This window comes from Clupea harengus, chromosome 6 (assembly GCF_900700415.2).
Source record: "Clupea harengus chromosome 6, Ch_v2.0.2, whole genome shotgun sequence".
NCBI classification, from domain to species: domain Eukaryota; kingdom Metazoa; phylum Chordata; class Actinopteri; order Clupeiformes; family Clupeidae; genus Clupea; species Clupea harengus.
Window position 1 is genome coordinate 24,117,354 of NC_045157.1, and position 71,905 is coordinate 24,189,258.

The following is a 71,905-nucleotide window of genomic DNA, read 5'->3' on the forward strand; positions in this document are numbered from 1 at the left end:
CTCCTCCTCCTCCTCCTCCTCGTGACGCTGATGCTTTCGAAACTAGGTAACACTTGAGCCATGGAAGAGAGCTCAGGAGCGGAGGTGCTCAGGTGCGCTAAGACAAGCGGGGCTTCGTTATTTGGCGAGAGAGCCCTGGTGTGGTTTCTGGGTGTAGAGTTTAGAATGATTATCTAACAATTTTATTGCGCTTTAGGAAATAAAAGATTAAAGATTATAAAAACTGCTTCTGTGCACGTAAGAAAATTGTTAAAAAGTGATCAATAAGAGATGTGGATGTGCAGATGCACATTTTTTGCAGATATGTCAAAAAAAAAGTTGAAAAAAAGAAAAAAAGGCGAAAAAAAGACATTTTGGTGATGGCCCTCTTTACAGCTCCCTACCGAGTGGTTGTGCTTGTTCTTCGGCTTTCTGTGTACGCATACACTTGAGAGAGAGAGATGACTGGCGAAGGTCTCATCACATCAACTTCAGATACCCCACCCCTCCATCTCCAATTGTTTTTTGTTTGATTCTATTTAGTTTTTTTGGTCCCTGAAGTTTAGTTCTGAATGACTGAGGTGCCATCTGCCCACTGGGTTGGTGATTTCTGCAGAGGCAAAACCTTAGAGGTTCTCATCATCCCCGTCCTCGTCCCAGAGACAGACAGCTGCCTTAGCATTGGCACAGTTCAACGTCAGCGTGCGTGCGTGCGTGCGTGCGTGCGTGCGTGTGTGTGTGGTGAGTGTGTGTGTGTGTGTGTGTGTGTGTGTATAACGTTCTCTGTGGAGGTTACCTCTGGTTTCTGTAGCTGATGCCATTTTGTTTTTCCTCTTGCGGCTCTGTTGAGGTGTTAAGAGACTGCGGCACTCAGCTTGGGAATCACGATTACCAATGATTGAATGCGCACAAGAGGCCCATCATGTTTGCTTTTGTGTAGAAGTCAGTGCTTTTCATTAATTATCTGAAATATTGGTATTCTTTTTTTTTTTTTTTAATACTATTGTTTTCAATCTCAATATTTCCCTCCATATGTTTCCCATGAGTTATCTTTGCCCACTCCTCACCGTCAGATTGCTGAATTGGTATTTTTGGAAAAAAAAAAAGGAAAAAAAAGGTAAAGCACAAGAATGAATAAAGTTATACAAGTTCTATGCTTGATAAAATGTATTTCTTTTTCAGCTTTTGCCAGTGTTTCTCCTCAAACTGGGTTCATGTGCAAAATGCGGGGCATACTATTGATTTTTTTTTATTCTCTTCCCCCCCCCCCCCCCAAATATTGTGAAGCTGCATTTGAGGTTTTTTTTTACCCCTTTCCAAGATGGCCGTATACTCTATTTATTTTTGGAGCTGACTAGCTCCTTTCAAATTGCTTTGTGGTTCATGTATCACAATGATGTGTACAGGCAATGCTAACAGCTTTGTGAAGAGCTTCAGTAATTGACACCACTTGCACACATATACGCACAGAAACACACACACACACACACTTGGCCATTGAATAAAGCAAGGTACACCAGCTTCTGGGAACAGGCCACTTGTGAAGTGGCTCTCACACTGTCCTGTCTCCAACCACAGGAACGCAGGGACGCTGTGAGCTCATTCTTTCCCACAGTGGAATATAGCAGAGCATGCATTTCAGATCTCACAGATGATCTCATTATGTCCGCCCCCACAGCACATCCACACACACAAACAGTTATTTAGACGGGGGGGGAAACATATCAAATTGCTGTAGTTATCCTGTTTTACTTCGTTCACCCATGTTCAACTATTGGAAGACGCTACCTTCAGCCGGACGAATGGACAACTAACTGATATACTAGTGCGTTTGCAAATGTTGCTTATCTTAATGAGGTCGGAAGTTTGAACTGCGCTCACTTTTGATGCCCTTTTTTCCTTCTCGAGGCTTTGAACACCAGTTGACCTTCAAGCATTCTAATTTGGGTTTCTGCATTCTGTGGACATAATGTGAAGTAAAACATCCCCAAATGAAACCAAAGTATACGGAACTTTGTTGTACACTGACCTTTGCCTCCTTGTGAATGAACTAAAGTAATGGAGAATCTTTACACTATTACATCATATATTGTGCTCACCAGAGTCAATTTGCCAGCCATTATTATTGTCACTATAGTGACTATGTTGGGAAGGGGGGGGGGGGAAAGTAAGTGGACCATATTAAAGTAAATGTCCTCATAATGTAAGTGTTGGTTCAGATGTGCAGATGCCTAAGTGGTCAGAACTGCTGCACTCATGGTGTCAAATGTTGATTTGTTTTTTGTTTAATTTGTTTTCTTTTCTGGGGAAATGGTTTTTAAAATAGAGGTTTGAACCATGCACAAAAAGCTCTTAGTCTTGTTGTACACGTTCAGCCTCAATTTATTTTCCCTTTCTTTCGATTTTTGTTACGATCAGGATATGTCCTGGCGTGTAGCTTCAATGATGTCCTCCTGTTCACTTTGTGCTTCCTAACACTTGTGTCTGCTGAGAGCTTGAAGTGTTGGGAAATCAACTTAAAATACAAACTATACTGTCTCATCTTCAGCCTACAGCGTTATTACTTTTTTTTTGTCAATTGTTCAAATAAAAACTTGTGGAGAAAAAAAAAGCTGTTTCTACTGAAGTGTAGTCAGAAGACTATACTGTGCTTTCAAATATGGGGATATTTGATAATTGCAGTCTTTCCACTCTTCTGACTTCCCTGCTGAAGAATGTGCACTGTAACCAAAAGAATGAAATAAAGAGAAACTGATCTTCACTCTGTTAGTATGTATTGTAGCCTCACAAAGTCCACTTAGCTGTAGGTTACTTTTAATCAGGTGATTTGAATGTGCTATCTATATCTGAACTTTACACTGACACTCAAAACCTTGATTGCAAATATTAAATTAGTCATCTATTCATCAGAAAATGAAGGGTATCAAAGACTTGCCCAGATTGTGATGCCAGCAACAAAGGTTTCAACATATTCCTGTTGTATTAACTAATCAGGACTATCTAGAGATGGGCCTCATGCCTGCCAGTTATTTGATGCAAGCACTGTACATTGTTGGGAATGGATAGTCATATAGTGAGCGAAGTTGACAAGGAATACTAGTACTGTTGAGTAAACCTTAAATACTGTGTGTAACTAATACAGTTCAGACTATAAAATATCTTTGGTCCATAAAGTATTTCTATCAGGACCAGAAATAGGTATGGTACTTATAGTAGTGTGTGATTCTCAAGACTGGTTTTGGTCTCTCAACCATAGTTATCAGAAGTCACAACCCCAAGTCTCTTAACCATTTATTTACAAGTCTACCCCTTTGTCCTGTCAGTGCCTGCAACCTCTGCTCCTGTTGAGGTGTTCTCATCATGATGCCTCAATGAGTTGGTGCTCTTCAAATGCAACCCTGCCGTGCAGAAGTGCATGAATAAAAACATAAATAAACCAAACAGTTGTTTATTCATGACAGCACCACGTTATCTGACCACAAGGTTCAATTATTGATTCGATTTTTTGTGCTTAATAACTATGGTTGCTTTATTGTTTTGTATTATTTTCCTCTTTCAAATTATCATGAATTGTGGTCTCAACTTATGTATTGCTTCTGAGTCTTGGTGTTTGCCATTAAGAATCTCGGTCTTGGCTAACATGGTCTTGCCTACAACACTGCATTCGGTTTGCATTTTGAGACTGTTGTTATAGCACACACATGATGAGTATGTATCTGCCACTGTCAGGCGTGCCACGGTTGTAGAAAACCTGTTTTCGAATTCAGATGTTAGTTTCCAGGCCTGCTGTTATCTTGAAATGTGATGTGTACCATTTTTGGGTTTCTTATCATTGAATGGTTTGGTGCATTCGTGGTGCTTTCTCTTTGCATTCAGACATATTTAGCCAAAAATATCCTTTAGGTGTAAATACATTATTTTTGTCCCTGTCTAGCAGCAGTTAACATGGTGTGTTGAGACAGACAGGTAACGCCAGTATGAGGTTACCTTTGCTCTCCCCATGAGCCTTGAGTGGAGGTGTATCAGGAACATTACCAAGTTGTGTGCTCCTGTAGGTGATATTCTCTCTTGGGTTTCCATTCAAAAGGGTTTAATGATGGGCTGCAGATCCATGTGCATTCACTGAGCAGACAAGCTGGTCCTGGTGTCCTCATTCTGTTACGGTCTACAGCTAGTCTGCTTGGTGGGTGTCATTGCCCACCCCGTCTACCCCCTATGTTTACTGCAGACCAGGTCAGATATACATTATTGAGGCCTGCCGTGCCTTTCGCTGGGGCTTTAACATGTAATTTTCCTTGTTCCACAATGCCACAATGTTACAGACCTTTTTACTGGCCCAAAGTGTGTGTGGAGAAATTGCTATCCTTTACAGCCGCAGGCAGACCACCTAAATGCAGAGATGGGTTCATCAAGCTGCACTGGCAAACCGTTTTACCGCCTCCCCTTTTTTAAAGGACTGAGTGGATTTTTATAGTCAGATCTCATTCAAAAGCGATCTGGTCAGCACTAATAGGCATGTTCCCCTGTGGACTTTGGCTCAAGCACTGAGTGGAAGAACGATCAGCTCTCTAAATATGAGAGAAGAAAAACAAGGTCTGGTGCCCCTCTTGGCTCTGTCATCTTTGATAACGTGCCGTCACCAGGGATCTCACTCAGTCAATCAACAGAGGTGTGGTGCTTTCTTTTCCATGTGGAGTTTATCATTTTTGTCACAGTGATCTTTGGACTGGTGTCTGGTTTTCCACATCATTTGATATCACTGTTTGATTTACTTAAGCTGGATGAGGCCCATGAAAAATGTTACACCCCAATGTGTTGGGTGCATGAACAATGAACATGGGATGTCTAATTGAAACTGAACCTGAACAATAACGGAGGTTCGTTTAGCTTCTTAGATCATATGACTCATCTGTGTCCAGGGATACCAAAGCTTCATTCCCTATTGTTTACATTTCATCTAGTTTTTATTGGCTTGAGTAAGGATAAGGCACGCAAAAGTGAAAGACTGCCATGACAACCAGACATGCATAAAAATATGCTGTTATTGTGGAGAGAGGGGTAAATTTGATACTTAAAACAACACTTTAACTCTTGATTTTAGGGCCTCGCGATCCTATAATTTGCGGTTTTATTTTCACTGATTGGTTCTTGGTCTTTCAGCCCACATGCAGTCCTCCTGCTCCAGTCAAACAAACTGTGGACCTTGAGAAAGGAATCCCAAACACTTGCTCAGATCTCACTCCAGGCACCAGCTGTTACAGTAGGCCTACTGTAATTCATCCTGTCCTGTGGCCGTAGCTGTACCATAGCTCTGCCTTTGTACAGTCCTGCTGTTTGTTAGGTCTGTCTCAATAAAACCTTACTGTTAGGTCTGGCACAACTTAAGCCTGCTGTTACATCAGTCGCAGCCTAACTCTGCTTTACTTCAGACTCCACTTTATACTCATTTCAGGTCTACCTGAGGTCTGTAAGCTTCTGTTTAGGTAGTTACCCGCTAGTGCAGACATAACTATCTCCTTAACACCTAAACTCTTACAAAGTTACAGTCAACTTCATTGCTAAGGTCCCCTTAGCCTTGGAGGTTTCTGGATGACTGAGTCATTGATAATTTGTTTTGGTATGTAGCTTATAACATTAGCTCATCAAGGTAATGCTCTCGCAGTGGGAATGGAGGCATTCAAGAACTACCTTTTGTCCCTGCAGCCTCCACATGGCCCAGTGAGGTTTGCACATAATCAGGGGATTTTAAATGGTCCCCCTCCTCTCTTGCAACCTTACCTTGTCTTGGAGAGAAAGAAACATCCCCTGGTGCCTGGTTATGTAATTGGACTAGTAGAACAGGAAGCTTTGGAGTGTCACGCCAGTTTTGAGGTACACTTGTAGCTGTTCAATCAGTGTGTCAGTTTCATGCACCTCCAGTGCCTGAACATGAACACATGTCACAGGGTATTCATTATGGAACAGCATACATGTATTCAATAGAATAATGGAAGTAGTATTCGGATTTGGGCAAATTGAGCCATTGCCAATATGTGCCATCTATATTAACATGTCAGGAAAATTCCAGTGATGTTGTCCAGCTCTGCTCATTATTTATCATTGCATGGGCTCAGCCCTGTAACCTTCTCGGGATATCGGGTCAACTTCAGCAAGAAATTGTAATACCTCTGGATTTTGACTAACAGATCTTTTTCCATTCTCTTTTTTGTAAACAGGACCTCAACCCTTCTGTGCTGTATGTTGTCTATTCATCTGCAATGTCCAGAAATAATCGAATATTCAGGCCCTCCCAACTCTGTCTGCTCTGAGTTCAGCCATTGGTCCTGATTGCCCTTGTGACCTCACACTCAGTTCTGCTCTCCCATCACACTGCTTCCCGTCAAGGACTCACGTAGAACCTCTCCAGTCGCTAAGGGAAACAAACAAACGGTGTGTAGCAGCACTCCAAGGATCTCCACAGGCCCTCTCTAAATAAACCCTTGAGCTAGCTGCTATGTGTGTATGTGTCTGTGAGAGAGAGTGGGGGAGAGAGAGAGAGAGAGAGAGAGATTGTGAGCGTTCAGGTAGGTGAGAACCTCCACCCTTCTCTCCTTTCTAGCACACCACACACATCATCTGCTGAGCCCTAAGTAAAGAATGTAGGGGACATCCAGTGACCCACAGACCATCAGAAGGCTCTGAAGATGCCATTTAGCTCACCCCCATTACATAACAGTCAGGTATCCCCCACTGGTTCCCTCAGGAGAATATGTTTGTATTATGCTGTTTCTTCTCAGAAAGTGAATCTCCTAAGTGGATGAACTCAGACAGTAAAATCAGCGTGGCCCGAATATTAATTTTATTTTCTGAACCTGGTTTGAATTATTCCATTGTGGTCATCTGTCTGGTCCTCTGACAGGATTTCTGTTCATAGAATTCAGAAAACAGTGTCCTCTAGTGGCCATTGGTCACTATATTTTTTGAGGGTTTGGAAGTTAGGCAGCCCAATGTCCAGTACAGTGCAGAATATTAGGGTAAGCTAGTAAAGTAAGTATGTATTTATTTTTGTCTTAAATCAGTGGAGAGTCAGGTTTTCTAATGCACTGGTCAGTAAAATTGTCCATTATTTTCCCCAGTTGTACCTAATTATGGGTTGCATGAGATCTTTTCATGTTAACACAAACATGGCACTCGTTTAGGTTTTTCCACTGTGTAGCTCCGCAGCTTATTCACTACAGCAGTTCATGCAATGCTGGCACTTTTCGATGGTTCCTCAGGTCAACTCTGAATCATTACATGCCAAACAGACTTTCCAACCAAAATGTTGCAAATCCAGTTTATTGAAGAATTGGGAGTGCGTGCTCCAAGGTAAACCTGAAACAGGCACACTACATGGGGGTCCTCGCCAACCCCAGAGAATGAGAGGGGGGGTGGGGGGAGGGGTGGGTTCTTATTGTAAACCATGTGGTACACTGTAGACTGGCTCTGAGAATCTGACCTATTCAGGAGCAGGTCCTGTGTATTTGAACTGCTGTGTCACTGAGAGTTTCTCTGGCAATGTGTGAAAGGACGTTTCATCCTTTTGCCAATAGTGCCGTTGCTCTCATGGTGACAACAGTGAGGCCTGGCAGCCAAAAAAAAAAGTGTCATGTATTGGACAAAGAGTAAATCCAGGGGATTACGAGTTCCTGCTCCGAAACCATAGCATCACCAGGGTTACTAACATACTACTGTGCTTGGCTGTGTCTCAAAGCCTTTTTGTGCTCTGTTCTGTTTGCATTCAGTTTGATCAGATGTAAATATTGAGGGGGTTTACGTTCAAAGGAGGAAGGTATTTGATACAGATGCCTTGCACTTTCTTAATTCACTTCATTGCACATGTCATTGTATGACAGGCATGGAAGGAAGGTACTTCCTAGAAAGGCATAACGAGGGAGAAGAGGAACCCCTACAGGACAAGGCCTGGATGAGATTTCCCATTTTAAAAGCTTTTGAGGAAAAATACTGTTCTGTATAGGCAGGGTCTGAGTATAGGTAGCTCACATGTGGTCATGTTTTTCTGTTGTTAATGACACAATTCTGATATATGCCAACATATGACAAAATCAATTACAATAGATGACATCTATTATACTCGCTACTGCATGACAGCTTCCATGCCTTGTTTTGGGTAAGTAACCTATTGCTAAAACCGGTTGCCTTTCAGTTTTTTGAAAAGTAATAGTACTTTCCTCATTTGAAAGATGTTTGGAAAGGTGGCTTGTTGGAAAGACAATTGGGGTTTGAACATAGGTGTGAAGTTGAAGCCAACAGAAAGATATATTTCAGAAACAGCTCATGTACTATATAGCAGGGCAGAGGGTTATGATGGGAGTTCAAAATCTCAAGTCTTTTTTGGCGGTTTTACAGAATAGTCCAGTCATATATTAAGCAAGGTTGTTAAATCATCCATCTTTAGTAAGAAATTAATTGGGGAGTGGATGTGCCTATGTTTGATGGAGTTATAATGTTTGCTGTCTTTTTGCTGTCACTTCGCAACACTGGAAATAACCTCATGGACTGTTTATATTGACTGAACAATAATATTATGACATAATAATATTATGTGATTCATGCTACAGCTTACTATTATCTACATGTGGAAGCTGTTATCGCTGGGGATGCTGAAGAGGAAAAGACCTCCAAATCTTCTGTCTGTCTAAAGAAGCCATCAGTGGGTAAAATGAGTAAAAATGAGTAAAAATGTCTTGTATGCGAGATGGGAGATTATCTATGTCACACAAGAGAGGCATAACAAATAAATAACAGGAAAGGACAGTAGTAATAGGATGAGTTTTGTTCTCAGAACATGATGTCTTGAGTTACTTTGCTAAATACTAATCCTTTCCTGGCCTCTTCTTTGGTCTCCAGGCTACCGTGCAGCCAAGTGTCATTACTGCCTACTGCTTGTTTTGAAATTTGAATGCGTTCATTCCACTGGATATTGTGACAGATTAGGTTCAGCTGACATCACCTCCAGTCTCCATTCCCAACAACTGCAGTAGAAGCCATGCTATTGGAAGCTTTGCTGCGGCAAATCCTCGCCTAGATAATTAGGAATTGCCTTTTCCAGGGGAGTAGTGGTTTTCCAGAGGGGAGTAGTGGTTTTCCAGAGGCCAAGCATGTGGGGTCTGGTCTTTAACATCATGCAAGACTTACCGGTATGCTAAGACCTGTGGAAATGTAAACTCATTTTATCAAGGCAAGGTTCACTATGCCATTCCAGAAAGTTTGGCGATTGTTGGTGTGTTTGTGGTACAGTATGTCAGTGAGAGCTGGCAACTGTAATGTCAGATTCCCTCTCCTTTGTACCTGAAACAAATTCAATAAATTACACTAGTAAAGTAAAAGCCTTATTAACAGTCCGTTATGATAATGTGTTCTTCTGTATTCTTCGTAGTAAGTGACTAATTAAGTAAACAAATAAAATAAGAAATAAGCCAATCAATCAAATAAATAAAGAGTCCTAACAAATTAAACCATGAAATAATATGAACATGAACATGAACATGAACACCATGAAATAATATAATATAATTAATCCTTGCAGGTTTTCGAATCCAAGCTTACCAGATGCTCTACTTGGTCTGTTGTCTATTTTGTATTAGATGTTTAATCTGCTCCGGAGAGATAACGCTCGTTTTGATGAGCATCAATCTTTGACGTCTTAAGTGGTCGCCAGTGATTTACATTCTCTGCGTCTTCATTTCGACATCTTTCGTCAGAGAGCGCTGCGCTTGCCAGGAACATAGCCTTCTTGAGGGGGCACAGGGGGAGTGAACGGGATGAGTGCAGTTTTTTTCATGGTCCACAGCCAGGGTCTCATTCACTATAAAAGGCGGTGAACAACCTCTCAAACGCCAGTCAGAAGTCACGGCGTTCCTGTGCTTATATCTTCGACCGTTACCAACTGGCTCAACTATTAAGCTGCTACAGAGATTTGGAAATTAGTCATTGTAAAGAAACACTGAGACAGAAGATCGACGGAAATTTTGAGGATAACCGTGATCATTCAGACACTGGTAAAAGTTATTCATTTATATTCGTGTATTTAAGCTGTCTGACTGTGTTTTAATGTTTATTGTGATTGCCTTGGCGAGCATTATAACTTATACTGTTAAAAAAAAATCTACGAAAAAGCTGTTTTTATGTCTGCCTTGCAACTGTTTTGGCTTCACATCTGCAGGATTGTTATCCTCTGTTCGCTTTGAAGGCATGCATCCTATTTTCATGTGCTTTAATCTAGAGTTGCTCTCACTTGCTTTGAACATGAACGGGACCAGAGGGATGCTGGCACCTTGTCAGGTCCAAGCTAGCGTTGCCCTCATACACACACTGATGAGACACAGGAGGTGCACAGGTTCAGGTCTGGCTGGCTCAGCTGCTGAGTTTGCAGAAGGAGCCGTGCAGAGGTGGTATAGTGCCTCATTCACAGCGCAGTAAATCCGCATGTGGTCCAGCCGGCAGAAATCCTGATTTAAATGCCGGCTCTCACACAGAGAGGACGTTTAAGGGCAGCAGATAAAATGTCCATGCCGTTCATAATTTTCATTGTCTGCCGAATGCATGAGGAAAAGCGAAGTTATAGCATATATATAGCATATATATAGCATATAGCGTCTGGTCTGCGTGGTGCAGCAGACATTATTGAACAGCTAGTGTATATAATCATCAATACCACAGACCCTGGTGAAGCCGGTGGTGAAGGTGTGTAGAAAGTTTGAATATGGAGAAAGTTTTTTTGTGTGCATGTGAGGACATGGATTCTTTGACCTATTCCATGGGCACGTGTGTGTGCGCGTGTGTGTTTGTCTGGCCACCTGATCTCTGTCACACACTGGTATAAAATTCATGAAAGAGATGAGAATGGCTGTGAAGGGGAGTGCGGTGTAGAGCTCCTCGGGTGATGGGCGTGGCGGCCAGCGCAGCGTGGCTGGAATTGGGGCAGGGTGTGGACGCCGACCTGGTGTCAGACCTCCAACCTTTCCAAACCACCAAACAGAGAGACAGACAGGGAGAGAGAGAGAGGGCGAGAGGGGGAAAGAGAGAGGGAGTGGGATGGAGGAAGCGGTGTGATGGCAGTGGCTCCGTTCTGTCTCTGGCTCACTAATGGAGCCCTGTTCAGCGGGCTGATTTAAGACCGGTGTTGTTTGACTTTTCGCTGCCAGCAGGCAGTGGCTGTCACTGGCAGGCTGGCATGTGCCCCCGTCTGTGCTATTCTCCACTGGCATTTGCCATGTACGCAAGACAGTGGTACCACTCACACACCACTCCTCCTCCCTGTCAGAAAAAAAAGAAACAAAAGAGAAACTCTCATTCACTGTTTGAATGTTCTCTTCTCTCTCTTCTGATCTACTCTACTCTTATTCCCTGTTCCTATTATCCTATTATTCTCTTTTCCTCCTCCTGTCCTCTCTGGCGTTACTCTTCAGGGTCAGCCAGAGGATGCTCGTATGAGGTCAGCGGGATGACTACTCTAATGAGAATGAGGAGTTTATGACCCGAGCTGCTCCTGTGTTTTGGCTCTCTGCTTTCTCGGCCGTATGAATCCTTTCTCTTCCCAGACGATGATTAAATCCCAAAGATTCTGCATTCTGCAGTCGTGTAAAATTAACGAACTTGATCAAGTTGCATAATTTTTTTCACAGCTTCCCAGGCTTCTGGGCCAGGTTGTATCGCCATCAGAGAGTCAAAAAAGTATGGCCTGAGCGGACATGGATTTTAATTAAAAGACTCCCCTCATCTGCTTGGTGTTATGCACAGTATGAAGCGCTAGGTGGCTGCCAGATTTCAGTCAGTTATTGTTATGGTTCCGAATAAATCAGGAGAGATTGTTGTTCTTCTGCCACAAATGAAACAGGCTTTGGGCAGACTGAAGGGGATCACATGCAATTGAAGTGCTTAGTGTCTGAGGAACCATGGCGATTCCAATGATGACTGTGAGAGGCCGGAGAAGGGAAAACACAAATCCTCTTGTAAGCATGCACATTTGCATTGCCATATTCAGATTGAACTCACTGAGTTGGAGATATTCTGCTATGGTTTTATACAGCAATACAGGACAGGAGATTGTTCACACGGCTTTGCAGTTCTTCAGTTGGTTTCAGCAGTTATTTCCCAGTGAGGCTACACACAGATTTACTCACACGGGCATGCCACTATTGCCGTCATCGCGGTTGGTTTCTTTGTGCCAGTGGTGAATGGTGAATCGAAATCTTGTGTGTCCTGTGTCACTCTGTTGACCTGGGCCTGAAGGCAAAGTTCACGTTAAACACACTAGTCTAGGCCTGATGAGTGTCTGACAGTGGCTTGTTGGTGGACACACATACAAAGACAAGTTCAAGCTCGCCCAGGCGTCTGCATACGTACATGTCTGAGTTGTGTCTCTTCAGTGTTCACACTGTGTATGTGTGTCTGTTTGTGTGTTGTGTCTCTGCAGGTTACTCTGTTCACACTGTCTGTTTGTGTGTTTTCTCTGTCTAGATCCTACTAGTGTGTGGTAAGAGCGAAAGCGAAATCCTACTCAGACAAGGCTGCCTACTGTTGTCTGTGCAGAGACAAAGAACCCTCGGAGGCTGCCACACACACACACACCCACACACACACACATTCACACACTGTGATGACCCACGCTGCCCCCATGCCCGGGCTGTTCACCCTCGTCCTGCTGGCTCTGGTTGTTAGGCAGGCTGCTGCCCTCTTCCTGCCGGACTCCAAGGAGCTGCAGCAGCTGCTGAGCCGCTACCAGAACGAAGCCGACAACAACAGCACCGCCGACCCGGATGCTCACCCTCACACTCGCCTGCGCCGCGCCATCCCCTGGTCCGACCGCGAGGAGATCCTCAAGCTGCACAACAAACTGCGAGGCGGCTGCTACCCCACTGCCTCCAACATGGAGTACATGGTGAGAGTGAGGGCCTAGTTTTTAACGAGCTTTTTGGCAACGAGGCATGAATCTCAGTGTTTGTAAATCGTTTGCTTATTAAAGTGGGGTCCTTGCACAAGCTCAAGAGCCACGGGGTTGCCGCGCTGGAATGTAAACTTGAACGGCGATGTCGTTTATTATGCCTAATACAGTGCCGGGACAGTGGTGGTGGATTGAACACAGAGGCCAGGTCCACAAAGTCTTACTCAGCTGGGCTGGTATGCATGCTGGCGAGCATGGGGTGCTTCTAATCAGCTGACAAATTAGAGGCCAAATCCCAAGTGTCAGGCCAATCAGTTCTCTCTACTCTAGTTTACTCAGTGTTGAGTTGCAATGAGAACCCTAGATGTGAAAACCTGAAGCTGTGTGGAAAGACTGGCAAAAAAAACGCCAGGATCCCAGCTAATAGTAGAATTCACTTGTTGACCATGGCACTGGGAGCCGTCATTGTTTGGGGAAGGTGCTGAGCCGGTGTGCCGAGCCGCGTCGCTCCATGTGCAGTTGACTCCAGTCTGGTCGAGGCTCAGTCATCCTTATTGAAGATGCTATAAATCTTGTGGGGCTGTTTATTGGCCACTGTAAGCTGCTCAGCCCCCGTGGCTTAATTGGAAGGGATGTGTTGATTTTACTGGTGTAATCCTCTTTGGAAAAGATGAACTCACCTCGCGCTGGGCCAGCTCACTGAGGTGCTCTTTTTACGGCAGAGATAATTACACACAGTCTAAGCTACCTGCTGCGAGAGCCAGACAGCGCACCAGTGCCAGGCCAGGACTAAGGGCACAGTGGGCACACAAAAAAGGGGGGGGGGGGGCTGGGGGAATGGACTGAATGGAGCAGTGTGAGCCTATGGATAGACTGGAGAAGAACATTGCACTGTGGGACTTGAAGTTGTAACACTGAGGTAAAGTCCTTGTTACAACTGGTTGCTTAAAACATTGTACAGTATGAACTACAAACAATGGAATGTACCAATTCTCTCAACATGTGCAGGCTGCTTTTACAGTGAAGTGTAAAAGGTAGGGTGGAAAAGTTGAGGTAATAAGTTAACATTGTATGTGTCTGTGTGTTGGTCTCGAGTGCAGTTTGTGCAGAGGAGAGAAATACAGTAGCTGCATGCTCAGATTCCTTCACCGTCCAGTCGAGGCCAGGACAGCCTCAGGGAACAAGCGAGGGTTTCAGCATGAGGCCTGGATCAGCTCTGCACCTCTGGAGAGGAGAGAGGAAACCTGTGTGTGTATGTTTGTGAGTGTGTGTGTGTGTGTGTGTGTGTGTGTGTGTGTGTGTGAAGGAGTGGAGGAGAGAGAGAGAGAGAGAGAAGTGTAGAAAGTAGTGTGTGTGTGAATGTGGCTATGTGGGTGTCTATGCATCTATGCACGTTTGTGGAAGTGTGGGAAGGCTAACCACTGGGGCTCTGGAAATGTACTGAGTCAAGAGGAGCTTCAGTGTACTCTCCTCTTAGTGTGTGTACGCATATGTGTGTCTAATCTGTGTATGTGTATGTGTGGGAGAGTGAGAGTGACTGGAGGAGACAAGCCTGTGGACTGGGCCTGCCTCTCTCTCTTCCCGTCTGTCCTCTCGCTCCTTTCCACAAGGTGGAGGAAACAAAACAGTGGGAAATGTGTCTAATTTAACCCTGATTGCTGTGGATTTGGAGCGGAGAGAAGCCAGGCTCTGAAGTGCAGGCTGCCAGTCAGCGTTTGACTTGTCTTTGAGCGCCACGTTTGGAGCTCAGTGGTGAAGGAATGGTTCACACCAGGAGGCAATGTGGTCATGTGAACCCTGCCTCACGCACTGTCTCATAAAATTCCCTTATTAAAAATAGGCGTAGACATGCATTGTCTCGTGAAGCTCCAAAAGAAGGCGCTGGTATGTAGGGGTCAGCAGCCGAGAACTGCAGAAGAGCCACGTGTTTCAGCTTACTCTGTTTGCCTTTGCCACCTTTGGAGCACTTTGTCTGACACTCTCTGTGTGTGTGTGTGTGTGTGTGTGTGTGTGTGTGTGTGTGTGTGTGTGTGTGTGTGTGTGTGTATGTGTGTGCAGGTGTGGGATGACCAGCTGGAGCGTTCAGCTACTCATTGGGCAGAGCAGTGCATATGGGACCATGGGCCCCAGGATCTTCTCATGTCCATCGGGCAGAACTTGGCAGTGCACTGGGGCAGGTAGGTTATTTCACAAAATCATGATCCTTTAATATGTCTGTATTCTGGTATGTATACTGTGGAATATTTTGATTTCTAACCTTCCTTAGATTCCTTCATAACCAATTACCTTATATTACATTATCACACAACATATCATAATACTGTTTAAATATTTTTTTCCTTCACCCCTAGTCCTAGGCCCCCAGCCATGTGAATTCACCACTGTTGTTGTACTTCCTTACCTCTTCTTGATATACAGCTGTCTCTGGCCTCCACCCCCTGAGGCCCCTTTACACACACATTGTGCCATCACTCATGGCCCTGATCCTTATTGAACGCCATGGACAGTGTTTGTAGAGGGAACTGCCTATAAAGTACAATTCCTATTATGCAACTTCTCATTGAGAGTGTGTGCTTTGTGGCAATGAGAGAGAGAGAGACAGAATCCGAGTGGGGATGAGAAAGAGGGGTCTGTTTTTGTACATGGGACACTCTGCTTCGATGTGTACCAGCTATCGAGCTCACCCCCACAGCAGGTGACATCCCAGGAATCCACTCTCCTGTTCCAACTGGTCCCCAACCTCCCTCCCTCTCTCTCTCTCTTTTTCTTCCTCTGTCTCCCGCTTTATCCTTCCATCCCAGCAAATCAGTTGACACACATCCAAGCACTTCTCTCTCATTTCCTCTGCCCATCCGTGTCCCACAGCTCCATATAAAGGCATGTTTGCTGCACTGCCGCCCGGCTGATTTGTCAGGGAGAGCATCAGCTTGTTTGGGTTTGCTTGTTTTATGCAGGACAGTGCAGGAACTCCTCTGAAGGGGAGGGGGGGGGGGGGGGGGGGGGTGGATTGGATGGGAATCAATAAAGTCAGCACACACATAGAAGGAGGCCATGTTGGATCTCATCCCAGTGTGGCCCTGTATCTACCTGTTTGCTGGTGTCTGGTTGTCTCTGAGCCTCTTTCTTAATCTTTTGTCTTCCTTCACCACCCTTACCTGTAGGTACCGCTCGCCAGCCTACCATGTGCAGGCCTGGTATGATGAGGTGAAGGACTATACCTACCCCTATCCTCATGAGTGCAATCCCTGGTGCCCTGACCGCTGCTCTGGCCCCATGTGTACCCACTACACCCAGGTGAGTTATAGATGAGAATGACTGGTGAGGAAGACATCCATTAGGCTGTGGAGTAGATCAACAGAACCAGCACTCAAGGATTCTGGAGAAAGATTGCTGATATTTAAACTCAACAGCAAAACAAATACACACCTCCTTCAGTGCTCCTTCAGAGGCTCCGCCCCCCAAATTCATAGACCCACATTGCCATGGTAATTTTAATAACAACTGAGCTAGCTGACCAAAAGACAAATCTGCTGCCAAAGGTAAAGCACAAAAAGAGGAATCAAAAGCTAAATATCTAATCGGAACAGTTTACCTCACCCTTCGGACAGACACTGAGAGCCATTGCTTGCTCCACACAGGTGGTGGAGATGGTGCAAACGTGCCGGCCTTATATGGCGTGGTAGTGGATGTATCTTTCTCATAGCTGAAGCAAAATAAACATTATAATATGAAACAAACAACATGCAAGTACACAAACACAGCATCCAAAATGTTTTTTAGATTGTTTTTGCAAAACTACAGTCATTGAATAGAGGACCGTAGGTTTATAGCTAAGCTAACATGGAAGGTAACATTACCTAGCATAGCGTTTCGAATTATGCATCAATCCAAATTTGTGTTTTTAGGTGCTTGTGACTTTATATGGCACATAATGGGAACATGACAAAGGGTCTTATGTTCCCCAGTTCTACATACTGTATGTGCTCTCCCAGGACCCTGGGAACTTAGAACCCTGTGAACATAGATATGCTCCCCAGTTGCTGATGCAAAGCTAACATAACATGAGACAGTTTCCCAGAGCCAGCACACCAACTCCAGACAGCTTTACCCACAACTCTCCTGCCACTATACCTAACATCACAACAACAGCATATCTTGGCAAATCAGAAAGTAAGCCGAATGTCTGTGGGCAAGTAATTTTACGTTACTTGACACAAATGTGACATAGGTACCTGCTTGCTAGCTAACTAGTTGGAATAAGCTATCACAAACATTAGCTAACAGGACAAAATGTACCTATTGGTTGTGTGAAACATAGCAAAACTAATGTTACCCACCTGTCAAGCAGAAACAGAGCAACCTCCACATCCATTTTCAACTCTCTGGTCTTTCCACCAATGGAAAGCCGCACCGATGTTAACGCGGCTCTTCACCCTTGCCTGACTATAGTACTTCTTTTTCAGTTCTTGGCAGTCTCTCCTTCTTGATTATGCGATTATGTGGAGTTCAGCATGTTAGCATGTGCCAGATTTACCATCCCTCTCGCGTCCACTGCCCCCTTTCCGCCATCTCCCCTCCCCTTCCCCTGCTCCCTGCTCTGTGCACGAGCATGAACAAGCTCTGTTGCTGATTGGCTGGAGTAGTGTTCTGTGACTCGGTCCGAGCCACTTTGTTTCCCATTACAGAGCCAGGGCTGTGTAGGAACACCGGATATTTTTCCAGAGCACACACAGAACAGACAGCTTGTGGACTGTGAGAGGATATTCGCAGAATTGGAAAAAAAAATTGTATTGGATTAGAACCGCTGACCGCCCCTTTTAAGGCTGTCTACATCATACTTGTTTTGACGATAACTTGAAACTGGTCCCTGAGCGTGTGGGTAATGTGTTGTTTGCGTCTCTGTTTGCACATGCTTGTGCATCCTCTGCCTCATCTGAGTTTAATACAGAGCACGTGTGACCTGCATACGTGCGGATTCAGGTATGCGCAAGCTGTTGAAAACAACATGTGCGGTGCAGCTCGTCCCAGTGTAGCCAATTAAGCTAGGCAGAGCTCTTTTCACAAGCGCACATAAACAATAAAACGGGCTCCAAACTAAAGGTGGAACCTCTTAGGCCATATCACGTCATTCCTTTTCTTTACTCTTTCCTTCTTTCTCAAGGAAAAAGAGGGGAAAGACTAGAATGGAGGAATATACTGCTGGCCTCCTGTCCCCTCAGACTTTACTTTGTAGCTGGGATGGGTTTGTGAAAACACTCTCCCTCCCTCTGACTCCCTTGCCGAAACCAGGTCACGAGCATCTGGATGCCGTTCCCAGACTCGTGGATCGCTTTCCTGTTTGACCTGGATTCCTTTGAAGATTCCGGAACGCGGGGAACATCGCCAAGTCCGTTCACCCGCTCCCCCTGTTGCAGCCCCTCAGATGCACACATTTAGAGAGTGTTTTCAGAGAATGATGCTTCGGCAGTCAGGGTACCCCAACAATAGCTAACATTTCCATAAGATGTTAACGAGCATTTTTATATATTCCTCTTAACTTTATCAGTCCAAGAAGTAGCAGAGTGTGATGGTAGAGGCTGGTAGCTTTGCTGAATCACTGTCTCTCAGTCATCACCCTCAGTGGCCTCTCGGGCTCAACAGGGGGAAGTACATTCCTGAGGCAGGGAGAGAGAAAGTGAGAGGAAGGGGAAAAAAATCTTTCAGACATCTTTGTGTGGTTGGATGCAAACCCACTATGTGGTATGTATATGTTTGTGCGTGTAAGAGAGGGAGAGTGAGAGAGTGAAAAAGAGAGAGAGAATGGACTGAGTAAGCATTTCTCATTCATCTGCAGTTTAACTAGCTGGCTCGCTGAATGGGCCTGCCCCTGGTGAACCCACTGCATTTCCATGAGCATTGAAAAAGGGGGGAAACAGCTCAAAAGTCAAAGAGCTGTAGGAGAGCGGCTGCTTTATTTGAGCGACCCAGTAGCGAATCATGAGAAACATCACAGAAGTTCACAGGAAATAAACTGCTCTCCGGTCACACTTGAGGTCCATCTCCTTCCTCTGGCAGGGGCACAGTGAGAAGGGCCTTCTCTGCTCTCCGTGGGAGCCTCAGGGGCCTCATCAATCTGCCCGCTGTGGCATCGTCTGGGAAACACTTCCTGACAGCACAGAATGGCAGGAGAGAAAGAAAAGGGATGGAGAGAGAGCAAAGTAGAGATGGAGAGAGAGAGAGAGAGAGAGAGAGAGAGAGAGAGAGAGAGAGAGATGGGCATGGTGTGAGAAGGGCTTTTGGTTACTGTTTCCGCTTGTTTTAAAAGACTCCCTCCATTAGAGCTGTTGAGACTCGCTGTCCGCTCATGCCAATCGTGAAAGACAAACACTCCTATTTCAGCAGTCCCGCTCCTTCAACATCCCCACTCCCATAAACTGTGAAAACGAGATGTTCCAGCTCAACTGAGTGCATGTTTGAATGGTTCAGGAATTAAAAATAATTGAAAACATCCACATGTGTTTTTGAATGTCTCATGACTTTAAAGTCATTTATATAGCATAGACATATTATAATTATATCATGTATGTAATATATCAATAACAGTTGTGTATTTGTGTAATATCAGTAATAATGGACGTTTCCCTCATGTGTGTGTAGCTGGTCTGGGCGACTACGAGCCGAGTGGGGTGTGCTGTGCACGTGTGTCCCCGGATGAGCGTGTGGGGGGAGATCTGGGAGAATGCAGTCTACCTTGTGTGCAACTACTCCCCCAAGTAAGAGCCTTTCCTCCCACACCCTGTGCACTGACCTTAGCCGACATTGCCAACGTTTATCCCCATGCTAAAGGCATTTCAAATGGAAGTATTTGTCTCACAGTTAGCCTTCCATGACACATTGAGAGCCTACCATTTTTCCACCCGCAGGGAAAATAATCAAGGTGAAGGAAAGAACAACATGGGCTACCCAGGCTTTTCTTTTCCAGATGGCCCTGATGATTTAATTGCCAGTGGGATAATGGGGGGAGGTGGGGAGGGTTTTCACCCACGGGCTTCGGAGAGGTGGAGGACAGTGTGATAATGTGAAAAGAGCCGTGACAGCGAGGCAGTGGTACTCATCACACACTCCCATTTGTGCTCTTTCTTTAGGGGAAACTGGATCGGGGAGGCCCCATACCAACATGGCCGCCCGTGCTCCCAGTGCCCACCGACTTATGGAGGAGGATGCAGAGACAACCTCTGTTATAAGGGTGAGTGAGGAGCAAACCTCCAGAGTTGGTGGTGATTGTGGTGCCGATTGTATCTTAGTGTCATTGTAGCAAAACCTATGAAAAGCCATTGTGTCTGAGAGGTTTTGCATTGTTGCCTGTATGCTTGATGACGTGTATGCTGGTCTGACTGGTCCATCTCTCTTGAACAGGAGAAGCCCAGCGTCCTGAGACAGAGGATATGAATGAGGTGGAGAGACCGCAGGTGCCAGTCCAGCCACGAGTGACCACAACCAAACCAAAGCCCAAACCAAGACCCGCCGCTCCCAAGAAGCCTGCATCCAAGCCCTCAGCGCCAGGGTCTACGCCCTTCCTGGGTAAGTTTGGCCAGAGTTCTAGTATCAGTGTTTGAATGACTGTGTTGAAAACTGCCCATAACTGTTTAAACACTAAAAACATTGAAGGCTAATATAGCTTTGTATTGACTTGCAGCCCAAAATATTAAATGTGAGACTAAGATGAGAGACAAGTGCAGAGGATCTACCTGCAATAGGTCAGTATACTTAATACTTTCTCTTTAAACACCTGGTCTGATATCCTGCTATCATACTCATTTTGTTGAATGCCCTGAACAGGTATAAGTGTCCTGCTAACTGCTTAAACAAGAAAGGCAAAGTATGGGGTACACTGTATTATGATGTGGTAAGTCTTCTACTTAGTTCCCCTACCAATAACATTCTGTGTGTAACCCTTCAAAGGCATTTTTCACTAAAAGCAAATGGTCTTGTCTTCCAGCAATCAAGCATTTGCCGTGCTGCAATGCACTATGGGGTCATAGACAACAATGGAGGTGTAGTGGACATTACCAGGAAGGACAGGCTACCATTCTTCGTCAAGTCAACAAAGAATGGCATTGAATCTTTCAGGTATGTTTTAGGTCAAATAATGCTGGAGAAAATGATGGTACCCCTGTATACAGACTGGAGTCACCACCAGTAATGTGCCTTCAAAACTGCTGTACAGTCTAAGATGAATGAAACTCATAATCTCATATATGTTTCTTTTTTTCAGTAAATACAAACCTGCCAATGCATTTGTTGTGGCGAGGGTAGAGAGTAAGTGTCTTTAATCAGATTGAACAGCATGCCTTCTCCTTCTTCACTTTATATAAAACTGGGTTATACTGTATTGTCTCACAATATCTCATATTTTCCCCTCCTTTTTCACAGGGAAGTCAGTGGACTGCTATGCTACAGTAGCTGAGATATGTTCATACAAAAAGCCATATACCAACTGCCCCAGGTATATATTTATATTTGGACTTAAAAAAACAAACAAATATGATAATCAGAGTGCACCTCAATGGAATTTTTTCCTTAACTTGCCACCCTCAGACCAGAGATCAAAACCAGATAAGCCTCAATGTTTCTTACCTACCAAACTGCCCATAGTTTTATTTCCGTGTCCTCATTGAGTATATAGCTCAAACTAGAACCCACAAATAGATTCAGGTATGCTGCAAAGCTTCTGCCGAGCTCGTAAATGTATTGATACTCATTCTGTCCCTTTTCAACGATCCTCTGTATCCCCTGTGCTCTCGACAGGATGTTCTGTCCCGCGAACTGCAGGAACCAGCCATCCTACTGGGCTCCAGTGGTTGGAAACAGCATCTACACTGATGTGAGTACAAACCTGGCTCTCCTGGCTGGATTCTGAGGGCATATGGATATTAGCTATGACCTGATTTATGGGGGTTGGAGGGGGTGGGGGCTGTTAAGCGCCAACGAACACTTAAGAGGCCGTGCAGTTTTTCTATGGCGGGCGGGCGACCGCGAGAATGCTTCTGAACATTCTGACAGCGCAAAAACACGTATGGAACGTGAGCAGGGCAGCGGAGTGCCGCGGTGGCCAGTAATGTCTCTGACAGAAGTGGCTGACCGCATCCAGCTGCTCGCTGCTGATCTGGAGAGCTGGGCTCACTGCTTCACTGCTGGCCCCGGGGAAGCGATGACTAAGGCTGGGACTGGACTGCACTGGGTCCAAATCCAAATCCCCTCTGCTGTGAGGGAAGCCTCCACTCACCACCATCCTTTTGTAATTTGTCATTTCATTCCTTACATAAGACCCTCTGCTCGGGGCCATCCAGATACTGCATCATCATAATTTACCTTAGCCCTTACATGGGACATCTTCAATCACTGGAGTTTCAAACCAGTCCAAATATGGACCAGAAAATGTTTGAGTTTGTATTAGCACTAGATTTCTAACCACTGCATTAAGCAGAGTATACTTCAGAGGTGCTCAGAGACTCTCTCTGAAATGTTTTCCCCACTGATGGAACAACTGTCCTCAGATGTTTGGCTTTGAACAGGGAAAGGAACGATGGTTTGGATTTGAACCAGTTATCCAGACTGATGGGTGGAATAACAGCCCTCTCTGAAAACGTCATCCCAAGGAATGGTGTCTTGGTGTCATATGCGGCAAAATTGAGATGTCATCTGATGTTTCTTTCACAACAGGACCATATTCAATTCCATTTACAAGAGATATGTTCTCCATAAGCTGCTGTCAGTAGAGAAGAAAGCATAGAATTCTTGCTAAAATAATGGCAAGCCCTCCATATTCTCTGAACTTAACTGCCCCGTGTGAGTGGACGCGGTTGTTCGAACTCATTGCCCTCACTTGAACCTCCTGCCTTTTGGCTTTGCTATTCCAGCAGCATTCCACTGCAAAAGCCGCACTGCTGTCCAACTGGCCACACATCAGTGCGCTCCCAAGAGACCTCAAACAATCCCCAAACTCTCTTTCAGGGGCCTGAATCCAGTGTTCACAGACCCACCACACCAGAAGATGGGCAAAAAATGAATGGGTTTGCGAAAATAAGAGAAGAGCATCGTGACACAACTAGCTGCTGGGAAGAGGGGGCTCGTCGGGGTGGCTTGGAATGGTCCTGGGAAAGAATGTGACCCTCCAGGGAGCTGAATGAGCCTTGCAGGCGTGTGATAAGACCTGTGGGTGTGACCAGGCTGGAGCCAGCACTGTCAGACAGGACAGGAGACCCGGCACTGACTCAAGGCCCCAGGCGCCTGGCACGCCCCTGGGCTGTGGCCTCGGTGGAGGGCCTCTGCAGTGATCCGGTGCAAAGCAGGCACTTACTCCCCTAATACCAGTGATGTCAGCGGTCTGGGTTCCCCCTCAGCTGAGGTCATGTCTTTGGAACCAAGGCCACTGCCCTTATTTGCCAGGATTGCAAGTGGAGGTGGGGGGAGCGTGTTCATTCAGTGAACAGGGAGTACGCATTTTGTAACATTCTTGTAACGCAACTGATAGAATGAGGCGCCAACAATACCAAGTGTGAACACTTACTAACTGTTCTGAGGAAGCTGACTGAAACATCTACATCTATGATGGTACAGTGGTTAGCATCACAGCCTTGTGTTGGTTGACCCAGGTTGTAAATGGTTGACCCTGTCACTGCAGGATGCCTTTGTAAGTTGCTTTGGATAAAAGTGAAATACCATCTACATTGTGGATGGTTAAACCGTTTGAGCACTTACAACAAATAGCTACTGGGTCTCTTAGGGTGCTAAAATATATACCTTGTATGTATGTATGTATGTATGTATGTATGTATGTATGTATGTATGTATGTATGTATGTACTTTTTACTTGCTTTTGATAAAAGAGCCCGTGGAGAGACACTGGTGGTGATTGGTTGGAATTAAACAAAGCCTGTTTCCTTCACAGAGCTCCAGCATCTGCCGGGCTGCCATCCACGCTGGTGTGATCAAGGATGATGGAGGCACCGTGGACATCCTGGCCCTGGAGAGAAAGAAGAGCTATGTGGGAGCCCTGAAGAACAGCATCCAGTCAGAGAGGTGCCTGCTCTCTCTCCCTTTCCCCCCTCTCTCTGTCTGTCTCTAATCCATGGTCAGATGCCTGGGCACTTAGGGGCTCTCGAGGGCCAACTCCGCGCTTGGCACGTAGGGGCGCAAGAGTAATGGTGTGGTTTTCGAGTGTGGACGGACCACACATGGACGCTTTGCTTACTTTAGCCTCAGTTCTCAGTGGTGTGCGCGAAGTTGCTGCATGGGCAGAAACCCATGCGGAGCAACGAGAGGAATCCAGCAGTCAAATCAAACAGCCTGAGCTCAGCCCTGATTGATCTGCACCTCAATTAGTAGCTCCCCATCCCAATGGTAACACGATAGCTCAAACAAGAAAGTCATAACAATGAGTGGCACTAAAGCGGATCCGTTGCCCTGACAGAAAGATACACCGTTTATGTGATGCAACCATAATGCATGGGATGCCCATGTGGTCAGGCACTTATTAACAAGGAAATAATCGCACCCTATCCAGTAACTTGTGGATGGAAAAGCTGTCGGTGGCTGACTCAGTGGTTCCCCTGTATCAGATAATTGCGGTTGTTTTGGTGCCAGCTGAGGCCACTGTTACCCTGACATTAGCAGAGATGGTTGAGCTTCAAGGCCACTCCACTAATGAATTAATAACAAAGCCATCAAGCCAAGCACAAAAGTCAATAGTGGTTGCTGGAGGGGTCAGTCATGGTGAGTGGGGCAGCAACATAGGTAACAATGAGCCAGTGTTTGAGTCATGCTTTCCAGATACGTCCCAGGCTATTTCACGACACAATACGAGTCCCCTGTGCACTATTAGAATAGCTTCTTATTCAGCAGAGCCACAACCACTGGCCAAAAAGGCACCGGGCATAGCATGTCAAATATTAAATGGCAGACCAGAATGGTTAAAACAGGTCTATTAAATTCCCTTTTTGGTTGAGGCTTGCGTTTCTTATGCTTTAGATTGTGTATGTTGTCATCCCATCCTGTGCTTCTGTTTCCTAATACATTTTCTGCAGTGAGTAATGTCATGTCTTCCTGTGTGTTCTCTCTCTTTCGGCTTTTCAGTAAGAGCAGTCATGAGGGAGGCTCGTTCCGTGTCTTCGCTGTGCGGGAGTGAAAGTACATGTACGGAACCTCCTATCCATCCCCCAAACAGTGTGGAGACTCTCTGAGGCCCTCTGGACAGGAAGTGTCCATGTACTGTGCTACCATAGCAGTCATCATTATCTGGCTTCAGTCCACTTGGGGAGGAATGGGACCCTTGTGCAGGATAAATGGATTCCACTTCTAGTCAAACAAGTGCACTTTTTACATTAAAGATAAGAGATTGGCCAACACATGGAAGTGACCAAACAAGGAAGGTTCCTTCATCCCTCATTCGTTTAGACTGCAGATGTTTATATTTCTGAAAGGTTTAGTTTTTTAGCACACAGTTGATACAAAGATACTGTGTGATTGCAATCACATTTTAACAGCAGTGCTGGTTTAATATGTCATAAAATATGTACGTCCGAAATCAAATTAAGTAATTTTATGTTTTTTTCAAAATTCATTTTTTATAAAATTATTTTTGTTCAGTTTATGAATTCAAATGTAAATCATTGATGATCACCATACACAGGAATGTATATTGATCGATCTATATTTAATCATTTTGTACAGATTTTATGATTTCTTAAAAATAATTATTTCTTATTAAGCTTCCCATCTTTCAGCATTTCAGTGTTCAGTGTTCTCTTTTCTACTTGTTTTTCATGCTATTTTATTTGCCTAGAGATCAAGACTCCTTGCCATCCTGGTTTTGCTGTGTGAGTGGGTGGTGTGAGTGGGTCTGTTTGGCTGGGTGGAGGAGCCTCACCGTGGACAGACAGATGCGTTGAGTAGGGAGAGAGGAAGGAGAAAGAGAGGGGGAAGGAGAGGCACGCCTCCAAGGAAAAGAAACCTTTCCTGAACAACCCTTCCAATCCCGTCCAGAATCAATAGTGTGCAGACATCTTGGTAGAGGTGCAAAAACATTGTAAGAGTGTTTCTCTCCCCTTTGAGGCTCCAAGTGCGTGTGCAGGCAGAGAGCGTCCAGTGTGGTGGTTGGGCTGGTCTCACAGAACACCTCTAATCAAAGAGTATTGTTCCAAAGTACACTTAAAAAAACATCACAGCCAAGCATGCATCATTCTGCCCTGCATACTCAGTGAAATACAATCATATAGTAATAATAGGAAATGTTTAATCCTCCCATCTGTAATAGTGAAATGTTCATAAAGTCTTTTCCTTTCTCACTGAGGGGAGGATGCATCAAATCCAGAGTGGGCTTCTGCCAAGAGTAATTCTAGTGAAACTTTGACAGTTCATGCACAAAGAAATGATTTGGAAGACAAATAGGGCTTCCTGATCTGTAAACCCCTACTGCATAGCAAAATTACAGAATGATAATACTCACATATGAATCAGGCTGGCATTGCAGTGTTCCAGCTGCTCAGTCACCTGACTCAACCTTTCTGCGAGTCCCCACTCTCTGGCTTATATGCTTCTTTCAAACTTTATAGCAATTAAAATATGTAAACATCAGTATGCAAGCACACATGCCTCCAATCAGTCTCTCCTTCGAGCTAATGTTGCCAGTTTAACTCACCACACTGCCTGCTCTCTGTCGCTTTCTTATTTTATATCGGCTACCTCAGTCCTGCCACAGCGTTTAGTTTGAAATTGAAAATTTGTTTAGGGAAAATCTTGGGTTTTGTACAGCTATGGAAATTGTTTACTGTAAATACTTTTGTGTTTTATAAAATTGTCTTCTTTGATGTAAAGCTATCTGTCTATGATGCGTAATGGGATATATATGTCTGGCTTTATACAGACAATGGAGGGTTTTGTATTTTTTGCACAATTTGGAAAAAAATAAAGTTGTGAAAAATGATCTTGTCTCAAGATGTTTACGAGTTACAAAGCCAATATGTCATCCTCTTGGCATGATGTGGTGCCAAACCTTCAGTTGGGGAGCCGAATTCATCCGGGTCAGTCTAAGGTCCAATCTCACAATTTAGGTCAGAACATCCCTTAGGTCTGCCTGCAGAAGTCATGTGACGCTCTGGTCAACCTGAGGTGGAGACGTGCTCAGACCACCCAGGCAAGGGGGATTATCCTGAGATGCATTGACAGACCACAAGCTCATTTGTTAATTATGCTCTGGGATTGGAGCTCCTGGGCAGAACGAGGACAGCTTTTACAGGTTCAATAAAGACGCGAGTTTACAGTGAGGTCAGCGGCTCTGCTCTACAAGCGCACCAACACGAGCCTAAAAAGGGACATGCATCCAGGGTGATGCTCTGAAACATGTCAAAGTTTTTTAGACGTTTGTGTTGAGATCCATGGCATAACTAGGCTTGTCAATTAACATGGAGGGGAACCAAGTCAAACTCATAAGAGGAATTAGCTTTACCTAATTTCAAACAGATGAGAGAGTATGAAAGGTCCTTTTTATGCTATAATACTCTAGCATCTGTTTTGGTCCTTTTATACTATGAAAGGATCACATTTAGTTTCATTTGAACATAATTTAATAAAGTGTTTTATAAATGAGAATGTGATTGAATTGCAGTGTACAGAAGGGTACTGCATGTTATGAAATTTAAGATAAACTGATACATTCAGAGACTGATTCATTTCAGTTAGTTCTCTATTAATCCTAATATGGGTCAAGACAGAATTTGAGTCTACTGAGCTGGTTTCTGATGCACTCTTGTGATGATGACATCATTACACAGGGACAGAGCACCAAAGTTTGGGTGCTGAGTACAACAATGTCAGCCTTGCCTTTTTAGCTCAGGCTCTGGTTCCACTGAACAGGTGACAAGACCGAAGTCCTAGTACTCCTTGGGCCCTAATTTCATTGACGGTCTGTCGCACATGAACTTATGCTATCGTGTGGTGTGTGGGGGCATTCCGCTGACTCATGTTTGTGCTTAGAATCTTGCACATGGTATTAAATTCGAAAAATGATTTTGCCAAGTTAATAAATTAGCTTTAGTTTATGCTTTAGTTCAGCTAGTGCTGAAAAGTTTCATAGGGTAGGTATAACAGGTACAAATTACCAGAGCCCATTTCATTGCTTGACATGTATAGTTTTTGGAGTTGTGCCCCAGATCAAAGGCCATGGAACTGATGTTTATAACTTGAGAGAAATGTTTGTGAACCGAAACTGACTTAAAGCGAGTATTTGAAAATATGAATGGCTTTCAAGTTAAAAAAACAGATGAAACACAACTGTTTTCCCATTTTTCTCTTTTAACAGATGGCACACTTTTAAAATGCCAACAAAATGTCATTTGAGGACATTGTTATGTTTGTGAACTTATTAAGTCATTGATTTACATTTTTGTTTGTATTTAGGAATGAACATTTCTCTTGGTGTGTGTCTAGATCAACAAATTGTACAAATTAAATTGACCTCATGCCAGCGTCCCTTCTTCAATAATGTCAGATTTATTTCAGTGTATGTATTCTGCCTCTGATGCCAACTGAAGTGTACTAACACCTGTGGAAGAGTCATGCTGTGCAAGTCTGGAGGTTGGACAGACACTACTTAGAAGACGAGAATGGATGCTCTCTTTGAAGCTGAGCTATTATGGAAGCAGGCAGTTATTCACAGATTTACATCCAGAGGATCTTGATGACCCATACCAAACAACAGAGCCTCAACCAGTGTTCATGCTGATAACACAATGCAGTCTGACCACATTGATGGCTTCCTCTGCTTATCTGATGCATCCTTTGATCTCTCTGCTGACCTTGAAAGAGTGTGTCATGGCTGGTTTATTGTCACTGGAATAAATTACATTTCTAACATCTGCAGACCCACTAAAAGATTTCCATGCGTCACAAGCACCGACTCATGTGCAAGTGTGTGGTCTAAATGTAGAGGGGCCAGGGAATGATCGTGTTTCACTTGTCGACTACGCCACCCAGAGGAGTTATGCTCCCCTTAGGAACTAGAATTTGACCACTGCTAACTGAAAGTCCTCAATGCACATGAGCATTCAGTGGCATATGCATACACAGCACACAGGTTCGTGCAAGGATGAAGCAGAGACAGGATTCTATTACAAAAATAACATATTTCTTTATTGCATAAATTAGGTTACATGGGTTTTCTTTTATCTACGGGAAAAGTTCTCCGCTGGTCATCACACACACAATGACATGATAGGCACCACAAAACATAGGCAGGAGAGGGGCTTACCAGAGGGGGGCAATCTGTCTAGGAGGGGGGGTCCAAGGGACCACACGTGAACACACTGCACTGCACACCCGGGTGACCCTACACTGCAAAGTTAGTCAGACACACATGCGGATACCCACCACCAAGTGCCAAGGCCTCCCTGCTGACAGTACCCAACTCCTGCAACAAAAAGGACAACCAGAAAACAAACACACGTTCAACTAATACACAAATCAAGCCGCTGGAGACCACCAGACGTCCCACCCCGTCGGACTGATTGGGCAGTAAAGGAATGTGAAGTAGCACAGTCAAGCACAGCAAAGCAATACACCCCAAATGGGCACTACAAGCACCTTAAAATAAGAGCACTGCAAATAACAACTAGCCACAGTGTTAGGTGCCCAGTCACAGGGGTAAGTTCGCCACTGGTGGGGTTTTACAGCAGGCAGAGAGGACAAGAAAACGAACAACAAAACATGCAGACAATGGAGACTTACAAACATTAAAAGGAAAGCAAAATAATCCTCACCGACACTCCTCAACACCTGCACGCACACCCGCAGGTTACCATGAGCTGGCAGCACGCACGCAGTGCAACAATGGCCAGTAATCAATGGACAAACATACAACAAAAAGGAACTTTAAGTAGAAACAAAACAGCAGCTGGTGACGGAAGGCAGCCTCAATTTCTTGCCGTCAGCCGACAATCACAGCCAGGGATTAACCGGAACTTCACGTGAAGTGGAATGTACTGCCGAAACCACCAAGCAGCCAGTAAAGGGAAAAGCAGCCGCACAGCCTTGGGCTTGCAACGCTCGTGGTTGCCCACGAAGGAAAATGCCACGATAAACGAACCAACGGACACAAATAGATGATCCAAAATCAGTCCTGCCGCTTACTTGGTCATCACCAGCGCAGTGCTTTTAAAGAAGCTCCGAGACTGATAATTGATGCATCAGCGTCGCATTGAGTGACGTCAGTCAGGTGTAGCAAAAGACAGCTTGGGCTTAAAGGTACAGGCACCTTCATTCCAACCCACTACAATCTGCCCTGGCTTCTTTTTATCGTCGGCCCGACGATAGAACTAAAACCTCTTAATAAAAAAAGAAGGGTAAACCACGGAGTAGTTACAAACATTAATGCTTACATTAAGGTTTACTGGTCATTTATTCCTCGTGGTAGGCGGTGAGGATTTGAGTGTTGGCCCGCATTGGCTCGGGAGGTGTGACGCCGTGATTGATCAATGGAGCCGAGGGAGGACCCAGAGTGCTGAACCTCTAGTGGTTCAGAAGACAAATTGCTGGCAACAGAATCTAACCCTTCTGATGGATAACTAGTAGCCAGATTCAGCCCCTCAGAGTCTAAACGATTTTCCACCAGAGGCACATGAAAAGTAGCAGGGGTCTGATAGCTAGGGATGGATACCTGCAACTGCTCGCCAAGCAAGAGGTCTTCCTCACTAGACACCTCCCCTTGATCAAGTGGAGGCAATTCATCCGAAGGAGTGTTAACCGGGGGGTTGGTGGAGACTTGCTGGCCGACAACACCTTTCAACATGCTACGGTGGACGTGTTTCAGCTTATTCAAATTATCAGTGGGGGCAATGGTGTACACCGCACCTTCAACAGGTGGGGCTCGCACAATGGTGTGCACCACTGAACTCCATAGGTCATGAATTTTATGACGACCACGTACCCCTAGATCTCGAACATAAACCAATTGACCTACTTTCAAGGGTGGGTCCCGAACCTGTTGATCGTGTCTATCCTTGCGGTATGCTGCTGCAGCCGCCATGCGCTCTCTGGCCCCATTGAAGGCAGCCTGGAGTCGGGCCTGGTGCTCTTGCACCCAATCACACACCCTGCCCCCAACTGGCTCACGGATCCTTCCCAAAAGAAAATCTACCGGTAGCTGTGGCTCTTGCCCAAACATCAGTAGATGGGGTGACTCTCCGGTAGTCTGGTGGGGAGTAGTGTTATAACAAAACACAACATGAGGTAAACAAGACGCCCAGTCTCTCTTCCGGGAGACTGGCAAAGTCCGCAGCAGATTGTGCAAGGTGCGATTAAAGCGCTCGCATTGACCATTGCCAGCCGGATGGTAGGGCGTGGTGCGAGACTTGTGGATGCCATACATACCACAGAGCTGTTGGATAAGGTTGTTTTCAAAACAGCGCCCTTGGTCAGAGTGAACACGACTAGGGATCCCAAATCGGTAAAACCATTCCGTAACCAGAACATGGGCCACTGTTGGGGCCCGCTGGTCACGTGTGGGAACAGCAATGGAGTACTTGCTGAATACGTCCGTGATTACCAGTACATTTTCTAGCCCACTAGTAGTTGGCTCCAGAGTTGTAAAATCGACAGCTATAATTTCGTTGGGTCGGGATGCCAAAAGGTGACCCATAAACGTAGAAGCAGGGGGGCGGGTCTCCTTAGCCACCTGACACCTAGGACATTGTTCACACCATTTCTGCACGTCAGAAGACATTCCCGGCCAGTAGCATCTCTGCCGTACAAGCTCTAGGGTTCGATTTACCCCCTGGTGACCATGCTGTTGGTGGAGCTGGGTCAAGACCTGTGGCCGCAGTGAGGCAGGCAGAATCAGCTGGCGGCATTCCTCGCCACCATTGGGGAGAAGGACCCTTCGGTAGAGCGCCCCTTCACTTTCTAGTAACCGGTCCCACTGGCGCAATAGGGTAAGGACCTGGGGAGAGAGCTTCTGTCTTTCACTTGGAGTGGGCCGTCTCTGGCCCTTCCAGAAGACCAAGGCTGTCTGGATAGTTGGGTCAGCTGCCTGCAAGGAACACAAATCAGTGGGACTATGAGATGGTAACACTGAGATCACCAGCTGGGTTGCCTGGATACTCCCTTCTGGGGCTGCTACCCGCTGCAAAAGTTTAGGGGCCGCAGTCCCAGGGGCCAAATTCTGCACACCGCTCGGTTCAGGTTGGTACTGCCGCGACAGAGCGTCAGCGTTGCGATTGGACTTCCCAGAGCGATATTTTAATTCGAAATCAAAAGACGCCAGCTGGGCTGCCCACCGGTGCTCTACAGCACCCAACTTGGCAGAGTAGAGGTGGCTAAGGGGGTGTTGTCTGTGTACACCAAGCATTTATGCCCAAGCAAATATTCCCTGAACTTCTCCGTTATTGCCCACTTAAGTGCCAAAAACTCTAATTTCATCGAGCTGTAGTTGCTCATATTTCGCTCCGTAGGTCTGAGAGATCGGCTTGCATACGCAATAGGCCGTACCCTTCCGTCCTGTTCCTGGGAAAGGACTGCACCCAGGCCGCTGTGGCTTGCATCCACTTCCAGTACGAACGGACGGCTAAAATCTGCGTAAGCAAGAACAGGTGCAGAGACAAGCTTGCCCTTCAGGCTCTCAAAGCTGACCTCACATTCATCAGACCAAGCTTCCTGTAAACTCCGCCCTGATGCCTTTTTGGACCTACTCCTGCCCAGCTCAGCCACCAGTTTATGCAGCGGGGCTGCCAATTTTGCGAACCCCTCTACAAAGCGCCGGTAGTAGCTGGCAAAGCCAAGGAATGAGCGGAGCTCCGAGGTGTTAGTAGGGCGGCGCCAACTGGCAACAGCTTCAACTTTGCTTGGATCAGTGGCCACACCTTGCTGGGAAATAACATGACCCAAATAGTGGACCTCAGGTTTAAAGAATGCACACTTCCCTAATTTTGCCTTGAGACCCTCCATCTGTAGACGTGTCAGGACCATTTCTAATCTCTGCAGATGTTGATTTACAGTAGATGAGTGGATTACAATGTCATCAAGGTACAATAGAACGGCTTGACACTGCTGGTCCCCAAACATGCGTTGCATGAGTCTTTGAAAGGTACCAGGGGCGTTACACAAACCAAAAGGCATTCTGTTCCACTCAAATAATCCAAATGGTGTACAGAATGCCGTTTTGGCCCGATCCCCCTCCGAGACTGGGACTTGATTGTACCCGCTGGCCAAATCCATGGTGGAGAACCAGCGAGCACCAGACAGCATATCAAGGGATTCCTCTATACGGGGTAATGGAAAAGCGTCTTAGCATTTAACTGCCGATAATCTACACACATTCTCAGGCTGCCATCCTTTTTCTTTACAAGGACAAGAGGTGAGGAGAAAGGGCTGCTGCTTTCCCTTATGACCTGTGTTTGAAGGAGCTGATTTATATGAGACTTTACAGCCTCATAATCAGAAGGTGGAAGACGCCTGTATCGCTGTCTAACTGGAACCTGATCCAGCAGAGGAATGTCGTGGGAAATCAAAGTGGTACAACCCAAATCTCCTTCATATGCAGAGAAGACCGATGAATACTTCAGCAATAACGCCCGGACCTGCGCCTGCTCGGGATCAGACAAAGGAGAGAGATCAACATCCCTAAGCTGGTCCTCGATCACCACTGTTGCAGGCAGTGGTGCAGTAGGTGTAGCGGTGATAGATCGAACCTCCACAACACCCCTGGGCAAGCTAACAATGGCAGTAGTACTCACTTGGCCTAATCTTGTGCGGGGGTAAAGTACCACATCCGTGGTGCCAACATTAACCACTGGAATGTACACCCTACCTTGTGTCACTTGTACAAGAGCTGGGGAAACCAACAGTCCCCCTGGTAGCCCCGAGTCTATTGGCTCAAACAATGTGCCCAGCCCGGAGTACTGCTCCGAGCAGGTAGCTGTTACCATCTTTAGAGTGCCCCCGGGAACTCGCCAAGGTCTCCGCCCAAAAACATTTACTGGACCATATCCCTTTAATGGGGGCTGAATAACAGCCTGATGGCAGTATTGCAATGCTTTAACCACCGAATGGGGGGCTGCAGAAACAGAAGGCAGATCAAACAATGTGGGGCCATGCTGACCAAACAATTCCTCGTAACATTTACTGATCACATTCATGCCAAGTACACCGGGAACCCTGGCCAGCATGTCACCAGGGGGGTCTCTAACAACTAAGACACCACAGTTACTCATAATTTTACCACACAGCTCCACATCAAGTTCTAAGTAACCCAAGTAGGGGATCCCCAAGCCATTTGCCGCACGAAGCTGCAACCAGTGACATGATTGTAGGCGCTCCTGGCCCCATGGTTTGAAGTTTTTAGAAAAGAAGCTTTCAGTCATGGTAGACACCATGGAACCTGTATCTACAAGGCATGGGACCAGAATCCCCCCCATTCGAACAGGCAAGTTTGGACAAGCAGACATCAAGCCCTCCACCACACTAGCAGAATCAAACGCTGTTCCAGAGCCGGAGAAAACCCCAACCGGACTGTGGCTCTTCAGCCCGGTGGGTATTAGTTTTCCGACGGCTGGACTGATCGATTGGATCTACTGCCTGGGGGAAATGGGCCGTTACTTGAAACAGCTGGTGGTGGATTCACAACCCGATCACATTCCCTTGCATAATGACCCGGTTGTTGACAACGTCTGCAAAGGGGGGGTCCATCACGGGGAAAGTGATTACGCCTGGGGGGCTCATGCATAGCAGCCATACTACGGGTTAGCTGGTTTATCTGAATCTGTTGTTGTTTCAACATTTCCTTTAATTCATCTAACTCTGCTTTTGGCGCCTTCCCGCCAGAGGCGTCACTAGTCACCGAACAAGAGGTACCCGACAGCCCGCATGGTCTTTCCCCACCGGATGGGAGAGAGTAGCTACGAGGCCGGGGTGGCTCAATCGAGCCCTCCTGTTCCCATCTCATGGCTTCTTTGCGGACCTCAATCAGGGTGGCAGTCGGCTGGCTACGAATTAGCCGTTTTAATTCCCGACGAAGGGGACCCTCACAAACATATTCTACAAACTGGTCACGAAGCAGGACATTTGCATTAAGAACTCCTTGGGGTGCACACCCCTTGACTTTGTCCATTAAAGTCATTAAAGCTATAGAGAACTCAAGCAAAGACTCTCCCTCCTGCTGTTTCCTTGAAAAAAAAGCTTCCTGCAGGGCTACATAAGACTGGGGGCACCCATATAACTCCTGCAAGATCTGAATGATTTTCTCTGGGTCTTCTTTCTCTTCCCTTGACCGATAACGAATCTCCTCCCTGGCTTCCCCCTCCAAGTGATCAAACAAAAAATATGCTTTGTCGGTTGAGGACAAATGACGGGCCCGCATGCAGGCTCTGGCTTCCTCTATCCACTCCTTTATACCTATGCCTAGGCTACCTCGAAATGTTGGACACTTCTTTTCTCGTGGAATAAACACCAATCGCTCAGTAGTCTGTGCGGCGTGTGGAGCAGGGTCAGTAGAGGCCCTGACAGAGGGACCCGCTGCATTAGCAGTTTGGAGACGTTCATTCTCAGACATAAGCTGGGCCACCCTGTCCCTAAGTTCCTGCATTTCCTCTGTCATTCTGACCAATGACAAACTCTAACAGGACTGACCAACCAACAATTAAAGAAACTCACAGGAGATGGTAGACTAGAAGCTCCGGAGGACAGATGTTCTCTGCAGGCTGTTCCAGATACACTGGCTGCTGTTTTGTTTCTGAAAGCACTTTGACAACACAAAAACCACATATACATACATACAAAAACAACCATACGTACGGAAGAACTGAATGAAATGGGTGGGATGCTAAAGCCTAATAACCAACAAACAAAAATAGAATACCCGTCTCTGTTCTTTTATGCGTATCCTGCCCGACTCACGCCAAAATGTAGAGGGGCCAGGGAATGATCGTGTTTCACTTGTCGACTACGCCACCCAGAGGAGTTATGCTCCCCTTAGGAACTAGAATTTGACCACTGCTAACTGAAAGTCCTCAATGCACATGAGCATTCAGTGGCATATGCATACACAGCACACAGGTTCGTGCAAGGATGAAGCAGAGACAGGATTCTATTACAAAAATAACATATTTCTTTATTGCATAAATTAGGTTACATGGGTTTTCTTTTATCTACGGGAAAAGTTCTCCGCTGGTCATCACACACACAATGACATGATAGGCACCACAAAACATAGGCAGGAGAGGGGCTTACCAGAGGGGGGCAATCTGTCTAGGAGGGGGGGTCCAAGGGACCACACGTGAACACACTGCACTGCACACCCGGGTGACCCTACACTGCAAAGTTAGTCAGACACACATGCGGATACCCACCACCAAGTGCCAAGGCCTCCCTGCTGACAGTACCCAACTCCTGCAACAAAAAGGACAACCAGAAAACAAACACACGTTCAACTAATACACAAATCAAGCCGCTGGAGACCACCAGACGTCCCACCCCGTCGGACTGATTGGGCAGTAAAGGAATGTGAAGTAGCACAGTCAAGCACAGCAAAGCAATACACCCCAAATGGGCACTACAAGCACCTTAAAATAAGAGCACTGCAAATAACAACTAGCCACAGTGTTAGGTGCCCAGTCACAGGGGTAAGTTCGCCACTGGTGGGGTTTTACAGCAGGCAGAGAGGACAAGAAAACGAACAACAAAACATGCAGACAATGGAGACTTACAAACATTAAAAGGAAAGCAAAATAATCCTCACCGACACTCCTCAACACCTGCACGCACACCCGCAGGTTACCATGAGCTGGCAGCACGCACGCAGTGCAACAATGGCCAGTAATCAATGGTCAAACATACAACAAAAAGGAACTTTAAGTAGAAACAAAACAGCAGCTGGTGACGGAAGGCAGCCTCAATTTCTTGCCGTCAGCCGACAATCACAGCCAGGGATTAACCGGAACTTCACGTGAAGTGGAATGTACTGCCGAAACCACCAAGCAGCCAGTAAAGGGAAAAGCAGCCGCACAGCCTTGGGCTTGCAACGCTCGTGGTTGCCCACGAAGGAAAATGCCACGATAAACGAACCAACGGACACAAATAGATGATCCAAAATCAGTCCTGCCGCTTACTTGGTCATCACCAGCGCAGTGCTTTTAAAGAAGCTCCGAGACTGATAATTGATGCATCAGCGTCGCATTGAGTGACGTCAGTCAGGTGTAGCAAAAGACAGCTTGGGCTTAAAGGTACAGGCACCTTCATTCCAACCCACTACATAAAGTGAGGAATAGAATCCAAGAGACTTGTGAATAATGATGGTATGTATAATATGGTTTAATATGTAAGAATATGATCAAGCAGAAGACGAGAGGAAGTACCAGCAAACCACAAATGGAACCAGCTGGGTCAGCGTGTGAATCAGACCACTTGACATTTCCCCTACAACTTTATTTCACCTCAGCAAAAAGTTTCAAGCAGGGTTTCATCAGCGCACTTCCTGGATTTTCTCCCTCTCTCGCTGAGAGCAACAGGCTAATGCCAAGTACCCCACCCCTCCCTTCCTCTATATTTCTGCACCAATGCTGGTATGTCGCACCCTCTCATGTCTCTTAATCAGCATCTGCTTCTCGGACCTGGAAGTCATTTTCAGTTGAGGGGCATCCTGGACTGTACATGATTGAAGTCATTCGCGGAAGCTGGGGATGGAGAGGGGGCGGAAACGCTGCTGGCCTTTCAGGACACTCTGGCTGTTATCAGCCTCCTGTTTACCGACGGAGCTTAATGAGGCTGCACCGCTAAGGCCTCTGCTCGCCAGCAGACAGAGATGTCCTCTGTGGCCCCCGCTGCTCCTCTATGGATATACCAGACACTGCCTTTGATAAGTGCTCACTTCTGGGCCCTGTCTACAGGCACAGAACATGTTCTTTTCGAGCGAGTCATTGAAAAGAAGTGGACCAAAGCAGTGCCCTGCCTGTCTTGGCGCCATTGTAGTCCCACAGCATCAGGTCCTCTCAAGGACTGGGGCTGTCCCACTGGACAGAGAAAATACAGCGCTCTGTCCTCAGGGGTGACCGATTGATGATGGTGTTGAGTGCTGAGTACCCTCTCCGTGTCAGTATGTATACTGTTCATGGCTCAGTAGGCTTTACAGTCAACTGTAAAGCTTGAGCCAAACTTAAAAACAATATATTGGACTGTCTAAAACAATATTAAATCCAATTTCTCTGCCCATGCTCCATCTACTTGAGTACGTTTCACCTACTTTTGTGCTAATCATGGAACTCTAACTGTTGACCCAACTCAAGAATGCCTGATACCATAATTAAAACCTGTGCACAACTCAAAATAAGACAAGTAGATCAATTTCATGTTTTAAACCTCAGAATTTGAATTATTATTACGATAATGCATAACACAGATTCATGAAGACAAATTAGGGTTAAATGTTAATGTCCCCAAGTTGTTCCACGGTTATGGAAACATCCCTTGTTATCACTGGATCTCCAGTTGTAAGTGGCTTACAAGGTGTGGAATAATTAAAGCACACAACAGCATGAGTGATCGGTTGGGGCATATATCAGTCTTCAGTCCTGGACTGTATTGAACAAGGCAGGTTTCTACTACGACGATTGTTTTTTCCAGTTTGGGATTTATGATCCAGTCTGTGGACATGAGGAGGAGACAGGGCCCTCTGAGAGAACCATGTGGGAGACTGGGCTATTTGGAGGTGGAGAAAATCCCATTTTTAAATCACTGACACTGCTTGGACGCCATGGAACTGTAAACTTTCCACCTGCACAGCTTACCCTCTCCTAAAAACGACAACCAACTTGACAAATCAGAGTTGTGTCATAAAGGTGAAGTGATATACAGTGTTAAATGCTGACTTATCAGAAGATGGGAACAGTTTGTCAGATGTGGAACACTGTGAGTGGGAGAAATTGGATGAGGATCAGGAAGAGGAAGAGAGGGAGTGTAGCTGGAAGGGTGTATATCACCTGGAAAATGAGGTTGCGCATGGAAGCACTCACTCTGTTGCAATGCAACATCACAACCTCTGGTTATTACCAAAGAGTTTGACGTTTAAGACTTTAAGCATGGACATCAAAGCTATTCAGCTTATACCCAAAGATGATACTTATTTAGCCATCAGCTTGTTAGCACACTGTTATGATTCTGAGATTATATAAATATTTGACAGTGTCACATAGGACACCAGGGCTACAAGCTAATTTTTTTGGTTTGGTATTACTCTATTTAACTGTCATCTTGTTTACTCTCACTCTTGACTCCTAGTGATATAAGCCTCCTACCCCCCTCGGCACTACCTGCAGTGGGGAAATGCCAACTCTGTGGGGTCAGAGGTCGGGGCCCCCAGGGGCACTCTAAATAACCCCAGTAGAGGAAATAGAAGGTACCTCCAGAGGAGCCCGTGGTGTCGGGCGAGGACTGTAAATCACCCCAGGTCTGCAAAGACCATCAGTGGCAGGCACTACCCAAACATATTGTCCTTCTTAGTCTCCTGATACCGTGTCTCAATCGCCACTGCAGTAATGGAGTGGTGGATGCAAACGTCCCACCAGTGCTGTCAAATGCACACACATGCGCAGGCACACGTACACACATGCGCAGGCACACGTACACACTCTTGCGTGCACACACATACACACACACACACACACACAATGATACAGATGGGCTTATGGAAAAAAGAGAGAAATCTTCCTGTGTTTGTATAAATTATCCATAATAACAGTCTTCTAAGTGATTTAATGTTATAGAATGCGTGGTTTTATGAAGTCAGCAAAATAAAGAACTCCCTAAAAACCCCACAAAGAAAGAAAAAAAAGATCAGATTTCCTTTTGTGGCTTGGAAGAAAAGGAATCTATGTTGTGCATTGCCAGAAGAATGCTCTATTGTTCTTCTAATTCTGCTGACGGTGGCCTCATTTATTAGCAAAACAATTTTTTGTCCATGCACCCTGATGAAACCACAAAGTCACTGAAGAGAGACAGTGGATGCCCCGTCACAGGGCTACATAAGAACAGAAGGTCACTGTACTGGGCCACTGGGCAAACAGACCCACAGAGTAGGGATGTGTGAGTTAGCGATGACTAAATGATAAGGACTCCTCTCGATGTCAGGGCCTAGCACTTTAATGGCAACCCACTGCTCATTTTTTGTCTCTGTGACGCACTTCCATGCTGGGAAGTAGGAACTAACAGCTCAAACAAGAGGGCCACCAGGCAGAGGATGTATGGCTCGAGCCATGAGGCCAGACAGAAACTCCTTGAGATGCCAGCTGTGGAGTCTGTTTAATTTGGACTCGATGTGACTTGAAAGGCATACAACATAAATCCATGTTGTTTCTTGCCAGAGTGGCACCAGGTAGATGGGGGACCAGATCTCGCTGTTGGAAAAACAAGTGAACACATGAGAAGAACTGACTGAGAGGCCCACCACATGGCCTACCTGAAGCACCCATGCAGCACATTACTCAATGCAGAAATGTTTTGAAGGTCAAAATATCATTTTTCATGGAGGGGTTACCTCCCTCATGGAAAGAGGGATTAAGCCTGTTGCGTAATTTTGATGGCCTATTCTGAGAAGATGCCTGATGGATGGTTGCTCCTTTATTGTTGCCACATGGCCAGGGGCTCCTTTGGGCTATAGGGCTCTGTCAGGTCATGGGATAAGTCATGAAAGCAGATCCATGAGATCTCCCTCTCTCTGGCATGGCTTTGCTCAAAGGGTTTGCCACAGAAGGCATGTTTAAAAATGAAGATGAGGCAGTCAACATACAGTATGCTTATACAACAGCCTCAGGTCCCTTTAACACAATCCAAATCAAAACTATTTCTAGACATACACAGAGGGCTCCTCTACCACCAAACGAATAACAAAACGAAGATTTAAGTGCCGCTGATCATTGTTTAGATGCACTGTTGCTGTAATTATGCTAAATGTGGGCTAGGGGGAGAGACTGTGGTTAGTGTCATCTCTTTGTAAGCGGTTAACCTGGGTTTGATTCCAAATCGCTGCAGGTTGTCCGTAAGTCGCTTTGGATAAAAGTGTCTGCTAAACAGATGACCTTTAACCTTTTATTTCTGACTCAGGGGAAAGTTTGCCTTGGATAAACAATGGTCAGGCATTATTATGGAGTGTTTAAACAACACCCTTCCTCTGAGGATTTGAGTCAGGTACTGAGTCAAGGTGGCCAGTCGCCATCACCCCTCCACCTACATGAGCAGCTGTGTGTGGATGGCACCCATCATAGAGATGAGCTGCAGTCTGCTCCCCCATTAGTGAGCTGCTAGACAGGGGCTGTCCGGACCACTGTTGACTCAAGCTTCCGTCCGTCCACACGGACCCCCAGCTCAGCGCAGCATACGAACATAGTGATGACGACAAATACGATCGAGCCAAGGAATGTCCATTTTAATCCCTGCGGGGAAGAGATGTCAGCAGCAGAGCATTGGCAGGTAGCCATTTTAAAGACAAAGAGGCCTCTACATGTCACCATGGGCTGCTTTAGAGGCCCATTTGTGTAGAAATGAGCACGTGAGGGAGTGTGAGGTCTGGCTCTTGGATCTGAACCCTCTAGGAGATGGTTTGACGTTTGAGTATGAGAGACTTCATTCGAGCTGAGAAAGATGAATGTTTGAGCCGATGGATCTCGTGATTGCAATGACATGTGTAAGAGAAGGGATGCTCTACATTTCCCAAGCATGTTACTAAGCAAGGTCTGGCTTCAGCATGTGGACTTGGCCATATGCCAAGAATGAACAATGACTATTCTAGACTGGCTTTGTTACACCTTCTTCTTTTCCATGCATGACATTTGCACGACGTACCCTAGACAAAATATTTTGTTGAATTGACTTAGTTGTGATGTATACATGGTTGCAAATACGGGGCACGAGTGTGTCGTTCATGTGCGGTCGCACCATGACCATCACAGAAACCAAACAATAGAACCACAGTGATTTAAAACGTTATCGATGCACAACGTACATTAATGCTTACGGTGGGAATAAGGTATGGCACATTTCAAAGCAAAACATGAAGACAGGCCATGTCCTTAATGGTATTGGTATTTGAGAACAACTAACATTAACATATATAAAACACTTTTGGAAATACTAATATCTAAGCTTGATTATTTCAATGTTCTTACAAAAGCTGATGGGAATCCATTTAACAAGGAGGCGGTAGCAGCAAGGTTCTCCAGAGACCCCACGTGATCATTTATATTCCCTGTGGTAAACTTACTTCATTGTTTTACATTTGCACTTACATTTAGTCATTTAGCAGACGCTTTTGTCCAAAGCGACGTACAAGGGAGAAAACAGTCAAGCTAAGAGCAATAAAAAACATGGTGTAAATAAATAAATAAATAAATACTACTTTGTAACAATAAATACAGTTTACAGTTATCTTAAATCCTTACATTGGATAAGGTGACCACTGTGTCCAAATTGGTTAGTTCAACAAAAATAATATCATGTTTTGAAGGGAAACAAGACAATGTAATCCAAATGTAATGAGGTGTAGTAAATTTGACAACCCATCTTTTTCCTTTTTTCAGTGTATGCGTGAACCAGTTTTAAGCCTAAATACCCATATTGAGGTACCCTAATGTTGTTGGTAGTAAAATACTGTAAAGTGATATTTTTCTCTCTGTCCTTATGTAACCAGGCTATCTTCAGCTTACTAAATGGCAAAGGGCCCTCAGAGAGTAAGCACTTTGGCAATAAGCAATGTCATATTCCGTACAATATGAGTTGGATGATTGCTGTGGGACTGGTATAAATTCCTTTGCCTCCCTCCTCTCTCTCTCTCTCTCTCTCTCTGCTGGGCCAAATCTAGGGGCTGAAGACCAGAGGCTTTCACGGAGGGGGGCCACATCTCAAGCTATTGATTCTACTGGAGATATCAACCCCCACCTCCAGCACTGCCCTTAAATCCAGGACCACTCTCAGGAAAGAGTGTCTCACAGAACAACACACAACACACAACACCTCTGAATAACGACATGTCCGTTCATACTCCCCCAAGAGCAATGTTTCCATTCTGAGAGCTGCCTGAAGACTAGAACTACTAGCTGGTGGAAACAATCTAAGAGGATAGTCCAAACAAGGTTCAGGATAACAAAGTCTGATCAAAACAACACACATTTTCACACAACCATCTTTATGACTACTCTGTTTCCTTTGTACTGTACTGACTCATTCAGTTGTAGTGGCGAGGCCTCTGTTTACAGTGTCTTATTTAACCCGCAGGGACAACGTTAGAGTTTGTAGCATAGACCACCAGCACAGAGGCCTGTTACTAATAGACCATAAAAAGTAACACGTGAATATACAATTCACCATGAAACCACAAAAATGTCAACAATGCCTTACTACTTTGCTTCCTCTCTCTCACTTTGCTTGGTGCTGTCCTTTATCACAAAACATAAGATCTTTTTTCAAGTTCAAATGTATTTTGATTTGCAAGTGAACTTTAACATGTTTAACAAAACATATGTGGCTTCTTTAAACAATAAAACGTTTATTTTATTTTATTTCGTTTTTTACAAATAAAATATTTGCAAATTGATCTGATGAGGAGGCAGTTACAACATGGAAAGAAAATTTAAATATTTTGATTGGTCATACGTTCAGTTCTTGCCATTTTGATTAGTTACAAATATATGGGTTGTGCTATTAATTGGGGTTAGTGTGGTGGAGAGGCTGTAACGTGTCTTTGATAAACAGTTACTCTGTAGGGTTTTCAGTATGATCTTGATTGTAATCCTGCAAATCATTTGAGTTTGATCATATGATGTCATCCAATCATAACTTAAACACTATAACTATCTCTGTTCTTTTGTGATGGTTTTCTGTTGCTCTTACATGTTCAGTCCAATATCCACTATTGTGATATGGGCTGGGCCAGTGCTTAAACAGTATTGCATCATACATTTTTACAAAATTGAATTTCTAGGGTGGGGCATGTACACTGACACTGGACACTGGAGACTGACAGGTTGATGTGACATACTGAAGTTCTTGCATGTAACACATCATTAATAGGGGATCTCTTGGGAAGGGCCTGTTATCAGAATTTGCGTTAGAGGACTGATTACCATCATAAGGAAAACCCCGGCAACCCCATTCCCATATTACTCACTGCGCCATTGTGACATCATCCAGTGTTGGCACTTCGTGCTCCTGCCAACACAAATGCCATTCGGTCTGGGTAGGCGGTATTTTTGTTGGGCCTATGATGGATGGGTCATTCTCAGGCTTTGAGCTCTCTTCTGGTTGGTGCACAGTCCCCTCCTGCTTATGAGCTGATCTCTGGGAAAGGTTCAGTTCCCAGACTAAGGGGGTTGTACACGTACACACACACACACACACACAGCGAGAGAGAGAGAGAGAGAGAGTCAAGCTTCACAGGCCTGCATAGAGGCCCTGTCTCTTGGGTGTAGAGAGCAGCTCTGTCAGAAAAGGCTGGAAGATCACCCTCACACCTGCATCCATGGACAGTTCCCACTGTGTCCTCTTGCCCATCAGAGCATGAGTTTAAGCCACACATCACAGATGGCCAGATTTACAGTTTGACATTTTGTTGTCTCAAAAAATGAACAAAAACATTTCAACAACACTGTATTAACTATGCTTTATGCACAAGGGTTCACTATTAGGATATCTGCCCAAAAATGTTTTTTTTTTTTTACAAGTTTTTACTTGAGCTCCATTGTGCCTGTAGAAACACTGGAGATATACAATGCTTCTTATTACCTTTGTAATAGAGCAGTCAGTACCATAACTGACCCTAAACCCTTCATGTTTACTCTCTTCCTATGTATTCCTCTATGTTTGATTTCATGTATACAAGTCTTTGAATCCTTACTTTTTGTTTGTTTCTCCTTCAAAAGGAGTTTCTCCCAGCCAAGTGGTTTGTGGTCTGTTTTATTTGTTCAGCAGAATATAGGCTAGTCAGACAATTTAGTAAACTAACTGGTAGAGTTTTGGCCGATGAACAAAATTCTAGTGTCTCTTAGAACCATAAATTATATTTTGGTTTGTGGTTTGCCTTTGACGTCTGCGCCTACTCACTGCCCGTAGTGGTGTTTGGCTTTTCTCAGTTTGAAGAGTTGTAGTGGCTCGCCAGTGTTGATCTGTTTTTTTTCCCCCTACCCATGGATGAAAAAAAAAAACACAAGCCTGACACGAGCAGTGAGCTACCACAGCAGGTCTCTGACATACGTCACTTGAAGAGGACTGATGTCTTTTGCCAACATTATGTTCCTGGAACTGTGGATAAGGGGATAACAACAGGCGTCAGAAAAAGAAACAGAAACAGAAATAGAAAGAAGGGGAACGTCTTTCTGGGTTATATATTTATTTTTATCTCCAGCTGTTAAATGTATATTACATGTTGTGAGGTGTCCTCAATGTTCATTGTTTTCATACGAAAGTTGAATTACCCAGCACTGACCCTCTGTCCTGTTGGCCAAGGTATCTGCTGGCCAGGAAAAGATTTTGAGAACTGTGAGTTGTTCCAAGTGTCTGCACTTTTCCTGACTTGGTTAACAAGACCTCATTCCGTTATTTGCCTTCAGAAGAAACAGATTCTTCTCTTCCATGAATACTGGAATACGTCTCTACGTTCTTGTTTACATTTTTCTTTTAGTTTATTCAACAACAAAACAAAATTTCCATTTTTTTCCCTCTGAATTTCCTGCAGTTCTTACAGAAAAAAAAAATAGGTTACATAATAAAAAACTTTCTTTTTTATCCAATACAGTACCTCTTCACAATAATAAAATAACACATGGCACAACATACCACAATACAAATATACTGATTTGTACAAATGTTCAAGATATTGGTGATGTCCTACACTTAAGAGTGATATAAAAAAAACACTATGCCTTCCAGTGTTGTTGTTGAGTTCAAATTGTTGCATGTATCACCATGTCAGATATTTCTTTTAAAAATGAAATGGCAGATGATGGTATGGGATCCTGTAGAAAGTATTTAGCACCTTAATAAGACCAAATGTCTGCAAGTGAGCACAATCTGTTGGTGTGTTCTTGAATATTCTGTGACAGTATGTGTGCACATGTGTGGTTTGAAGCTAGATGGGTGATGATGGCAGTATTATTAGGCTACAGGGAAACTGCCAGAGTTACTAGTGTTATCTTTACTAACAGTTATTAGTGGAATAACATACATAACAAAGTCATCTGCCTTCACTTTCTACATGGTTCTGTCATAGTATTAGCCCCACAGAGCATATTCAGTTTGTCACTAATGTTACATACATACATTTGAAAGAAGGCGGTTACACGTTTTTGCAGTTGCCTGTTTTAAATATTTAATCTAACAGAAATGATTGGCAAGGTTTTCAGCAGATTTATTGACATCTTTGTTGATGAGCCAGCTTGTATTAGATGGCAAGCTTACAACACCTCACGAGGCCTACATAACATGTTCAGTTAGACACTAATTTGTTGCCTGTTTGTACTGATTGTTATTTTAAAGCATTCGAAACCAGCAAAGTTACTGGCATGCAATGTCTAACACATTCCAGCAGAAACATTACACTTCTTCAGAAGTGACTGCACATTTAACGTAGCTATTTGTAATGTAACCACTCAACTGAAAATATTTCCACTAAACTAATTTTGATGTAAGTTAGTGCCTAATGCTAGGTTTGAGCTGATGTTTTGACAAAAACGTGCCATAAGTGGCTCTCGGGCTTCGGGATAATGTGCCTGGCATTAGCTGTTGGCTTGTAATGTGACTTAATAAACTGCTAAATACCAGCGGACGTACAGTCTCCACTATCATAGTTACTTTCTCTTGGATGGAGAACATTCTGGAGTCCAAGGGGCCAGGAACATCTCACAGCTCAGAAAGACCTTCAAATAGACCAAACAAATTGCAAGTAAAAATGTAGTCTTCACATGCCCACTTCAAACACTGTAGTTGGTCAGAGAAAAAAAACAGAAAAAAAGAAAAAAAAACCAGGTAACATCAGCATACTTAGGCTACCGTAGATTTTTTGAATCACCAGGCTAGTGTACATAGCCAGCGGTACAATGATGTGTAAGTAAACCTCACTCCCCAACAGACGCTAGTTTGCCTGGGTTTTAGCCTCTCTTCTAATAATGTAGGAGTCAGCGAGTTCAAGTCCGGAGCGGGAGTGTGCTTATCTACATACACAATGCAGGTTATACAAGGTAGCTCCTGTTGAATTCATGTTTTAGTTTTTTAATGGTAGCTTTTTGCTTAATGTTGTCCACTATCCGACTCAGTGGGCCTACTGTTAGGCGAATTCTCATCAATGAGTTAGCATTTTGGCCATGACATTGTGTCTTCGTTTATGTTGCAGTTTACTTTGACGTTAGGCTGTATTTAGTTTGCGGTTTAATCCGTTACGTTAGGTTTTCTCGTAGTCTACATATTTTAAGTGCAGTATTCCAGCCATTTTGAAAAACACAGTTTTTCTTTCTGAAGTTTTACCGTTTCTTCCCAGTCTCTCAATGGAAAAGTACTCTCTGGAATGTGGACTAAAGACCTCCAGTGATAGGTACTGCTGAGCTGGCGTGGGTTTCTTCCACTGGAGGACCTGTGTGTGAACAGGTGTACAGAGACCTCCTCACCACCCGCCACAACACAGTCCCTCTCTTGCCAAAAGCCTCCTCAAGAGACTTCTCCAGCTTACCCCAGACTGCATCCAGTACATGTCCTCGGAGACCCCACAGGTGTGTGTGTATGTGTATGTGTTTCTGTACAGTTGGCAGCTATGCCTAATTATTCAGTTCCAAGTGTAGGATTATACCAGTATGTATGCATTTGTATGTGATGCATCAGTAGAAACATCAGGTTGTCTAGACTTTTGTTTTTTTTATCAAAATGTGCTACTCTTTTGCTTATGTTGTGTAGTTTACCAGAGGAAATTGGGAAGATCAACTACACTCTTATTGTCTGTCTCAGCTTGCCCTGTTCAGAGACAAAAGAGATGATCAAAGCATGCATCAGTTTCCACCCTGTCTGGCTAATGACAGTCTCTGAGGCAGTAGTACTGTAGTTAACCTGCACCACCAACATTTATGAGAGGCACAAATACATTGTGCTCTTGTAAATAAGGGGATAAATAAGAAAGGGGGCTGGCCACTCATTCCTGCTGTCTCAGATCAAACACAGCTGCCCTCTGTCCTCACATCACCTCAGCCTGTTTTTTTAGTGCACACTGACCCATATTTCATACGGACAAACAACAGCAATAGCTTTTGATCCCATAAAAAAGGAGATGATAGTCATGTATGAGCATTGTGTATGACTATTTTGAATAACTAATAGAGAGACATACTTTAGTAGCGTGAAGCTCTAATTGTTTGGGTTCCCCCTGGAAAACTCTTCCTAAATCATTTCAGAAAACCGAGGTAATTGATGCTTCTCAGTAAGCAAGCCCAAATTGTACGCTTTTCATGTTTGATCTTGGCCATCAGATGTGTGGTCATTTGCTGGGTTGGATACTTGACCTGCCCAAGTATTGGCCTGTGCTGTCTGAAAAAAGTGAAGGTCAATTGATTCAAGTTGATCTCCATCAGGGCTCCTTTCCAGCTTCGGTCTCATTGTGCCCAAGACCACATTACACTAATTTAATCATGGGTCACACCACATTTACTGGAATTGCCTATCCCTTTCAAAGGCATTGATTTATTCAGCTCTTTTAATAAAGGTTTTTGGACCAAAACACCTAAGAGGAAAGTCCCTTCCTTTGTCAGGTCTTAGTAAAAACTTCTTGAAATGGAGAAATGACTGATTCAAATAGCCCGGGGGTGTGTTGCTTTCCTCTAATTTGGCAGGGCATTAACTCATTCTCAGAAATGAGAACCCAGAAGTGTGTAAGACAAAGCGTGAGTAGTTTTATTGCTGAATGCCAAAACCCCCGTGCAGAAAAGAATGATTAGCTCCATTATGCATCATTAGTCACCTTCCTCTGTGGTTTGGGACTGGTCGCTGACTTTTGGATCACCTTTGCTTCATCTGAAGGTCAAAATTGCAGCTGCAGCTCCATAGAGAAGTCTATTCGAAGAGTATTTGAACACAGGAGTCCTAAATACCTTCCAGGGGTGACCGAGGACGTTTTAATCCATCGGCTGGTTGGAGGGGAAAAAAGGGTATTCCCTAGTCGCACTTGGAGGTAAACACAGGCCTTTAATGAGACTGGGCTGGCTGCTTTTATGAATCAGCTCACTTATTGAAACGATCCTGATTGGTTTATGGAGGAGCACAGTGTTTGATTTGGGCCGTACCTGTGGGCATCTCCGTTTAGGGGTGACTGTTTGAAATTCAGGGCACGGAAGGGAAGCTCTTTCCATGGCTATATTTAAGCAGGCTGGTTTCCTGTCATAAATCCATTACACAGTGAAGACTGGTGTCGGTTATAGCTACCTGAGAGAGCAGAGAAACCATCTGGAGAGGAGGGGAGGGACAGAGAGAGAGAGAAAGAGAACTTTTTGGGTTCTGTTGTTAGACCAAATGTCATGTTTATTGATGTGATGACATGTGGAATATTATCCTGTATTATTTTTTAATACATTCCCATCTGTTTTGCAGCTCTCCATGCAAACATGCGTGATCCCTCACAAAGGGAGTTGTGTATGGTTTCATTTCCCTAACAGCTATGCTGCGTATGTACATATTGAGATGTGAAGGTGTCAAGTGGACACAGATGTTTATGCACCTTGTGCTATTCGGACTTGTGTTCTTGTCCCTTTCCATAGTAGCGAAGTAATGATAACAGACTTTGAGAAGGAAGTAGGGAGATGCAGGAAGGGGACTGTTTGAGAGGATAATTATTTATGACATGGATCAGTGAGGTTTAATAGATATCAGGCCTGACTGAATACTGTTGAGTGAGTGACTGTTTTTGAAATCCCTTGTCTGGGATCTCTGGTCTCCCTACCTCCCTTGGCGCCAGGGAAGATCTATAAAGTAGTGGCCAAGTCTGTCTTGGTTCCCGGGGGTTTTTTGGTTGCCCGACTTGCCTAACTAACCCTTCTCACTGTCTCACTCACTCTCTGACACATGCAACTCTTTTTTGGCTCATTCATCCTTTCCCTCCACCCCTTGTTCTTTTTCTTTCCATGCCTTCTCTGTCTTTACACCAGCCATTGCCTCAGCATCCCTGCTGTTGGACTACCCTCCACTCAGCCGTCTGACGTGATCGGTGCTTTTGGATTTTTTTACTGCTCTGTTATTGTGGCCTGGAGGGGATTAAGCCACCCACTCTTTTGTGATTAGCCAATGAGAGGCTCATTACAGCCGTCGAGTCTGTTTACCCACCAAGTTCGTCACTACCTTAGGATGGTTTTGTGAAGTTTTACATGTTGTTTATACAGGATTTGTGTCAGTTATTTTCGGGCAAGACAATTCAGTAATAACTGTCATTACTTAAATGTCTGAAATAAAGACCAGATGACAAGGTTTTCTGCTGTACAGTATGTTGTAAATGGTGTTTCCTGTTGTAAGTTAATATATAGCTTACAGATTCTGTGTTGCAGCACACAAGATGAAAGACAAGAGGAGAGAAATTGCTGACTTGGCTTCATGTCTGTTTCCCATTATCAACTTTGGTTTTTCCTCCTAGCTGCTTGTATGATTCACCAGTGTTTCCCACTGAAACATTGTGAAACCCTTTGCAGTACCGTAATGTCAGAGTGATGGGAATATGACCAGTGGCCTCCCTTTAGGTGGCCATTTGAACCGGAGAGTAATAATCTAAGAGCATCATGTATGCTACTGCATGTAACTGTTAACACATGTCTCAGGGCAAGACCTAGTCTATAGAGAGCTCAAACAGTTGTCTGGTCTTTGATCTTATGATGGCCCTGTGGTCTATTGACCTTTTGCCATTTCTCAACTCTCCACCATGTTTGGCCTTATGTTGGACATTTAGCAACTCTACTAGACCAGTGGTTCCCAAACTTTTCTGGCTCACGGCACCCCTAAACATATCTCTCTTCATCCACGGCACCCCTATTTTTTACTTTTTACTCTCAACCTCCTTTGTGTCATATTTGTACTTTATGCCATTTGATTTAACCTTGTGATATGTTGAATATGCTATAACTGCTTTTATTATAGGCATTACATTGAGAAGGTGAGGTTTATCTAATTTTTGTTATATTCAAATGAACCACGTCAGTGCAAACACCTACGCACATATCCCAGCTGAGATCATGGTTCCTCAAGTACTCGTCTGTCACCCTGAATATCTCATCTCCGGTAGCATGGTTGTCCAGTTCTTTGCTAAATGAAAAGGTCTCTGTAAATTTGTCCTCATCCACCTATCTCACGTTAGCGATCAGCTGGCAAAGGCCACTAGCATCAGTGGACTTGTCTATTTGAACGAAGTCAACGAAAGAACTGTTGTTGACGCTACGCCCTGAATCAACTGTAAACTGTAGCCTATTGTTGTTTGTACAGCAAATACATTTTTTTTTAAATTTAAATGTCATTTAATGATCAAGCCTTGGGCCATTCCGCGGCACCCCTGAGCATGCGTCACGGCACCCACTTTGAAAACCCCTGTACTAGACAATACTGGTTGCCAGTTCAGTAAAAGTAGTGTGGTAGTAGTAGTCCTACACCTGTCCTGTCACCTTTCTTCGCATTTATTGAGCTTCTTGATTGTGTTGTCTTATTATTCTGTAAACATTTGGGAAAATTTCAAATGTACCTGCTTTCTCAGATTCTTCTCCAGGTGGTATCACTAGTGTTAATGTTGATATTCGACCCACACAGTTAATGTTGTTTGATGCTAATGCTATTTTGGAGTGTAGCTTTGGTAATGCTGTTTGGAGTCCCCAGGCTTACATTAATTATAGCTCCTAAACCAAAAAATGCAACAACTGAATACTGAAAATGTCCCAGTTGACCTCTTTGAGATTAAGCTGAAAAGATATGCAAATATGATTTACTTTGCTGAGCTAGTCTTTTAAGAAACCCACACATATGTTGTTACCAGGTCAGCATAAGCTATCGATTACCTTTGATGCAGTGCACCACCCCATGGCGTGCCAGCTACCTTGCACGTGAACCACTGGTGCAGCACTCGAAACACAAAGCCTCAGCTGGGCCCAAACACTTTCGAGGTGAAGCTGACTGCCAGGCAGATGTCTGGTCTGGTCTGGTGGTGAACAGCTGTGAGCGGCTGCTCTGAGTTTAGAGTGAAGATGAGTGTGATGGAACAGAACGCTGCTCACTTCTGCCTCTCAGTCATCGTTGACCCATATTACACACGGCGCTGGCTGGAAGTGGAAACGGGGGAGATTGATGCGTTGGTCCCATGGTGGCAGGTTGGAAGTGACCCTGAGTGTGTTGTGTTGAGATGTTTGAAATGTTTTGTCCTATGGTTCTTTCTTTTGGAAAGGGCTTATCATGGTTCCTTGGGTTATGCATACACCACACATATGTTGTATTGCACAAGATAAACGAGTGCTCTACAGCCGACATGACATAGATGTTGTGCCCATGGCGCTGCCTAGTTGATGAAACCCAAGTCTGCTTTTAAAAGAAACAGGGTGAATGGCTGCAGTTCACAGACAGTACCCCAAATGATTAAAGTAAATCAACACTGGAGATATGCAGTTGGTAGGAAAGCAGGAGGAAGTGTAGTTTCACAGATGTAGATGAAGTAAATCATAACACTCCATTCATACTGTACGCTGTATTCATACTGTGTAAACTCACAGTATAATCTCTTGATTCTTGACTGCCCAACTGTTAAATGTCTGAATGTCTGTCTCATTGCTTGTTGAATAATCATACACACAATTTATTTCTGCCATGTGTTAGCGTTGTGTCTTCACCAGCCTAATTCGTATTGGGGAATTCATCACGATTGGGGCTGGTGTGTTCGGCTTCAGCAAAATAGACTATCAACAGCATAAGGGAGTTCTGCCTGACCAGCACTGGATAGTATGATATTATTTAAGATTACCAGTATCATGTTTTGGCCCTGTCATACATCTACAATTAACCCTTTGTATTAATCTGATTGTTTGTCAAAACAAAATTAACTAAATAACACCTTTGCCTCCAGCTTTAGTCTTTCAGACCACAAAAAATTAAGTGTCATCTCATCCACCAGTTTGGTTTGAAAATAAAACAGCTAATACATTTTCATAAAACAGAAATTGTAGTATAGCCCCTCTCAAATAGATCCTGTAGCACATTGGACTTTGACTTTTCCAATAATACTGATGGTAAAAATGCAAAGATAGTAGGATGACAGGTCAATTTGATATTAGCTTAATCGTAAGGGGTCTTTTCTAAATTTCAAAACCTTTCGCCATACAGCTTTACTGTTTAGCATACAGCTCAGCATACAGCTTTGCTGCTTGGCCCGCAATAATGATAAGAAACGGTGGAAACACAGTGGGTGCCTTTGCAGCTTCCCTGGTTGGCCCCAATAAAGATGGTGAATAATAAGAAACGGTAGAAACACAGTGGGTGCCTTTGCAACTTCCCTGGTTGGCCCCAATAAAGATGGTGAATAATAAGAAACGGTAGAAACACATTGAGTGCCTTTGCAGCTTCTCTGGTTGGCATCCAGTTAGAGAATCTAAAGAAAAGGATAATATGGTCTGTACATCTCATTAGATGGTGGTGATTTTTGACAAACTTTTACAGCTGATATAACAGGTTGAATTTCACTATATTATAAGTTAATGACCAATATAAACACAAACAGTCGTTCGGCTCTTTCATGGGAGAGAGTGTTCCCTCTGCTCATTTCTGATGAGTCATGTTCCCCTAACAGTGGCCTTCTGTCACTTGTGTGACCCGAGCCACCATTGGTCATTAACTTTTATTGCTCCCTGACCTGAAGCAGAGAGAGAGAGAGCTAGACTCAGAACCCAGCGAGGGAGACTCAGATACAGATGGAGAAAGAGAGAACCTTTTCACTGCCTTTTGAGTATCTTTGGTTATTATGATAGCCTTACTGATGTCTTCATGGACACCAATATCTGAAATATACCTTATCAATCACAATGCTGCAGCTCTTGCACCTCTGGACCCACCTTTAGGTCTGGGCCCACTCTCAGTCTTTGAAACAGAAACAAACAGATTCAGTGGAGTGACCTAAACTCTTTTGACTCTGATTTACTTCCGAACAAACTTGGATATGCATGGCTTATCCCGTCTCTCTGGCCAGGGGCACTGAGGAGGGGTAGAGGCTGATATTGAGGCCCAGAGGTGGAGAGGGTTTCTGCATTGAGGAGGGGTAGAGGCTGATATTGAGGCCCAGAGGTGGAGAGGGTTTCTGCATTGAGGAGGGGTAGAGGCTGATATTGAGGCCCAGAGGTGGAGAGGGTTTCTGCATTGAGGAGGGGTAGAGGCTGATATTGAGGCCCAGAGGTGGAGAGGGTTTCTGCATTGAGGAGGGGTAGAGGCTGATATTGAGGCCCAGAGGTGGAGAGGGTTTCTGCACTGAGGAGGGGTAGAGGCTGATATTGAGGCCCAGAGGTGGAGAGGGTTTCTGCACTGAGGAGGGGTAGAGGCTGATATTGAGGCCCAGAGGTGGAGAGGGTTTCTGCACTGAGGAGGGGTAGAGGCTGATATTGAGGCCCAGAGGTGGAGAGGGTTTCTGCACTGAGGAGGGGTAGAGGCTGATATTGAGGCCCAGAGGTGGAGAGGGTTTCTGCATTTACATTTAGTCATTTAGCAGACGCTTTTGTCCAAAGCGACGTACAAGGGAGAGAATAGTCAAGCTACGAGCAATAGAACCTAGTGTAACAATAAATAAATGCTACTTTACATAAGAAAAATAACAAAATGAAATAAAAAAGAAAAAGAAGTGCAGAAATGTAACTGCTGTAATTGCAAGTTACGCACTAGTCGAAGTGCCAGTTAGGGCGGGAAGTGCTCTCTGAAGAGTTGGGTCTTCAAAAGCTTCTTAAAGGTAGACAGGGACGCCCCTGCTCTGGTAGTGCTGGGTAGTTCATTCCACCAACGTGGAACTAAACTTCTCTTTTCTGCACTGAGGAGGGGTAGAGGCTGATATTGAGGCCCAGAGGTGGAGAGGGTTTCTACACGAGCCAAGTGTGCCTTTGTCTGGGGCTTAATTTCTGTTCTGTTAAATAATAATATTATAAATGATAATTAACATAAAAATAGTAATACAATTTATTATTATTACATTTGTGGTAGGCAACAGTAATTGCATTTGTGGATGTAACAAAGGTCAACCAAGAAATGCCCATGATTTACATTGCCACGAGACTGAACAAGTAAATACGCTGGCACTGCACAATCACTGAATGAAACAACTGATCTGATCTGTCTTAACGCAGGAGGTCTGGGCTGACTGGAAGGAGTGGGAACGCTTACTCAAACTATCTCAGTGCCAAAGGTAGGCTGTCACACAGATGAGAAGTGGGTGTTCACAATCGGTCGTAATCTCAAACACACCACAGACAGGAGATCACCTTTGCCAATCCTCTGTGTGTGTGAATAAAGGAAATGTTCAGTCTTTCCTCAAAGATTCCCAACTTAGATAGTCTTGCATCTTAGAGAGTTTACTCTTCTTCTGCACGTGCTTATGTTTTAAACAGGATGTGTGGGTGTGTGTATATTTTTTTATGTTTATGAGTGTGTGTGTGTGTATGCATATTTTTTTCACTATGTGTGCAGCATTGACACAGATTGTGTTTTTCCCTCATATCTGTGTGTGTGTGTGTGTGTGTGTGTGTGTGTGTGTGTGTGTGTGTGTGTGTGTGTGTGTGCGCACATGCTTGGAAGCTAATGGCAGCTGTGAGCGGTCTTTCCAGTCAGACAAAGTTAGTTCCAAAAAGCATGATACTGTGGAAACATTGTGTGTGCTTTTATGTCCCATAGAAGATGAATTTGGGTCAAAGCAAAACCTCTCAAATGAGGAAAAGTCCCACAGGCCTCTCTCAGGCTGCAGCATCAGAGCAGAAGAGGTTTCAGAGGGGACAGGGGACTGAAGGTGCTTCAGCAGGGGGGACAGGTAAGGGTAGATCTCATGGTTCTGTGCACACCATTTTTTCAATTCCTTTTATTTTTCCTCTAACGCATTAATTTTGAGCAACATGGAAAAAGCTCATCTGTCAAAAGGCATGCCGGACAGCTAAGAGCTACCAGAGCTCCAAATCCTCCCCAGAAGGTCAGGAAGCACCTTTCTTTTCAACACCAGCCTGCAGACATGTTCACCCATGAAAGACAAGATGACTGTTTCCTTGAATAGAAGCTTAGGCGCTTCTCAGTAAAGCACAAAATCAAAACCTTTCAGAGAAACGGGGAGGAAAAAAGCTATTAAAAAAAAGTTATTTCTGCTCAAACAGGGCCAGTTTGACCAACCACATTTGAGTGTTTTCGTCTTAGACTGTAACTGAATAACAGGATTTGGAATTGAGGGTTTTTTGGTGTGTAGGAGGTGGTCTTGGACTCAACCCATAATTAGTTTGGTTTTTGGTTGTAAATGCTATGGCAAGACTGTGCTACCTTTGGATTTGTATTGTGCCTTGAACAGCAGCACGCTCTTAACTTCTACAGTCGATCCTACCCACGATATACTACCCTTTGTGTGTGTGCCATTGCAGTGGGGAGGCCTTGCTTCTTCTGCGGCTGCAAAACCAACAAACGAGTGGTTTATTATTACGATAAATCACACTTAGCCATGGGTGGGTGACAGCAGCACAGGCATACAGCATGTCTCGTCTGTTACTGGCGTGTAAACTAGAATTTCCGCTTTCTATGATGGGAAAGGGCAGTTTATACTTTCTAAATTACTTTCTTCTTATTGATGAAAGTGGCCAGCCATTGGACCGGAATACCATTACATAATCTGCTTAAATTTATGAAGTACTTAACTAATTGCTGCTCAGTTAGAGTCTGGTGGTGGCCACACATCTGCCCCAGATGTGTGTAGTGAGTGTTACCATAGTGAGAATATGAACTTTGACCCTACTATGGACAAAATGATGACTCAAGCAGTTTAGAGCAATGATAGGAAAATCCTTGCATGTGTGTTTATCTTGGAATGAATGGAAAGCCCAGTGAAAGTGCCCTGTTCTTTCAGATGGGATATGGTGGACTACCAGTAAAGCCCCTCTGTGGTTTTCAGGTAAATTCCCCTGTTGTGGCAACGGTTGCTATCGCTCTCAGGGGTAGGCCTGAGGATATTCCTCGCTCTACTTGTGCTCTGGGCTTTGAAAATAAACACAAACAGTCGTTTGGCTCTTTCATGGGAGAGTCTTCCCTCTGCTCATTTCTGATGAGTCATATTCCCCTAACAGTGGCCTTCTGTCACCTGTGTGACCCGAGCCACCATTGGTCATTAACTTTTATTGCTCCCTGACCTGAAGCAGAGAGAGAGAGCTAGACTGAGAACCCAGCGAGGGAGACTCAGATACAGATGGAGAAAGAGAGAACCTTTTCACTGCCTTTTGAGTATTTTTGTTTTTAGTATTATGGTATTATTATGTCTTTATAGACACCAATATCTGAATTATACCTTATCAATCAAAATGCTGCAGCTCTTGCAACTCTGCACCCACCTTTAGGTCTGGGCCCACTCTCAGTCTTTGGAACAGAAACAAACAGATTCAGTGGAGCAACGTAAACTCTTTTGACTCTGATTTACTTCCGAACAAACTTGGATATGCATGGCTTATCCCGTCTCTCTGGCCAGGGGCACTGAGGAGGGGTAGAGGCTGATATTGAGGCCCAGAGGTGGAGAGGGTTTCTGCACTGAGGAGGGGTAGAGGCTGATATTGAGGCCCAGAGGTGGAGAGGGTTTCTGCATTGAGGAGGGGTAGAGGCTGATATTGAGGCCCAGAGGTGGAGAGGGTTTCTACACTGAGGAGGGGTAGAGGCTGATATTGAGGCCCAGAGGTGGAGAGGGTTTCTACACGAGCCAAGTGTGCCTTTGTCTGGGGCTTCATTTCTGTTGCTTCAGACTTGTAGACTGTATTACAGCTTTTTAACAGCTACATATACAACACACACACGCACATGCTCGTGCGCATGCACACACACACAGACACACACAGACACACACACAGAGGTAAAGGAGGTAACGCGTACACTCATGCGCCTTGTTTATTTTCTGTCAAACATGCATTTATCTAGATTAATCCTTTCTGTCTGTTGTGTTGTGTTCAATATTACTCAGTAGTGACAAACTCTCAAAACTCATTCCTGTTTTGGTGTTCTGCTTCAGTAGTCGATGTTTGTTTGCACTGTGGTTTAAACTTTGTTGTCTGTCTATGGTTATGATTAAAGATCTTCAGAGGAGAAGCAGCTGTGTGGATTTTCCAAGTGTGCTGCTAGCGCCCTCTGGTGAATAGTAGTGTATTCTGGCAGATAAAGTAGCGTGCTATCTTGCATGGTACAGGATCCTCTTTCATTTCTAAATATCAGAAACCTAAACCAACTAGTAGACCCATATCCTATTCCATGAAGACCTATAATCGTATTCCATGAAGACCTATGTCATATTTCATTAAAGTTGTGGTCTTACAAATTTGCAGAACATGCTTTGCAAAATCAAAAGGGGAATCATGTGTGCTGGAAAAGCTTTTAGGCCATGATTTTGATAATGTAGCCCCAAATGTCAACGGAAAAAGCGTTGAGCTTTCGGTTCAAGTCTTGGCTCAACAAAAACATGTTGGATGTATACTTTTAATTTGGTAAACAACAATGACAGTACAATAATGGAACAACAGCACAAAAATCTATTCATGTTAAGTAACAAAATAATTGACAGAAAGTACCGGTAGATATTTTTCCATGACTTTCATTCACTTTTTCATAAGCTAATATTCAAATATTAGCTTATATCATAATGGCCTTAGAAAATATGTCAGAGCACAGTATCTCTGCCACATCACCACTCATAAATACTGTCGTAATGTCATGTAGTATGATAAGATATTCTTTTTAAGGCCATATTCTATTAATGTAGATAAATGTTTATCTAGAGTGTAGTTGACATCACTATTAATGATTCATTTAATTTGCCTTGTTGCACAGTACTCACTCTTGCTTGTGTGGCTGATAACTTCATTATTTGTTATCAGTCCTCTGGTTCAATATGACCATATATGTGCATTATGCAGCTGTGTATGTCTTTGTGTATGTGTGCACGTGTGTGAGTGTGTGTGTGTGTGTGTGTGTGTGTGTGTGTGTGTGAGTGTGTGTGTGTGTGTGTGTGTGATGGTTTTCTCAGAAACATGTGTGCATATGTGGCAGGGACATGCTGTTTGGCATCTCCTGGGCCATGCCTGCTTCTTCTCCTGGTCTGTACACCTCAGTGCCAGTCTGCGTGGGCACCAGTGCAAGCCCTGGCAGAGCTGTGGGAAAGAAAAGAACAGCATGTTGGCACTGGCCTACGTGGCACACTCAGGGTTTTAAAGTATGAAGCCACGCCAGGTCACGTGTAGAATCAGTGCAGTATTAAATTCTGGATGTCAGGCATGTCATGTCAACACACATGAATGTTTCCCATCCGATTAGTTGTGAGTGTCAATGGGTGAATATCTTGTAATGCTTTTTAAATGCAGATGGAATAGGACCCAAAGGAATATGCAGAATTCAGGTGCAGAAGTAGCAAAGCAACACTCCCCCACTGTTAAAATATGATAGAGCCATAAATCTGCCATGGCTGCCTCACATTCCCAAGACTGTGGCTTTGCTCCCCCTGGAGGGTCACACCACCCATGTTATACCTGATGTCACTATGATGTATAGAAGTGGGCTGTGTATACGGAACCTAGCATGGGTGAGGTTAGACACTGAACTGAGGGTGTGAGAGTGGGCATCCACTAGTGGAAGGGCAGCTCAGGCCAGAGGCAGCTGAAGGGAGGGGGCTCTCTGTGGAGGATCAGTGGAGCTTAGGGATCATGAGCTCATAGAGGTGTCAGTTCATCTTGTGAAAGCCTCATCAGTCAGAGAAACCCCAGTGCTCCCGGTGTTGGGACGATAATCTCCCCAGAAAAAATAAACATACTCCCCACAGTCTGGACCACACGCAGGAAACCAGGAGTCTGAGGTTTCATGCACCTGTAGAGTGGCTCACTGGGAACAGGTGTAGTGGGAGCTTCATGGATGTTTATGTTGTGGTGGCAATTGCATAATGACAGCTTTGTACACAAAATTAGTCAGTGTTCACGTTCTGTCCAAGATGTAATTCAAACACATGTCCAACATTTTCGATGTCACCAAATGCAATGTTCTATTAGGGCTATACACTCAGGTATGTAGTATTGATGGGCTTGGGATCGACGCCTTTTTTCATGCGTCAATAATCAGAATTTTACCTAGATTATTATCGATCAATATCATCTTTCTTCAGATAGAAATAAATAGGTGTCTTTGCTACAACAAACCCTTACTTATCTAAGCTGTGAAGGTTTACCGGTTTTCAGTGTGATATAAGCAACCACCACTAGATGGAGCCATATTAGCCTGCCTGTTTGGTTGAAGCAATGGAGATTGTTTGATCATAACAAAGTAAAAAGTGAATCATTTTAGCAAATCATAAAAGTAGGCCCATTGAATTAAAATAAGATTTCCCATTTCCACAAGACATATTTTGTGTAGCCTAGATACAAAAAAAATAGCAGATGCTTCTTTTAAACGTTATGAAAAAGACCAACATAAAATTGTTCTCTTAATAGTGACATGATGACTTAATAGTAACTGATCCCTACTTGTCAAGACAGTGAGACAGAGGAGACAGTGTAACATAGCTTAGTCTGAATAAACTGGCGTCTTAAATAACGGACATAATATTTATAATAATATAAACACCTACGTTTAGGCTATGTTTGCCACCCCTTCTCAGAAGGCTTAGGCTGACCGCATGCCGCTGGTTCTTATCATTTCTCAACACAAGGTTAGTGAAGTGTCTACGGCAGGGTAGCCTACCACGTCAACCCACATGTTGTGTTCACAACATGGTTTAACTTGTTGTGTTTCTGGTCAGAATTGACTGGCCTGACATGCATGGTAATAATTTTGATTTAAACCTTTCTAAGGATGCAAGTAATTGTCTTTATGACTTCACAAAATATTTATACATGCATATAACTATCTATCTATCTATAAACCTCAGGATTATTAGTATTTTGTGTATTTAATAATGTAATTAAGAACTGACAACACACATTTAAACTATGCATAAAATATACATAATAGAATCTGTAATTTTACAAAATAATAACATGTGTTCTGGTTAAAGATGCATACCTATTCATATCAACACCCAACTGACTGCATTTAATGTGATGGCTGACAACTTTACCACATATTTTTACTCATAAAACTTAAACATTTTTAAGGCTGGTAATTTTTGACTGGTGACCTAACAAATGTAACAATGTTAAATATTTGATTCTTACTTTATTTTATCCATTCTTTATTTATTTATTTGCATTCAAGTAGGTAGGGTGAAGGACGTCATGAATCCTTGTGAGTTTAAGATGCTCTCCAATATATTTATCCGCTATAACTTTAGCCTAGTTTACCCGCTAACAACATCCACTAGCAGCTCAAAAGTAGGGATGAGAGAGGTGAGTAAGGTAACTGCAATAACTATAGAAGGCCTATAGTCAATATCGCCCCCTTGTGTTCTCCGAAAGCTATTATTCCAGACTACATTATAAGAAAGGCCAACTGAACGAATTGGAAAGCACACATATTAGATGTCTAATTTAGATTTAGATTTAGATTTAGATTGATGCCTAAAAAACGCGATAAAATAACATGCCGATCAATAATTAATATATCAATCTTTTATGGCATTTCTACTTATTGAAGGTTCTGAATTGACTTTATGAATATCTGTGTTCAGGAAGCTTACAAAATGGCCTACTCACAATTTGGTACTGGAAGGATTACAGAGATAAATTGGTTTGGCAACACCCCCTGGGCACCTAGGGGACCACAGGCCATGGCAGGGTCTCCAGGGGACATGAATGAGAAGACTTCAGTGTGACTTCCTGGAGTTTAGCAGAGGAACACAAAACAAGATTCACATTCCACTCAAGAATCAGATTATCAGATTATCTTGAAATTCACTACAGAAATGACTAAATGGCGTAGGACATGAATCAGGAGTAAAACACACCATTTATTCATTCATTTCGGTTAACATTTGCATGGCACAAATTCTTGTCGACAACCAATAATACTGCTAAATGTGTCGAAGGCATGCCGAACACACATTTTCACATATTGGGATCTTGTGGCTTTGCCTCTGGAGGCCATTGCAAGCATAACTGAAACGGGCTATTTGACTCTGTGGTTGGAGCCTGGGTGAGGGTGTGTTAGTGAGCGGTACCTGTCTCTGGCCCTTTGGCCACGGCCCCAGTCGCAGCCTCAGCTCCAGTTCCAGTACCCGCCCTGGCCCCGTCTGCCCCCTCTCCCAGCAGCATCTCCTGCAGCAGGCTGTCCACGCTGGCCTCCCCGAGCAGGCGCGCCAGCTGCAGCTGCTCCACCATCTGCCAGGCGACACTCTGCAGCGGCGGCAGCATGAGAAGCAGTTCCCCGAAGCGCCCGCGCTGCTCGTAGCTGGCCTCGTCCAGCAGCACCTGGGCCTGGAACCGGATCTGCCGCACCGCCTGAGGGTTCTGCAGACCTGGGCAGTCTTGAGACACGTGTGAACACACAGACACGGACCATCACAGACAGAAGAAAATACGTGAGTCACAACATAGATGCCGTGTATACATGTCATGTCTTTAACATTCTTGAACTAATACACTTCAAGAAAAAAACAAAGTTCATTTTAGGAAAGTGCCCTGAATGGGGGACTGTATGAGAAGGAGTTCTACCAGAGAATCAGATATGGTTGTAATGTAGTTAACTCTCTGTAATACCCTCAGGTAGTCATGGGTCAGGGTTTTTTGGAGGAATGGCACTTGGTGGGCTGAGCTCGGCCCAGGAGTGTTTGTTTGTGTAGCTAGTCAACACAGACTGGCCCTCACACTAGCCTGACAGTTTGGCCAGGACTGGTCTGTTCACTTGACCTGGCCCTGATGGTATAATCAGACATCTTAGCCAAGAAGCTATAAAAGTCCAGAGACCAGCTCTCCTTGCCAGCACCCTCACAGATATTAATAGTTTTCCACAGGACGCGATGAAACTGTAACACCTAAGCAAACTGACTGACGCCAAGGTGAGGCAGGCTAGTTCCTCACAGAGGGCACCATCTTTGACCTAATGATAGAACAAAAAAGGTTGCATATTGTAGTATTAAGGGGTGCAGGAGATTGACTGAACTATATGACAGACCTGGGGCGAAGAAGATGATGGCTTTCAGGCAGGCAAACTCCACGTCAGTGACATCCAGCTCTCGGAGTGGCCTGACGAGCTCCTCCAGAATACGGACCGCCACTTTGGACACCTCCATCTCTGACCCATTCACCGATATGATGAAGTCATTTCCTGCAAGGAGAAACCACAGTGGAAACCATCAGACCGAGGGCCCGAAGATTCTGGCTCGACTCTCAAGCTAAACGGGAAAGCTCACTTACCCAGAAGGATGATGTCATTGTAGGGAAGGGAGCGTCGAGCCGCGCCAAGGATGAGATGCTCAGCAGAATGGGCCCTCAGCAAGGCCACCTGCACACAGACAAATCACAGACACACACACACACACACACACACACACACACACACACACACACACACACACACACACACACACACACACACAGACACAGACACACAGACACAGACAGAAGATTTTTTCACACATCGGCACAGAGTATGACAGAAACTCTCTGGAGGTCCAGAAACATCTAAACCTGTGCCGACATGCCTCGGTTAAACGCTGACTGCGGCCTATCCATGCAGTGGGATGCCACACCGTGTCGTGGTGCACTGCCAAAAGTAACACAATACGCACAATGTGTATGAGCCCACCCTGTCATCCACCGGCAGCTCACAGAATCCGGGGATGCGCTTTGCCCACTCCACCAGCAAGAGGAGCTGCTGCTTCATGGATTCACACACGTCCCCTACGCGGGCGACCTTCTTCATGCCTGTGTCACAGGGGATGCCAAGAGCTGAGGACTGGAGCTAGAGTGAGAGAGATAGAGAGATAGAGAGAGAGAGAGAGGAGATGAGGAGGGGATACGCCACAGACACAACACAGGTGAGACAGATCAGGGTGAAGCATTAATACTTTCACTGTAAACAACTCCATTTTAATTCCTCACACTGTGAAAAACCCCTACTATGATAATGGCGGAGCAGTTGCCAAAGTGAGCAATGAGGGTGAGAACTGGAGTCTGAGAGCCTGCAGGTGCGTTTAGTTGTCTGAGTAAAGAGATCACAGAGTCACAGATGGACATAGAGGTGTTGCTTTAGGAGCTGACAATGCTGGGTGTGAAGTGAAATGATTGCATCAAGGAAGTAATGTGAGATATGACTAGTGAAACTAGACTGGTCGAGAAGAAAAAGAACTGTGGAGGACATGTTGAGGCCGACTGTATGAGAATAGGAAGGCACTCAAGGTGTTAGAACTGGAATAGCAAAAGTAGAAAGGCGAGAAATGGGTGAATGGTCACCCCTCCCTCCAACTGCTGTTGCCCTGAACCCTTCTGATAAATCCCGCTGGCCTGGGATCAGAGTTTCACAGTGCTCTGGCAGCGTAACGCATGACACATTGCATGAGGAGCAGACCCCAATGGAAACCAGCTCAGCCTTGTTTTGTGGCTCATTTGTCAATCATCCAATTAATTTTCCTGCGTGCCTATGGCATGCAAAGAGGAGGTCTGGTTGTTATTATGCATTTAGAGCAAATTGAATGCTGGCATAGATTCCAAGCCCATGCAGTGCAATTAAATAGGCAGTGATCAAATTGAGTCCCTGGGCAATTTGACCGTTCTCAGACATAACCGAAGCCAGGAGTCTGTAGTTAAAACTTCCAGGGGACTCAAATGGTTGCTTGTCTTAGAGGCCCAAAGAAAATACAGCCTTGGTCTCTCTCCCTGCATCTTTTAGTGACACTGATAATGCAGAGTTGTATTCTGAGTTCTCAGGCAAAGCGGAAAGGGAAAGCAGGAGGTTGCGGATTGCCCCTGCCTTCCCTCCCATTCCCTGTGGGGAGCTGGGAGTGTTTAGTGGGGCCCCCGGTACTGAGGCCTACCTGATGTGTACTTGCTTCTGCTTGCAGCAGCATGCTGATGGACAGCGTCCCTGCCCCCTGTCCGTCTCTGCGGCAGCTAATCCGGTCCCGCTCATTCTGGACAGCTGCACATGACATGAAGGCGCAAATGAATATTATTGATCTGTTTCTCTTCCCCCAGTGCTTTCATGGCTCAACAAGCGCTACTTTTCATACCCCCCCACAAGAAAGAGAGAACATACAGGTGGCCTGGGTACCTGCTCCTATGAAATTGATTCTCTCTGTACGTTACAATTTGATGGCGGCATATTGGATGTGACGTCATGATTTTGTTAGCTGGGAACACCCAATTAAGGAGTGACGGTTGTGAGGAGTATTGTTGTAGCCTTTTTGTGTGGCACAAGATTTTTCCCCCCCCAGCTTTCTTTGGTCTGATGGTTTGGATTGTTTCCAGCCCGGAAAAAGTGTCTGATCACGACCTCCCGGTCTGGCGTAGGAAAGGAGCGTGATCAGAATATCTGCAGTCTGCTTTTGGTGTGCCTCCACAAGGCCAGACGGCGAGGGCCAATCTGAAACCAATTAGTCATCTGAGCAGATTTCTTGCCAGCCAGTCAAGTTCCTATTAGTCCAGCAAAAGTCCTTCATGGGCCCTTGTGTGTCACAAACATGGCCTCCCTCCCCATTACCTGGTGGTAAGTCTTTTCTTTTTCTTTGAAAGTCCCGGTTAATTTTTAAGACATTTTCATTGGAAGCGTAATGTGCTCTGTAATTGCTTTGGCAATTTCTTTTCTCATTTTACTTCCGATAGCATTCACGGTGATATAAAACCCACCAAATAGATACAACTCCTTGACTAGTGAATATATTGGGTGTTCTGTCTCCTTCCTTTCAAAATACTCACCACTGCACTCTATGTTACGTAAAACACTCCTGGACTGTGAGTTATAAAGTGAGTTTCTCTGTGGTGGAAAAAAAAGGCCCTAGCAAATATTTGCCCATACTGAGCCATGTTAATTATTGATGTGAACAGGCCATTCATTGCTCTCCAAATCCCATTTCTCTTCTGGAGATTGGGAGCAGTTGGTGGGAGATAAGAACTGTCTTGCATATAGTCCGTCTCCTCTCCCCGCAGTGCTCCAAGAGTTGTGTGGGGTGCAGGAGTTCTCCAGCACATCCCCTCAGAGCTCAGCTTGTTCTGAAAGTCTTATGTAATGTAGGCAAACATGGTGAGCTGTACACTCTCTTGGCCAGTCTGGGCAGGGGGGTTGGGTTTGGGGGGTGGGGTGGGGTAACAGGATGTTCCATTAACTTTGGAAAGAAAATGACAATATCCTTTCCCTATCTGTAACTCCTAAAAAGGCCTTACAGTCATCATATGAAACATGTCTAACTCTCTTGACTGTCAGACATGTAAGGCTGTGCTGATGTGATTGAGTCTCTCACCTTCTTTTCTCATGCCCGCTCTGAAGCACTTCCTGAGCCGGCAGTAGCGGCAATGGTTCCTCTTGTCCTTGTCCACCACGCACTGTCTGCTGAACCTGTGCGGGCAAACACGCACACACAGGCCAACTATCACGTGACCGCAATGAAACACTTCAGGTGTCATACACATGCTTTCTGTTGATTCATTTTCTCTATGGCCATTCTCTCTATGTGCATGCATAGACAGGCTTTCTGGCACAAGGAACAATTGGTTTCAAAGACACATGAAATAAGAGGAACTTGTCAGATGGAACACCTTCAGGTGTGAAATAAACTTCCCACATTTTACTCTCTCCTCATTGACTCAAGATCCAGGCCCACTGTAGATGCACTTGTAACTTTGACGTCTTACTCACAGTTTTGCTCTCTGCTGTATGTCAGACATAGAAATGTACACTATCATCTGAAATGATAGCCAAACAGGGAGTTGTACTGACACATATTTAAACTAATAGTAAGAAAGTAAGAAATAGTAGAACCTATTTTTCTGCTTGGAACAAATGTGGAACAATTCTCCTAGTGCTGGAGTATTCCTATTTAAGTACCAAGCCAATGGCAGTTACCCTGTTGAACTTTTCCCCCACCTTACCTGCACTGGTAGGCATGGTTCTTCCTCACGCTCCGGCGGAAGAAGCCCTTGCAGCCGTCACAGCTGGCAGCTCCGTAGTGCTTCCCCGTGGCCCTGTCCGCACATATAGAGCACAGGTTGCCATTGCTCGGGGGCGGTGAGGAAGCTGCCACTGGCACCAGGGACTCTGCCATGTCAGAGAAAAACAGACATTCTGATGGGCAAGAGTTGACCTGGTAGGTTCCACCTATACTGCACTGTGCTGTAGATACAGGGTCACACCTCCAGGTGAAGTTCTCTGTAAATATCCATTATTCATTTGTCATTTTGGTGTCTCTTTGGGCAACGTCCTTATAGAATAGAATGATACTCTTTGTAAATAAGAAATGTATATTAGTGTTATTGAAAAAATCCCTGAATTTATCAGTGTGAGACAATGTAATGGAGACTCCTGAGACTTAAGGATAGGTATGACTCCAATGCACATGATTAGTTTGAGTTATCCTCCAGGCAATTATTGAAACAAGTTAATTTGCTTTTGACAAACATACTCACACTCACTCCTACACACAGACACACACTAGGCTCACATACAGCAGTACCACACAGACATACATTTGTGAACTCATAGGACATCTGTGTGTCGCCTGCATGGCTTTATGAGAGCGGCGGTAATAAAAGGCTTATTGGTAGAGATATCAACAACCTCTCTGCCTGCCAGCTTCACAGGCCTCTGAGGACTAGCACTCCTTATTACTTGGAGAAAGAAGAAACTCCCCATGTAATTAAACCAGTCACAGGTCAGTGGAAAGCCAAAGCCGGCGCAGCCATTTTGTAGTTAATTTCGCCCTGCAAGCGCTGTTTTAATTCAATCTGCCTGTGAGTTGGGCTAAATTGCATTCTGTCAGTATTCAAGCGCTCCTGGATTGGCTTGAGCAAACTGGTCACCATCAAACATGTTGTTTATATTGCTTATCTGGAGGACAATGACACTCAGATGTAATGTATGTAAATTGCACATTTAAGAGTTTTGAAAGCGAGCGGTAGAGGATTACACTTCAACGCGCTGAATGCTTTTCTGGGGTCAAAGTTTTGTTGGATTGAATTAAGTGATTACAATGCATCTACCACCCGTCTCTCTCTCCCTCTCTCTCTCTCTCTCTCTCTCTCTCTCTCTCTCTCTCTCTGTATTGAATAGGAGAGTCCCGGTAATGTGCGCAGCTAAAGGTGCCAGAACAGACTTCCTGATTCAGCAAGTCCTTTTTCCTAATGATGAAAATGAGATTATGGCTGAAAACCAGGGAATGCGAGGGTGGCGTATGTATGCGCTTGTGCATGTCTCTCGTGTGTGTGTGTGTGTGTGTGTGTGTGTGTGTGTGTGTGTGTGTGTTTGAGGTTGTGTGAGTGGTGGGCTGCCAGTGGGAGCTCCGACTTTTAAACAGCTCTCATGACCAGATAATAGCCGCTGTATTTTTGAGCAGTTTTTTTTGCAAGATACGGGCCTGGTGTCTCTGGAAGGACACCCTCCCTTGCCCTCTTGTGCCATGAGAAAATGCCGGAAAAATCCCCGGGTGTGTGGGAGTCGTAATGTGAGGCACCGAGAGTGGTTAAGCACATGTTACACTTGGCCTGCTCCTCAAAGGCACCGGACGACCTAGCATTAGTCTGACAGACAGGCAGACTGCAGACAGACTACTTTTCATTTTTTCCCCCCTCTAAATACGTTGCAAAAGCACTGTGTCTGATTGCAGCTGTGAATGTGTATTTAGCTCATAGCCCATAGCTAATATTACTCACATTCCCTGTGCATATCCACGTGAGAATATGAAGATTATGGGTAATAACTTGAATGCAGGCTATTGTGGTCACTGATCATCAGTGGTTATTTGCTGTGAGAATGGGAAGCTTTTCAAATGATTCAGTGACAATCATTTCTCATGACAACATGCTTTTTGGAAGTGCACAAAAGATGTATTATGAACTTGAAGCATATCGTGACCATTTCCCTCACCCAACTCATTACCATGTCACTGAAACATAATGCTACCTTTAGTGCAGTGCGAGGTCACCTAACGAACAAATGCAACGTGAGCGACTCGTGCTAATATAAACTGTCGTGGCAGGCTGACCGTGTTTATGAGACTTGTAAGTAAACTGTATGACAGCTGGAATTACAGGAGGTCTTTTATAGATTTTCATCAAACAAATCCCGCAATGGCTTAGATTTTTGCTGTTAAGTCCAGAGTATAAATGTCCCACCCTGTCCATTCCACCCAGTGCAATCCTGTTCCGTGGTCTGTCTGGACTCAGGTCAAGGGGTCAAACATACCTGCCTCTTCAGGAAGTGCTCTCAGGCTGTCAAACTCCAGCATGGTGTAGGAAGGGTCCATGTTTATGCTATAATCGGTGGTGTCCAGATCAAGCCCAGTTCTGTGGACCCTCATGGTGCGGTGGTCCTTGGTAAGGAATGGTGGGCCCAACAGTGACCTACCCTACTCTAACAAGGCCAGTGGGAAGATCTGAGGACCACTGTGACCCAGACCAGCTTCACTCCACAGTTACTCCCTTCTCTGTTATTAAACAATTACTATTCACTCCAACTTAATAAAACCCCTCACTCACTATATTCTGCTTCATTCGGCGCACATCCAAAACTAGGATTCCCATACAGACATTAATAGCCACCCCCTCTGTCCTCTGTACAGTTGTGGTAAGATATATTGCTCTTCCACATACAGCTGACTGTTCTTATCGGCAGAATGACCTTTGGTCAGAGTTGTCCTCATCCAGTAGCTTTCAGCTTGTCATAGATGTCCCATATACAGGGACTGATAGCACAGTTGGGAAACAAATAGAAATAGAAGGGGGGGGGGGGGGCAGGACAAATAAATAAGAGGGTGGACAGGCACCCAGTGTTATTCTGTTAACTGTTTACCAATCGGTTTGCAGAAGTCTTATCAGGGTTCAGCGCTGGAGCTATAAGGGGAGGGATTTGTGGATCGGTGGCACATAAACAAATATACATGACAGAGAGGAAGCGAGCAAATCTAAAAACACAAAACTGGAGCTCACAGAGGTAGATCATACATTTAAAAAGAAAAAAAAACTATGTATAATATTGTACTAATGTACTTAAGCAAATCTTTCATTTTTTGTTAAATATTACCAAACTCCAACCATGGTTGCTTTGCTTCTCTTTTGCCACTGGAGGCAGTGTTTGACAAGCCTGACATCCAGACATTGATAGCCGCCACACCTACGCCTCTGCATTGAGGGGGCAGAACAAACCTTATCTCTACCTTTGCCCCTTGGACTGCCTTTGCCAAAAGTCGCGTGGAGTCATCGATTTAGTCTCTTGCGTGATAACGCATAACAATACACACAGCCTGCCCCTCTGTAGGCCTCTTTGATGTAGATACTACTCATGGAAATGCCCCAGTCTCTGCGTATGGAGCTAAGGAGGAATTTCTGATTTGTTTGATCACTTTGTTCGACGTGCTGGTTTAGTCAGATATTGTTGATACCTATTGTTCAGCTCAACAGTAGCATACGACCAGCGATGAACCAATTGTCAGACCTGTTCTTTCTGGGCCTTGTTAGGATGACTAAGGATGTGCAGTACTCCTCTGAGGCCCAGGAGCCATGGATAAGTACAATGGTCAGCAGAAACCAAAAATGGAAAGTGATCTCTTATTAATGTCCTTCATTTTTAAGAGCAAAAATTCTCAGACATCCATAAATTCTGATGTCTGGGTCACGGCATGGAAAAAAAAAAGAGAAGAATACAGGAGCCAATTCTTTGTGAGTGTAAGTCATCAGACTCTATCCAGTGCCTCTGTAGCCTCAAGGAGTGTGCCTGTGCATCCAAAACAAGTCTTGAGCTAAAAGTTGCCGATTATTTTTAAACGCACTTCGAATTGCTTGAAAGGACCTGGCCCAAGAGATCCTTGGCCCGGTGTCTCACTCGTCTGCCTCGTAAAACACTCTCCTCTGTTTGACACGAGTCTGTGGTAAAAGTCAATGAGAAATAAAACAAGTATGTCTATGTGTATTTGTGTGTCAGAGAGAGCCTGTAACAGAGAATGTGTCAGATAGAGAGAGCGAGAGGGAAAAGAGGGGTGAAAGTGGCCATATGATTTTTACAAATTATAACAAATTATATGTCAGGCCACATATGAGGCTCTCAGGAGCTATATCCATCATGCTTTGGTGTAATGGGATTTCCTTGGTGAGCAGCACTCCTTCCCTGAATGTCACGCTGGGCTGTGGGTCACACCTACCGTACAGTGGCAGGGCCTCCAGTGCAGGGGCTTTGTTAGGGTGATTGATGACTCATAAAAACCTGGCAGTCACACCACAGCCGTACACACCACTTTTTTATTCACAGATGTCCAGAAAACATCCACGCATGCTGACATATATACACACACACACACACACACACACACACATACGCACTATTCAGATGGTCTATGACACAAAAAAATATTCAGGATGTGCTAAATGTAGCCAAGTGTTTTGTGTTGATTTATGATGAGCAATGACATGTTGTCCTTATAATTGAAAATAAATGTTTCTTTTAAAGATATTCAGATCATCTTGTGTACACGTTTAGGATTGATTGCTGCACTGAGAATTTCTGAATCTACAGCATGTAGATATTACATGGACGCTCCACTTCAAATACCGTATACTGTTGTTCACATTTTCTTCCAGCAGGAGGAGACAGAATCCAGCTTATGTCATGCTTCTGTGCCGTTAATGAATCTGGCACTTT

At 44.6% G+C, this 71,905-nt stretch overlaps 3 protein-coding genes across 4 annotated transcripts in view; 2 read left to right on the top strand and 1 right to left on the bottom strand.

Moving 5' to 3' along the window:
- The window catches only part of usp10 (ubiquitin specific peptidase 10), a 27,306-nt gene extending 24,566 nt beyond the window's left edge, over positions 1-2,740 (top strand). For both annotated transcript variants that reach the window (XM_012814899.2, XM_012814900.2), the window contains one exon: positions 1-2,740. This exon is cut by the window's left edge and continues 1,131 nt beyond it. The gene's annotated coding sequence lies outside the window, so the exon portion shown is untranslated.
- Positions 2,741-9,749: 7,009 nt separating this feature from the next.
- Positions 9,750-26,867, top strand: crispld2 (cysteine-rich secretory protein LCCL domain containing 2). Its single transcript, XM_031569512.2, has 15 exons — positions 9,750-10,019; positions 12,481-12,901; positions 14,963-15,081; positions 16,066-16,198; positions 19,541-19,656; positions 20,029-20,129; positions 20,300-20,464; positions 20,580-20,640; positions 20,723-20,789; positions 20,883-21,013; positions 21,159-21,202; positions 21,317-21,389; positions 21,692-21,767; positions 23,835-23,965; positions 25,019-26,867. Exons 2-15 carry the CDS (start codon positions 12,620-12,622, stop codon positions 25,068-25,070), a joined length of 1,551 nt encoding a protein of 516 aa, XP_031425372.1. The 5' UTR covers positions 9,750-10,019; positions 12,481-12,619; the 3' UTR covers positions 25,071-26,867.
- A 31,743-nt stretch (positions 26,868-58,610) lies between these two features.
- hnf4b (hepatic nuclear factor 4, beta) lies at positions 58,611-69,871 on the bottom strand. Its single transcript, XM_012814814.2, has 11 exons — positions 69,771-69,871; positions 69,458-69,635; positions 67,150-67,315; positions 66,522-66,616; positions 65,100-65,203; positions 63,872-64,027; positions 63,481-63,568; positions 63,239-63,391; positions 62,286-62,591; positions 61,822-61,944; positions 58,611-59,295 (listed from the first exon to the last, which is right to left on the bottom strand). The coding sequence occupies exons 2-11, from the start codon at positions 69,570-69,572 to the stop codon at positions 59,168-59,170; spliced, it is 1,434 nt and encodes a 477-aa protein (XP_012670268.2). The 5' UTR covers positions 69,573-69,635; positions 69,771-69,871; the 3' UTR covers positions 58,611-59,167.
- Positions 69,872-71,905: the final 2,034 nt, after the last annotated feature.

Excerpts from the sequence above, each read along its gene's own strand:
- crispld2 (XM_031569512.2), top strand. The coding sequence starts at position 12,620 with ATGACCCACGCTGCCCCCATGCCCGGGCTGTTCACCCTCGTCCTGCTG. Across the intron at positions 21,768-23,834 it reads GAAACAGCATCTACACTGAT|AGCTCCAGCATCTGCCGGGC; the intron begins GTGAGTACAAAC and ends TTTCCTTCACAG. Across the intron at positions 23,966-25,018 it reads AACAGCATCCAGTCAGAGAG|TAAGAGCAGTCATGAGGGAG; the intron begins GTGCCTGCTCTC and ends TCGGCTTTTCAG.
- hnf4b (XM_012814814.2), bottom strand. The coding sequence starts at position 69,572 with ATGAGGGTCCACAGAACTGGGCTTGATCTGGACACCACCGATTATAGC. Across the intron at positions 67,316-69,457 it reads AGCACTTCCTGAAGAGGCAG|AGTCCCTGGTGCCAGTGGCA; the intron begins GTATGTTTGACC and ends CTGACATGGCAG. Across the intron at positions 66,617-67,149 it reads AACCATGCCTACCAGTGCAG|GTTCAGCAGACAGTGCGTGG; the intron begins GTAAGGTGGGGG and ends TTGCCCGCACAG.